This window comes from Dromiciops gliroides, chromosome 2, assembly GCF_019393635.1.
Source record: "Dromiciops gliroides isolate mDroGli1 chromosome 2, mDroGli1.pri, whole genome shotgun sequence".
In the NCBI taxonomy this organism is placed as follows: Eukaryota; Metazoa; Chordata; class Mammalia; order Microbiotheria; family Microbiotheriidae; genus Dromiciops; species Dromiciops gliroides.
The window spans coordinates 636,405,896-636,477,984 of NC_057862.1; the positions used below are offsets into that span (position 1 = coordinate 636,405,896).

A 72,089-nucleotide genomic window follows, 5' to 3' on the forward strand; every position below is an offset into this window, starting at 1 on the left:
AATTCTCCAGAACAGGAGGCAGTTTTGCTTAGGGCTGAGAGCAGACTCCAAGCAATGTTTGTGGATTGACTGCTTGGGGCAGGCAGCAGTGCCAGAGCCACACTAGGCAACAAGTGCTAAAAGGGATGTTTACTGTGAGGGAGAGTGGGTTGTATGGAGGGGCAAGAGCATTAGTCTAAGCCACAGAGGAGGTGGGTTTGAATTATAGGTTCAGAGGAAATCCTATGGAAATAGCAAAGCTCTATAGAAATTTAAATTCCCGTCATTAGGAGTCCTAAGTGCTGTAGGGATTCAATGAATAGGGAGATCCTTTCTTTGGCTGGGGTGGTTAGGAAAGACCCAAGACCATCCAGACTTCTGTGGCTGAGATTCCTCTATTTGCTGCTTCCATATTCAAGGGTGGGAGAGTCTCCTTAGGTGAATGGCATTGGGTATCCAGGGTTGGCCCCCAAAGTCATCAAATCCATCTTTCACCCTCCTGGAAAGGCTATTTATTTTTGTGGGTTTATTTTGTGGCCCACAACTTTTTGGGGAGCTACTACTTATCTTAACTAGTTTCTTTGCTGATTCCCTTGGATTTTCTAAGTAAACCACTGTGTCATCAACAAATAGAAATAATTGCCTCTCTTCTTGGCCTACATCTCTGCCTCTCTTCCTCTTATATGTCATTTCTATTGCTAGCATTTCCAGAACTTTCTCAAAGCTTAATTAGCAAAAGAAAACTGTTCTAATTTAATGATTAATGAGGAAATATCTGGATGTACCTTTGGATTATTAGAAAATTTAAGTAACGAGAACAAATAAGGTATTGAGTCAAGTAACAGGTTAATAAGGGATGACCAACAAGTGAGTGTGGTCAACCCTGCATAAGCCTGTTACAGTAGGGATTTCTTTGCAATATGGGCTAGATTAGATGGCCACTAAGATCTGTGGAGGGTGCTCCTGATGCTGTTTTCTTGAGTTGCCTGATTTTCCAGAGTTGAAACTCCCCTAAACTAACGTAACAGTGATTTTTCATAACTGAACTCGAATAAACTTTCTGGCTCTGGCCAGTCTTTCCAGGCTATTAAACTGTTTGTGTAGCTGCAACCCTTTCAGATAAACAAAACATCTTCCCTCCATGTCTGACATTCCCAAGCCTCCCTGCTCCCTTCTGCCCCCCTTCCCCTTCCCCTACTCCTCTCTTCCTCTTCCTATGTCACTCCCACTTGGGAAGCGATTGCCCATCAGACCTTTCATATTTTTCTGTACCCCATAAATATTCAAGACATCATCTGTGGGGAGGGCCCCTCAGTATAAGGAGTTCCCACATGCTTGGGTATTTCTCTTGCAATAAGTCCTTACTACCTGTGGCTTGTGGAATTATGACTTTTGGTTAACAGATCCAGTTTCTGAAATGAAAATTATGCTATTCTGTCATATTCTTTGACCTATAATGGGTACTGATTGACTCAGGGAAGATGCTAAGAATGATACCAGTTAAGAACAATTGAGACTTCATTGCCTATGGTGCTTTTTAGCAAGATGTAGTTTCCTTCCTTATCTCTTTTAATTAGATCTATTTTTACTTTTCCTTTGTCTGAGATAATGATTGCTACCCCTGCTTTTTACTGTACCTGAAGCATAATATATTCTGCTCCAGCCTTTTACCTTTACTATGTGTGTCTCTCTCTGTTTCAAATGTGTCTCTTGTAAACAACACATTGTAGGATTCTGGTTTTAATCCACTCTGCATCCCATTCACATTAACAGTTATTATTATTAACTCTGTATTTCCCTCCACCCTATTTTCCCCCTTGTTTATACTTTTCTCTCTCCTTTTACTCTGTCCCTCCTTACCAGTGTCTTGCTTCTGACCACTGCCTCCCACAATCTGACCTCCCTTCTGTCAGTCCCTCTCCCTTTTCTTTCCCCTTTCTTCCTCTGCTTCTGCCCTCCCTTCTTTTAGTGCCCACCCTTTTCTTTCCCCTTACCCCTCCTACTTCCCAACTGAGTTTGTATATTATTTTTTCTTTGAGCCAAATCTGATGAGAGTAAGTTTTAATTGTTTAATGCTCATCCCCTCCCTTTCCCCCTCTACTGTAATAGGTCTTTTGTGCCTCTTTTTATGATGTAATTTTTTCTATTCTGCCTCCCCTTTCCTCTTCTCCCAGTACAATCTTTTATTTTTCACCCCTTAAGGTTTTTTTTATAGCATCACATCAAAATTAATTTATTTCCATACCCCCTATCTATGTATACTCCTTCTGGCTGCCCTAGTAGAGATATAGTTCTCAAGAGTTACAAGTCTTATCTTCCCATGTAAGAATGTAAACAATTTAACCTCATTGAATAATATGTTTGTTTTTTTCTGTTTTACCTTTTTATGTCTCTCTTGAGTCTGCATTTGGAGATTGAATTTTCTGTTTACCTCTGGTCTTTTCATCTGGAAAGTTTGAAAGTCCCTTATTTCATTAAATGTCCATCTTTTCCTCTGAAAGATAGTGATAAGTTTTGTTGGGTAGTTGATTCTTGGTTGCAATTCAAGCTCCTTTGCTTTCTGGAATATCATATTCATTCCAAGCCCCCTTACCCTTTAATGGTGAAGCTTCCAGGTCCTGTATAATTCTGACTGCAGCTAATGATATTTAAATTTTTTCTTTCTAACTGTTTACAGTATTTTCTCCTTTACCTGATAAGTTTGGAATTCAGCTATAATATTCTTTGGAATTTTTCTCTTTCAGGAGGTGATTAGTGAATTCTTTCAATGAGTATTTTACCCTCTGGTTCTAGGATATCAGGGCAGTTCTCCTTGACAATTTCCTGAAATATGTTGTCCAGGCTCTTTTTATGATGATAACCTTCATGTAGTCCAATAATTCTTAAATTGTCTCTTCTGCATCTATTTTCCATGTCAGTTGTTTTTTTGATGAGGTATTTCATATTTTCTTCAATTTTTACATTCTTTTGTTTCTGTTTGACTGAATCCTTATGTCTCATAGTCTTATTAACTTACATCTGCTCAATTCTAATTTTTAAAAAATTATTTTCTTCAGTCAGCTTTTACTTAATTTCCACTTGGTCAATTCTAGGTTTTAAGGAGTTGTTTTCTTCAGTGGATTTTTTCCCATTTGTCGAATTGTATTTTTTAAGGAATTGTTTTCCTGAGCAAAATTCTTTTTTTGGGTGGGGTGATGAGGGTTAAGTGACTTGCTCAGCTAGTTAAGTGACTTGTCACACAGATAGTAAGTGTCAAGTATATGAGCCATGATTTGAACTCAGGTCCTCCTGAATCAAGGGCCAGCGCTTTATCTACTACACCACCTAGCTCCCCTCCTCTGACAATTTTTGTCCTTCTCATTCCAAGCTGTTGACTCTCTCTTGCATACCTCTCATTTCTTTTTGATTTTTTTCTTCTACTTCTCTTATTTGATTTAAAAAATCCTTTTTCAGCTCTTCCAAGAAGGTTTTTTGGTCTTCAGACCAATTCATCTTCCCCTTTGAGGCTTCACATATAGGCACTTTTTCCAATGTTGTTCTCTGCATTTGTGTTTTGGTCTTCCCAGTCACCATAGTAGTTTTCTATGGTGAGGGTTCTTTTTGGTTTTACTTTTAGCCCATTTCATGATTTTTAAAGTTTGTCTCTGGTCCTGGAACACAGGGGGAATTGTCCCAATCTTCTTGTGCTAGGGGCCAGGAGTCTGATTGATGGCTTTTTGTTTTGAGACCCCAGTGGCTCCTGGTGGCTTGCTCACTGCACTGAGGTGGCTCAGCACAGTAGTGCCTGTTGTGTAGAAGATAACCCAGTTGGCAGATTTAATGTTGTTTCTGAGGGAAATTTGGGAGATTTCAAGCAACTTCCTGGCTTTGCTCTACCATATTCAGTGCCCTGCAAATCATAAAGGGCTATATAAATGTTAGCCACCACCATCACTATCATTATCATAAATAATAATAATACTTATTATTATTATTATTATTATTATTATTATTATCTTCTTAGTTCAGCTGAGGCATGATATGGAGTAAGCTACTTAGAGTACCACATACAGTACTGGAGAGACAGGCAGGTTTCTGTGAGTGCAAGAGTGGAGAAATCTTAGAGGTTCAGGGGGAGAGCTACTGGTGTAGTGGATACAATACGAAGCCTACAGTTAGGACGATTTGTCCTCCCGAGGTCAAATATGACTTCAGTAACTTACTAGCTGTGTTACCCTAGGCAAATAATTAACCGTGTTGGCCTCATTTTCCTCATCTGTCAAATGACCTGGAGAAGGAAATGATAAACTACTTTGGTAGTTCAAGAAAATCCCAAATGTTGTTATGAAGAGTTAGACATGACTGAAAAATCACTGAAATGAAAAGCTTCTAGGGTAGAAAGGTCACAGAAGTCTACTGAAATCAGGAGGAGGGGTGCTTCGTGTGTGTGTGATCAGAGTTCTGATCTTTGACACATGGGCTGAAATGACGTTCCAGCTCCCACTGGCTCTTGAGAACCCACTGCCAAATTCGTGTCTGTGAGATCAGAAAATGCTATAATTCAGGGCTTGGTTTGTGGTTTTGTTGATTGTCTAGACTTAAGAAAGTAATGGAAAATGTTAATTTTGCAAATTAAATTTAAGAGTGTGTCATGGACTAATGTGGAAATATGTTTAACATGATTATGATATATAACCTATATCAGACTGGTTACTATCTTGTGAAAGAGACAGGGAAGGCAGGGAGGGAGAAAAATTTGGAATTCACAATCTTACAAAAATGAATGTTGAAAAGTATCTTTACATGTAATTGCAATAAAATACTATTTTAAAAAAAGTGTGCCATGGATACATCTTTTTGTTTTTGTTTTGTTTTGTTTTTGCTTTCTAGAGAGCTTGTTATTAAACATTTGCCAGCATGTATACCTGCTGTGAATGGATGGATTTTCTGACCTGTTTTTAGCTTTTCTAAATATTCAATCTAACATCATTTTTTTCTTTCAAGTAGCCTTAAGAGAAGTTCAGACGAGGAAGTTCCTTAAGTAAACCTTAGCCCCAGTTCCCCTGGAGTGCCCTTTGATCCAGTTCTTTTTGGATAAAAGCCTTAGCCCTAGGATCTGATTAGGCATAACCAGAAGGCTGTGCAGAGGGAAAGATGTGCAAGACTTCCCTGCTGCCCAAAGTTCTGACTTTGGGGGTCCTGGGCCTCCTGATTCCAGCCCAAGGTGAGCAGCTCTGCCAGGATGAACCAGAGGAGGGGAAGATTTTGGGGGCTACATGGGAGGAGTCCTTTGATTTTCCTACTGGGGATTTGGGTCTTGTGCATGGTCTCTTCTCTTGTTGCCCTCACTGACTGTTTGGAAGGGTGAGCTGGGGGGGGGATTATTGCTAGTTTAATTTCAAGGGGCTGAACTATGTTTGCTGTTGCAAAATTGATACCCTCTATGTGTGTGTTACATGCAAAAACTCTTCTATCAGCCACTGGTGAAGTATGGTGAGAGAAAGCTGAGTCATTTTCAAGGAGGTAGAATAGAGTGAGGATTGGGGGGAGGATCATTTTACATACTAGAAATATGACCTCTGCATTTGTGTGAGAGAATGTGGTACAACTCCTTTCTTTATTTTCATGCTCCTAAACCACTGGTATTATAGAGGAGAAACTTAAGCCCTGATGTATGTTAAAGTCACTCCTATGGTATAGAAATCTATCTTACCCTACAGGAAAGTACAAGGAAAGGAAATAAGAGAAGGGGGGGCGACAGAAGGGAGGGCAGATTTGGGGAGGGGGTAGTCAGAAGCACAACATTTTTGAGGAGAGAAAGGGTGAAAGGAGAGAGAAAATAGAATTAATATGGGAGGGTAGGATGGAGGGAAATACAGTTAGCAATAGTGTGAAAAAATTTTGAAGCAGGTTTCTCTAATAAAGGCCTCATTTCTCAAACACATAGAGAATTGAGTCAAATTTATAAAAATAAGAGCCATTCCCCAAGTGATAAGTGATCAAAAGATATGAATAGAGCACTGGCCCTGGATTCAGGAGTACCTGAGTTCAAGTCCGGCCTCAGACGCTTAACACTTACTAGCTGTGTGACCCTGGGCAAGTCACTTAACCCCAATTGTCCTACTAAAAAAAAAAGATATGAATAGTTTTCAGATGAAGTAAACAAAGCTATATGAAAACCAAAGGCATATGAAAAAATTCTCTCACTATTAATTGGGGAGATGCAAATCAAAATAATTCTGACATTCTACCTCCTACCTATTAGATTGGCTAATAGGACAGAAGAGGAAAATTACAAATATTAGAGAGGACATGAGAAAAATGAGACAGTAATGCACTGTTGGTGGAGTTGTAAACCAATTCAAACATTCTGTAGAGCAATCTGGAACTATACCCAAAGGACTATGAAACCATACATACTCTTTGAACTAGTAATATCAGTCCTAGGTCTGCATCCAAAAAGAGATAAAAAACAAAAAGGAAAAGGACCTATATATACAAAATTATTTATAGCAGCTCTTTCCTGGTGACAAAATTGAAAATTGAGGGAATATCCATAAATTGGGAAATGGCTAAACAAATTGTGGTATGTGATTATGGCGAAATACTTTTGTGATGTAAGAAATGATGATCAGAATGTTCTCAGAAAAACCTGGAAATACATGAGTTGATGCAAAATGAAATGTACTGTGTACAAAGTAACAGCAATATTGTAAGATGATCAGCTGTGAATGACTTAGCTATTCTCAGCAATACAATGATGCAAGACAAATCTGAAGGACTTATAATGAAAAATGCTATCCATCCCCAGATAAAGAACTGATGGTATCTGCATACAGATAGATACATAATTATTTTTACTATTTTTTCTTGAGTTTTTTCTATTTTTTTCCCATGACATGATTAATATGGAAATATGTTTTGCATGACTACTCATGTATATCCTACATAAAATTGCTTGCCTTCTCAATGTGGGGGTGGGGTGGGGAGAGGGAGGAAGGGAGAGAATCTGGAACTCAAAGTTTTAAAAATTAATGTTGGGGCAGCTAGGTGGCACAGTAGACAGAGCACCATCCCTGGAGTCAGGAGTACCTGAGTTCAAATCCGGCCTCAGACACTTAACACTTACTAGCTGTGTAACCTTGGGCAAGTCACTTAACCCCAATTGCCTCACTAAAAATTTTTTTTAATTAATGTTAATTTTTTTCATGTAATTGGGGGAAAATAAAATATAAATATTTTAAATTGCAAAAAAAGAGTCTGGCCTCAGAAACTTAACACTTACTGGCTGTGTGAACCTGGGCAAGTCACCTAACCCTCATTGACCTGCAAAAAAAAAAAAGAAAAAAAGAAAGTCATGCCTATGTATTTCATATTAGGCTATACTTTGATCTCCTTTGATTAAAGGGAGTGGTAGTGTTTCAGAGGAGTCCCTGACTGTTGTACTTCTAATCCAGGCAGACTGTGCCCTCACAGCTGTGCAGTCTGTAGCTCTTGAACTCTGGGATGGAGAAATGTGAGAATTCTAATAGAATTCAAGGACCATTGACTTCAACACCCTTCTCCCATTTAGTGAAAGAGGGAAAATAGGTTTAGGAAAGAGAAAGCATTTGTAACAAGTTCACACAGGTAGTAAATGGGAGAACTGTGATTTGAACCCTATTCTGTAAGCCCAAATCCAGAACTCCGCATCCAGGCTTATCACCTATTTCCTTTTCTCTACACTTATGCTGTTCAATCATTTTTCAGTTGTGTCCAACTCTTCGTTGACCACATTTGGGGTTTTCTTGGCAAAGATACTGGAGTGGTTTGCCATTTCCTTCTCCAGCTCATTTTACAGACGAGGAAACTGAAGAAAACAGGTTTAAGTGACTTGCTCAGGGTCACACAGCTCGTAAATATCTGAGGCTGGATTTGTACTCAGGGAGATGAGTCTTTACAACACATACCATAGCTCAATGGAACTACTCTCCGTATGCTTTTCAGGCCCTGTCCTCTCCTGTCTCCCTTTGGCTACTGTCTTTCCCATGTCTAGAACACATTTCCCTCAGTCTGTTGAAGACCCTTGATTAAAGATGCAGCTTGGGTGCTGCCACTTGCTGTAGAACTTTTCCTGACTTTCCCCATATCTTTTCATAGAGCTCTGGCAGGACCTCTCCTTTATACCTCTCTATTACATTCCTGGTTATTGGTGCATAGGTCATTCTTCTCTAGGAGAATGTAAATTGGTGCCATTTTAGCCTCTGAATTGCCCATAGTAGATGCTCATTAAGTCTTTGTTCAATTGGATAATGCTGATCAGCTGCATGGCACTGATTTTTAGCTCTGTGCTTTCCTAAGCTGGACTGGGGGTGGGATTGTTGGGGAGCATTTACTTCGATCTTGAGATTCAGAATCCTCAAAGTTGGACAGCTCCTGAGTCAGTGCCAGAGCTGTCTAAAAGTGCAAATGGTCCTTCTCTAGACTGAGTTTCCCATCACTGGAACTCTTTAAGGGAGATGAAAAGAATCATGGCAGAAATAGGAGGAGGTCTGTGTTTCCATCTAATGAAAAAATGGCGGCGCTGGGGGTGGTAGTTGGGGGTATTTGGCCCTCTGTCTGTCTCTGAGGATTTCTTTCCCTTTTGTTTTCAGGGCATAATACTGATGACCTCATCAGGACCACTGAGTCTGGACAGATCCAAGGGACTCACATCAGTGTCAAGGGGACTGACAAAGGTATCAATGTTTTCCTGGGAATCCCCTTTGCCAAACCTCCTGTTGGGGACCTGAGGTTTTCTCCTCCACAACCAGTGGATTCATGGAGCAATGTGAGAGATGCAACTTCTCATCCATATATGTAAGCAGCTTCCTCTATAATCTTACCAATGAGCATAGGGCACCATCTTGTCTTATTCATAATTTTTCTCTGTGTTCTTTACATGCAGTAAACATTTGATAAATATTTGTTGAGGACATGAATGTTCCCTATTTCCCCCTGGTCTGTGAAGCCTCAAATAATTACTAACGATAAAAGTTCACATTTGTTTGGACTTTAGAGAACAACAAACTTGAGAAAAACACTGTGAGGTAGTTAGTGCACATATTGCTATGGATGGATGAACAAAGGCTAACCGAGATTAGAGGGATCTAGGTGACTCAATCGATAGAATACTGGACCTGGAGTAAGAAAGAAATGAGTTGAAATGTCTGGCCTCAGACACTTCCTAGCTGTGTGACCCCTGGTCAAGTCATTTAACTCCATTTGCCTCAGTCTCCTCATCTATAAAATGAGCTGGAGAAGGAAATAGAAAGTCATTCCAGGATCTTTGCCAAGAAAACACCATACAGGTTCATGAAGAGTCAAACAGGACTTAACAACATCAGCTAGTAAATAACAAAGCAAGAACTCAACAGTGTGTTGGGTTCAGAAAGCAGGAGGAGATCTTAGAGGTCATTGACTCTGACCCCTTATTTTATTTTTTAAACAGTTTGATGCCTTTTGCTTTGAAGATCACACTTGTTCCCCACTCCATACCATAGCCTAACTCCCCCCCTCCAATGTAATGCTCCTCTGTAGGAAGGAAAATCCAAGTGACACAAATGACCATGCTCAGTGTTGATCTTGTATAGATGCTTCTAGTTATTGCCTGTATTGGTCTACTTCTACTTTCCTTGATCTGCATCAGTTTTTCTGAATTCCTCACCCCCATCCTTTCATACAATGCAATCACATTCCACAAAACACATACACTGTGATTTGTTCTGCTATCCATCTATTGGTAACATCTACTTGGTTTCCATGGTTTTTAAAATTTAAATAATATTTTCTTTCAAAATTACCAATCATCAACAAACCAGAATATTTCAATATGCAATAAATTAGAAAAAAGACTGTACAAGAAGATGTGAAATATCATTGGCAAGTTCCTTTACCTCTGCCTGCCTCAGTTTCCTCATTTGTAAAATAGGGATAAAAATAGCACCTACCTTTCAAGGTTATTGTGAGGGTCAGAGGAGACCATGTCTGTGATGGGCTCTGCAAACCTCAAAGCACAATATAGATAGCTGTTATGATGATCATCCCCATGTGATTCTATTCAGAACAGGCACCTCTTGTGTTTTCCAGGTGTTTACAGGATGCCGCTGTCCTAGGAAAAATACTGAAGTCTCTGAAAATAAACTTCCCTATCACTGGCAAGTCTGAAGACTGTTTGTATCTCAATATCTACACTCCTGACCATGCAAAGGAGGGGGCCAGATTGCCAGTAAGCCACATCTCTGTAACTTCCACAGTGTGGGATGAGAATCCTAGGGCATTAGAACTGGATGGGACCTCAGAGGTCTCCTTGTCCCACCCATAGGGGAGCAGTCATCCTGTAAACATCTCTGACAAGTCATCTAGCCTTCCCTGAAGTCCTCCAGGTCAGGAAGCTCACTGCTTCTCAAGGCAATCCACTCCAGTAGTGGGAAGCAGCTCACATTGTTAGCAAATCCTTGCTTCTATAAGGATGAAATCTTGACTTCGGGGCATGTAGGTGGCACAGTGGAGAGTGCTGGGTTGGAGTCAGGAAGACTCATTTAGAGTTGGACATGACTGAAAATGACCGAAATAACTTCTGGGAGTTAGTTCCATGATGTGGAATGGTATCAATTTCTGCTAAAGGTTATGATTGCAAAAGGACCAGAGCAAAGCATGGATCAGGTGTGACCTTTAGAACACATCTTCATCCTGACCAGACCCATCATTTCATTTTTATAGGGAGCTTCCCTGTGTGGAAACTCTCTCTGGTGATGAAGACAGGAACTTCTTTTGTAACTTAGAGTCTTGGAGTCATCTGGTGTGCTGAGATGCTAAGTCATTTCTCTGTGGTCACATAGCTCCTATGTCCAAGGCAGGATTGGAACCCAGTCCTTCTCCCTCCAAGGCTAACCCTCTATCATCTAGTCCAGACTTCCTTTCTTAAAATAAATGATAGGGAACAAAACTGCCCAGACATAGTCTCCCCATGAAGCCTTTCCTGACCCTCAATAACCCAACATTCAACTCAAAAACCATTTCTAAAAACTGGAGCCCTTCTCCTTAGTGCTGGGGGTGCAAAGAGAGGTGTGTTTGCTCTCTCCTCTGAGCTAACTTAACACTATTTGGTATCTCCCTTGTGGCACCTATCATCTACCTTATAGCACTTAATAGAGCCTATGTTGTTGTTCAGTCGATTTTCAGTTGTGTCTGATTCTTCATGAGCCCATTTGGGGTTTTCTTGGCAGAGATCCTGGAGTGGTTTGCTATTTCTTTCCCCAGATCATTTTACAGATGAGGAAACTGGGCAAATAGAGTTAAGCAACTTGCCCAGTGTCACATAGCTACTAAGTGTCTGAGGCCATATTTGAACTCAGAAAAATGAGTCTTTCTGATTCCAGGCCTGGAGGTCTAACCACAGTGCCACCTGGCTGCTCCAATACAGACTATTAGTCTGTATCATGTTTTGGGACCCATATCCTATCCTTTCCCTTTGTTTGACTGAAAGTACCTTGAGAGTACTAGGTAGGGACCTAGTCTTATTCACAATACCCACCACAGAGCTTTGCCCATATTTGGTGCTCAGTCAGTCTGGCCAAATCACTTAACCTGGTTTGCCTTAACCCCTGGCAAAGGAAATGGCTAACCACACCAGTATCTTTGCCAAGAAAAACCCATACTGTTGCACTGTTATGGAGATGATCTGATTTTTCCCCTCTTACTGGTTTTCTTTTCCTAATGGTATTTTCCTCCCACATCTTAGCCTTGGCTGAAAGTTACTGTGGTCTCTTATGCAGGAAATGGGGCATCCTCTTTAGTGTCAGTGATATAAGATTGAAATGACATCCTTCACTGCCCCTTCCCACCTCCAAAATGCAAATACAATGGGAGGGATTAAACACAGGCTTATGGGCAGGACATGGGTTAAAGGAGTCAGAATTGCTGAAATGGGTTTTAATCAGTTGAAACTTTTCTATAGATGGTGAGTAACATATAAGAACTCCCCCCCCCCCAAAAAAAAAGAAGAAAAGAAAGAAAGTTACTTTAAATACTTTCCTGTATATTTAAAAAGGAATAGCAAGTTGTACATAATAGATTTGCTATTTCATGTGCAATCATTGGACTACCGGATAACCATGACTAAATTAAGAGTTTACACACCATCTTTCAAGAAATTGTCAGGAAAAATTGTCCTGATATTCTAGAAACAGAAGGTAAAATGGAAATTGAAAGAATCTACAGATCACCTCCTGAAAGAGATCCCAAAAGGAAAACTTCCAGGAATATTATAGCCAAATTCCAGCGATCCCAGGCCAAGGAGAAAATATTGCAAGCAGCTAGAAAAAGAAATTCAAATACTGTGGAGCTACAGTAAGGATAGCACAAGATCTAGCACCTTCTACATTAAAGGATTGGCGGGCATGGGATATGATATTATAGAGAGCAAAGGAACTGGGACTATAGTCAAAAATCACCTACCCAGCAAAAGTGTGTATAATCTTTCAGAGTTAAAAATGGGACTTCAATGAAAAAGAGGACTTTCAGGTATTTGTGATGGTCCAGGACTGGTGCTTTGTCCACTGTATCACCTAGCTGATTCATGATGACATCTTTAAAATAAAGTTAAGGGGTAAGAGGAATGCACTCAGGGGCAGATAGGTGGCACAGTTTATGGAGCACCAACCAGGGATTCAGGAGGACCCAAGTTCAAATCAGACCTCAGACACTAACAATTACTACCTATGTGACTCTAGGCAAGTCACTTAACCCCAATTGCCTCACAAAAAAAGAGAAATGCACTGAAAGAAAGGGAAAGGGAGAGATGGACTGGGGAAAAGTAGCTCACATAAAAGAAACAAGAAAAAGCTTATGGAGTGGAGGGGAAGATCGGGAAGCACTGGGGGCGTGAGTGAACCTTACTCCCATCAGAAATGGCTCAAAGATGGAATAACATACACACTCAAGTGGGAATAGTAAAATATTTTGCCCTGAGGGAAAGTGGGAGGGGAAGGAGATAGGGGAGGGGGAAAGGCAAAAGAAGGAAGGGCAAATTGGGGGAGGGAACAGTAAAAAGCAAAACACTTTTGAGGGGAATAGGGTGAAGGAACAGAAAATAGAGTAAATATCAAGGAAAGGGAATAAGATGGAGGGTAATACAGTTAGCAATAGCAACTGTGAAAGAAATGATGAGCCGGAGAGTAGCTTTGATGCATATCCTGTCAACTCTTGATAGACATTATCTTGATAAGAAGTGAATTCACTCACAGTCAGAACTACTTTATCATGTGTCACAAGATACCAGATACAATATTTTCCTTTTGAACAAGGGAGCTGCAGATCCCTGCTTGGTGGGATTTGTTCCTGAAAGGAAAACCATGTCTGATTCTTGCAGGTGATGGTTTGGATCCATGGTGGTGGTCTTGTCTTGGGTTCTGCCTCCATATATGATGGTTCAATATTGTCTGCCTCCCAGAATGTGGTAGTGGTCACCATCCAGTACAGACTAGGCATCCTTGGATTCTTTAGGTAAGTTTTTACCCCAGTGAAACATAAGTGTAAGTATTTCTTCATGGATGAATTTCCAGATCTCTGAATGGTGACAAGATGATAAACACAATAGAGTATTCTGAGTGGAGTCTTGATAAATTCCTGATTAGAATCCATATCTCTTGCCTTGCCTTGCCTCCCCCACAAACTCATCATGATATAGTAGAAAAAGCATTGGATTTGTAGTGAGAGGAACCAGTTTCCAATTATGGACCTACTTCTTATGGCTAATAAATTCACCTCTCCTCCCTTGGCCTAGATTCTAAATCTAGATTACAGAGAGAGGGGGGTGGCAAATGGATGGATGTGTTGTTGGACTAACAGACATATGAGTAGGTAGATAAAACATTTATTAAGTACCAGGCACTGTATGAAGTGCTGGGGCTTACAAAACAAGAAAATAAGATGGTCCTATTGTGTTCACCTAACCTCTGCTTGCTGTATTGCATTGTAATAAAGCTCATGATTACATTGACTTTCCAATCCCATTTCCCTGTAATGTCTTCCTCTAAAGCTACCTCCCCCCTTCACTGTGCTCTCTGGCATGCCTGCTCCATAGATAACAAACTTGCTTTCATCCTCACTCTTTTCTTACCCCATCCATTTACTTGAATTCACTGAGTGATAACTGTTTTCTGAGGACCCAGCTTTCCTGCTGACCATTTCCAGTACTATTTGCACTTTCACTCATACCTCCATCACAGGGATGCCAAAATACTCCTTGTTTCCCACTCCCACTTCCAGACTCTGCCTCTACTACCATCACTCAGTAACTTCTGCTCCTTTGAGGTTCATTCAATCCATGTTTATCACCAAGATTCTAGTAGCTGTATTTACCATCCTCTGGGATACTCTTTTTTTTTTTTTAATGAGTTCAGTGCCTCATTTACAGTCTTTCTCCCCTCCCGAACTCCCACTTTCAAACTAAGGAACTTCATTGTTTATATTTATGTTGCCATAAACCTTCTATATTTCTGGTTCCTCAGTGTATTCATTTCTCATAACCTCCTCCTCCACTTCATCTTAGCTGTATACAGAGCTGATAACACCCTTGATTTTGCCATGACCCAGAAGTGTTCCACTTCTGTTTTGAAATTCTTCTATCTAGTTATACTCTCTTATCATTCCACTAGACTCTGCCTTGTAATGCCTAATTCTGTTTTTCATCCCCCCACCTCTTTTAATTCTCCCACCCCTCAGTTCTTTCACAGGCCATAACCCCTGCCTGGGTATACTCTCTTCCCTTCCTCATTTTAACCCCCCACTAAACCACTTCATATCTCACTGACCCCTTGTCCTATCACTATTCTTTCCCTGCCAACACTCAGCGTTGGATTACTCCCATCATCTACCCCTTTTGCTCTTCTTTGAATACTACTCAATGAATCTAGGGAAATGTTGCCTGAGTCCATAGAAATTAATGTTACATAATATTAACCTGGTCCTAACTGTGGCAAGGCAACCCTTTTGAACTTCTCTAATGAATTCATTCACCAGAATGGCTTTTCTAAATTTTTGCATCCCTCCTCAAACCTTTCACGGCTTCTCTCCTCACCAGTTCAACTCAGAACTTTGCTTTGTATTTTGCTGGAAAAAATGTGACCAATGCCTGATATGCCCTCCTCTTTATCTCACATTGATCAAATGCCTTCTGTCATTATCTCCTCCTTCACCTCTGTACTCACTAACACTAAGCTTTCTACACCCACAAATGATCCTATTTATTACATCTGTTCTTCTTTAGAATATTGCCCTTTCATTCATTCTCACTTTTACTATTCTTTAATCTTTCTCCCTCTCTTCTTTTCTCCTCTCCTCTTTCTCCTTCTCTTCATCTTCTTCCTCCTCCTCCATCATCATCATCATTATCACCACCACCACCACCACCTCCTCCTCCTCCTTCTTCAATCTCCACCCGGCTATCTTCCTAAAACACAAGTCAGACCGTCACCCCCTTATTCAGTCAGCTAACAAGCATTTATTAAGCACTTTTTAAATGCCAATCACTGTGCTACATGCTTGGGATACAAAAAATAGGCAATCCCTACAGTCAGAGATCAGTTCTCATGGGAGACAACATAGAGATACAAAATACATGCATTATAAATGAGAAGTCATCTCATTGGGATGGTATGACAATTGTGATTTTTAAAACATATTGTGGCATGTTATAAATGATAGAACTCCACAATGGAGTCACAGGCTAAGTGGTCTTAGGGACTATAAAACATTTAAGCAATAATATAGACAACCAGTAGTTTTGAACTGCTCTGACTTATTCTGATGCTGCGAATAACCTCAGCTCCTGAATGGACTCCCAGCTGGCTGCATGACTGCATGCTGGTACCCACTCTTGGAGTCTCTGAGTATTAACCTTAACTCTTACTCAATTTTTGGTCTCCATTAGTAAACTCCTCCAACCTAAGTCTGGTATCAGTAAGTGATCCTGGGGAGTTTCCCCACCACATCTGATCTGATTAAGAATGCCTTCTCAGGGGAAGCTAGGTGGTGCAGTGGATAAAGCACCAGCCCTGGATTCAGGAGGACCTGAGTTCAAATCTGGCCTCAGACACTTCACACTTACTAGCTGTGTGATCCTGGGCAAGTCACTTAACCCCCATAGCCCCATAAAAAAAAGAATGCCCTCTCTTACCTCAGGTGCTAATTGTCAGACCTACCTTTAAGGTATAAGACTGACTTGGTCAGACCACACTCTGAGTGTATACTTCAACCAAGATCTTATCATTGCATGAGTCTCCTTCATGTGAGTGCCCCTGGCCCCACATGACTGAGTCTCTGTCTGTCAATACAGGTTGTCATATAATGTGTGTGTGTGTCTGTCTTTCATTTTTGCCTGCTTGGTACCACTGCATGGTAATAAAGCTCATGCTTTCACCAGCTTCCCCAGTGCTAATTTTCCATAAATCCTCAACAGGGTGGGGTGGGGGTCCTTGTTCTAGAAGGCCTCAGCCATGAAGGGGTGGGTGTGGGAAGGAGGAAGAGGAGGACAGAAAAGATCTCTTGCAGAAATTGGAATCAGAGCTGTCTTGAATTCCTTCAAGGAATTCTAGGCACCAGGGAGAGCCATTGAAAGTCAGAGCTGGAAGGTGGAGAGTTGGATATAAGGACAGCAAGGAAGCTGTACTGCAGAGCTGTCCAGCCCCTACCTCTCTAGTCTTCTTACCTCTAATGATCCTCCATATCCTCTGCCTCCTTTCTGATCCTTGAATAAGATATTCCATTGAATTTTGTTCATTCCCCCCCTCCTCTCCCCTTCTGGCTTCCTTTAAGACTCTCTTCTAATTGCACCTTCTGCAAGAAGCCTCTCCTTGTCTCCTTTAATGACAGCACCTCCCCTCTGGGATCATCCCCAATCCATCCTGTATTGTTTGGAGACAGCCCTTTGCATGTTGTCTCCCCCATTAAACTGTAAACTCCTTGAGGGCAGGGACAATGTTTACCTTTCTTTGTATGCCCAGAGCTTGTTATAGTGCCTGGCCCATAGTGGGTGTTCAGTAAATGTTTCTTGACTTGACATTATAATAGGGGAAGACAAAAGAGAAAGGAGAGCTAAAAGAAAAAGGAGGAGGAAAGGGAGAGTGGAGACAAGGCAGCTGGTGGAGAGGTGGATCAGGGAGTAAGGTAAAAGAGAAGAAAGCAACATGGCAGAGGCTCTTCCTAAAAGGCACAGTGAGCAACTGGAAATGTATGCACTGGGAATCCCTCAGGTGGGGGATTCGAGATCGGCCTCCCCAATTTACATGTGTAAAATAACAACGATAACAACTAGCATTTTTATAGTTCCTTAAGGTTTACAAAGTACTTTATAAATATTGTCATATTATCCTTGGAACAACTCTGAGAGTTACATGCCATTATTATTCCCATTTGATAGATGAGGTAACTGAGGCAGAGAGGTCTAAGTGACTAGCCCACAGTCACACAGCCAGTAGATGAATACTGGTCTTGCTAAGTCTAGGCTCAGGAGTCTATCCATTGCATCATCTAGTTTGTATTCCTACGAAGCTGGTGCTCTTCTTCAGCATTCTTTTTTTTTTTTTTTGGTGAGGCAATTGGGGTTAAGTGACTTGCCTAGGGTCACACAGCTAGTAAGTGCTAAGTGCCTGAGGCCAGATTTGAACTCAGGTCCTCCTGAGTCCAGGGCTGGTGCTCTATCTACTGCGCCACTTAGCTGCCCTTCTTCTTCAGCATTCTCAAACCTTGTCTAATATGTCTTCCAGCACTGGGGATGCTCATGCCCCTGGCAACTGGGGTTACCTGGATCAAGTGGCTGCCCTGAGGTGGGTCCAGAAGAACATCGCCCACTTTGGAGGAGATCCTGGCCGTGTGACCATCTTTGGCGAGTCTGCCGGGGGAACTAGTGTTTCCTCACACGTAGGTGATAAAGAAATGACCCCAGGCTGGAAGGGGGCCTCTTGTGGCCAAAACTAAGATCTAGTCTCACAGACCAGAGCTGTTCTTCCTCTTCTCTTATCCTCCCCCATCTTACAACTATTGGGGGGTGATGACTTCTTTCTCTAAGGCTGCCCCTGCCCTTGCCTTTCATTTGGAGATCCCACTACACTCCCCTGCCCTACTCCCAACTGATTATCTTGTCCCTTCTTCCTCTTACTTTACTGGGGACAGAAAATGAGTTATCCCTTTTTAAAGGCTTACTAACAACTTTGAATAGGAGATAAATAAGTATCCAGGGTAATGGTGAAATAATTGAAGACCCAGAGGATTCCCAATTTCTCCACTGAAGTATACCTCTCCCCAGTGCTTCTCAGAGCCTCTCTGCAGCTTCCCAGGTGATCTTTTTGACTAACAGTGGCTGCAGATCTGCCCTCTCCATCCTCTGCTGATAAACTTCTCAAAGCTTAGAATGGCTGGCCCTCATAGGACAGACATAAAATTCATTAGGGGCCTTAGGGGCAAAGACCTTCTGGTGTGGTAGCCCTCCTTCCTCAGGAGTTTGCATACCACTGACATGGCCTCTGGGCTGTGATAAAGCATGGGAGGAAGACTTCAGTGGAAGAATAATGCTTTAAAAATAGCTGAAAAAAGTAAACAGGAAAAGGAAATCATGAGGGATTTTAAAAGGTTAAACTGTTTCTATTCCTACATTGGAAGATGATACTTGTAACTCTTAAGAACTTTCTTACTATTACAGCAGTTGGATGGTGTATATATACACAGAGGGCACAGGTGTGAGTTGAATATGAAGGGATAATATTTTTAAAAAGATAAAATTAAGGGGTGAGAGAAGAATGAACTGAGAGAAAGTGAGAGATGGAATGGGGTAAATTATCTCACAAAGAAGAAGCAAGAAAAAGCTTTTACAGTGGAGAGAAAGATAGGGGAGGTACATTGGAATTGGCTCAAAGAGGAAATAACATACACACTCAATTGGGTATAGAAATCTATCTTGTCCTGCAGGAAGGTAGGAGGCGGAGGGGATGGGGAGGTGATATAAGATAGGGATGATTAGGGGAGGGGGTAGTCAGAAGCAAAACACTTTTGAGAAGGGACAGGATGAAAGGAGATAGAAAATAGAATAAACAGCATGGGAAGGGAATAAGATGGAGGGAAATGCAGTTAGCAATAGTAACTGGAAAAAACTTTGAAGTAAGTTTCTCTCATAAAGACCTCATTTCTCAAACATATAGAGAACTGAGTCATATTTATATAAAAAATGAGCCATCCCCCCAATTGAGAAATGATCAGAAGATATGAAAAGTTTTCAGATGAAATAATCAAAGCGATCTATAATCATATGAAAAAATGCTGTAACTCATTATTCATAAGGAAGATGCAAATCAAAACAACTCTGACATACTACCTCATACCTATTGAATTGGAAAATAGGACATCAGAGGAAAATAACAAATATTGTTGGGGATATTGGGAAATGAGACATTAATACACATTGATGTAGTGGCAAACTGATTCAACCATTCTGTAGAGTAATTTGGAACTATGGCCAAAGGGTTATGAAACCATGTCATACTCTGTCCTAGAATTCCAGTCTGAGGTCTCTATCCAAAATAAGATAAAAAACAAAAAGGAAGAGGACCTTTATTTACAAAAATATTTATGGCAGCTCTTTTCTAGTGGCAAAGAATTAGAAATTGAGGGAATGCCCATCAATTGGGGAATGGCTGACCAAATGTGGTACATGATTTTGAGGGAATAATATTGTACAATAAGAAATGATGAGCAGGATGCTCTCAGAAAAACCTGGAAAGACTTACATGAGCCGATACAAAGTCAAATGTACTGTGTATGAAGTAATAGCTATATTGTGAGATGATCAGCTGTGAATGACTTAGCTATTCTCAGCAATACAATGATGCAGCACAACTCTGAAGGTCTTATGATGAAAAATGCTATCCATTTCTGGAGAAAGATCTGTTGATGTCTGAATACAGACTGATGCATATTTTTTTTTACTTTATTTTTCTTGAGGGTTTTTTGGGTATGCTTTCTTTCACAAAATAATTAATATGGAAATGTTTTGCATGAATACACAAGTATGAGTTATATGGAATTTCTTGTCTTCTTGGGGTTGTGGAGGGAGGAAGGGAGAGAATTCGGAACAAAAAGTTTTAAAAATGGATGTTAAAATGTTTTTACATGTAATTAGGGAAAAATAAAATGCTAAAAATAATAGCTGATGGAAAGTGGGAAATCCCCATGGAAAACTGTTGGATTTGAAGTCATTTGATCCTAACAAGAACCTTGGGCTTTCTCATAATCAATAAACAAGCAGAAACCAATAATCAGTAAACCATGTGACCTTATGAGGATGTAGGGCATAGGAACAGTATTGCTGGGTTACAATAGAGAACAGACATCTTATCATACTATGTTACCTAACCACCCAGAGAGGCCTAGACCTTGGCCAAGGCTACATAGCCGTTGTTAGTTATCTAACTGTCTTTCATTGTGCCAAAGGGCCCAAAGGCCAGTGTCCCAGAGAGAGGGTGATGTTTGTGACTGTCCTTCATGGGTAGGTTATGGGTAAATAAGAGTCCTGGCTTTCAGACTCACAGGCTCCTGTCTCTCTACTGAGCCAGGAGTATGTGGGCTTCCCCATAACTGCTTCCCTCTCTCACCGAACCCCCACTGTGGTTTGCTTCCTCAGGTTCTGTCTCCCATGTCCAAAGGCTTGTTCCACAGGGTGATCATGGAGAGCGGTGTGGCCCTCCTCCCAGGCCTGATTTCTTCCAGCTCAGAAATTGTTGCAAATGTAAGTTCCTTGTTCTTTGATCTCTGCAATTGCTCCATGGGGCAGCTAAGTGGAGCACTGGCCCTGAAGTCAGGAGGACCTGAGTTAAAATTTCATGTCATACACCTACTAACTGTATGACCCTGGGCAAGTCACATAACCCCAATTGTCTTAAACATCTGGGGCCATCTCCAATTGTCATGGTACTGGACCCAGATGGTTCCACAGGCCTCCTTCACTTAAATCCAATTTAGTGCAAGTCATGACATCACCTAATGTCATGGTCCTCTTTGAGAACAAAGGACAAACAACAACAACGACAATAATATTCTTTAACCTTATTGGTCTTGGATGCCCATGGCCCAGTCTCATTGGCCTTCTGCCTCTCCTGGGCTAGGAGAAGGCACACATACTGGAATGCCACTGAATGTTCAAGCTGAAGCTTACCTTAGAGATCATTTTAGTCCAACCCCCTCATTTTACAGAGGAGGAAACTGAAGCACAGAGAGGGGGGCAGTGATTGTGTAGTGGAATTAGATGCCCTGGATTCAGTTCCTGGTTCTGATTCTTAATATGCCTGTGATTTTTAGATGTCATTTCCCTTCTTGGTGCCTCAGTTTCTTCCTCTGTAAAAATGTGTTAGAAGAGGGCAGCTAGGTGTCACAGTGGATAGAGCACCTGTCCTGGAGTCAGGAGGACCTGAGTTCAAATCCAGCCTCAGACACTTGACTCTAGCTATGTGACCCTGGGCAAGTCACTTAACCTAATTGCCCCACAAAAATAAGAAATTTAATTTAATTTTTTTAAAAAATTGGGTTAGAGTAGGGGTTTTTTTTTGTTTTTTGTTTTTGCAGGGCAATGAAGGTTAAGCGACTTGCCCAGGGTCACACAGCTAGTAAGTGTCAAGCGTCTGAGGCCAGATTTGAACTCAGGTCCTCCTGAATCCAGGACCAATGCTTTATCCACTACACCACCTAGCTGCCCCAATTAGATGGTTTTTAATGTTCCTTCTAGCTCCAAAATCTATTTTCCAATACCCCCAGAACAGGAGGAGGAGTTCTTTGAGGGTTCCCAGGTACAGGTTAGATGCAATGATGGTGTGAGGTCCCTTCTTCCTCTATAGTTCTGTCATTCTGTGCCTTTTCCAAGTGACACAATGAATTGGTGACTGAGCTGAGGCCAGAACTGAGGGATCTTTGAAGCCAGAGTAAGGGCTCTTTCATCACACCCCATACTCCATTGTGTGTGCTTCATAGACATTTAGGTCTCTTCTCCCTGAGTAAACTCCTCAGGAGCAGGGATTATGTCTTTATAACCTGCCCCTGCCTATGCCTTCCCCCACTGCCTGGTACTGAGCCCTGTATATAGTAGGCTCATGATTGGGGGACTTAGCCCCTTAGGCAGCCAGACCCATTCCAACTTGGTCTCCTTTTTGCCATGACTGTATCATCACCTATAGAAATGATCCTTTGTTGGGTTCCTGATGAGTATCATAGGATCTCTGTTGTGCTCCAGGCCAGGGGGTGCTCTGTGAGAATATTAACTCTTTGTGGGTACCTCTTTGCAGGTTGTTGCCAATCTGTCTGCTTGTGAGAGACATAGTTCTGCTTCCATGGTTCAATGCCTCAGGACCAAAACTGAAGAGGAGATCCTGGCCATTGGCAAGGTTTGTAAGCTGAGGAGGAAGGGTTACAGTACCAACTAGCTCTGCCAAATCAGCTTAGGGCAGGGCTGGAACCTAACCTTGATGCCCTTTCTTCACACCTTCCATTGGTGGGAATTGAGGTAAAGATCGTGGGAATGTCACTCTCTTTGCCTCAGTGTCCTCCTACTAATACAAAGGTCTCAGACTAGATAATCTTCAGTGGTATTTCCAGCACCAGGTTTCTACACCTGAAGGTTCCTTCTAGTTCTAATTTTCTGCTCTCTTGGGTCTCTTCCATCCCCAACATTTTGCACTCTAAGCATGTGTGTTGGTGTGTGTGTGTGTGTGTGTGTGTGTGTGTGTTTCTACTCTGGACAAACACTGTCCTAAGAATCCGTTCAACATTCTGTGTTCTAAACTTTTCAGGTTTTTTGTTCCAAGTTTCCTTCCACTGCTGATATTCTACTCTAGAAGATGATTTTCTTCCTCCAGCCATAACATTCTGTTATAACATTCTATAAGCTAAGGTATGGAGGATGCATTTAGGTTGTGCAATGGATAGAATGCTGAGACCAGAGTTGGGAAAATTGACCTGAGTTCAAATCCAGTCTCAGACACTAGCTGTCACTTAACTGCTGTTTGCCTCAGTGTCCTCATCTGTAAAATGGGGATTATACCACCCAAGGTTCTTGTGAGAGTCAACTGAGACAATAATTATAAAGTGCTTAGCATAATATCAGGCACAAAGGAAGTGCTATATAAGTGTTATTTAATTTTTAAAAATGTTTTTGGTGAGGCAATTGGGGTTAAGTGACTTGCCCAGGGTCACACAGCTAGTAAGTGTCAAGTGTCTGAGGCCAGATTTGAACTCAGGTACTCCTGACTCCAGGGCTGGTGCTCTAACCACTGCACCACCTGGCTGCCCCTTATATTAGTGTTATTTAGCTATGATGATGATCTTAGTGGTCCTTTCTAGAACCAATATTCTGTTCTTTGACCCCTTCCAGATCTAATAGCTTCTGGATCTATAGAAGAGATGATACCATGGTTGTGGGAAGGCTCTCTCTTTGCCTTCGGGTCAGGAGTGCAGTCTAAATATTGCTTTCATAAAAAATACATATGATCTGATTTCAATGATTTTGCAATAACCATGTGCCATTGGTAGGGCAGATATGATGTAATTACCAAATTACAGACTTGGGAACTAGAAACATTGAAAGAAAGCAACTGGTGGGAAGGGACTATTTGCTTTTTTATTTGTATCCCCAGAACCTAGGACATCTTATTGATTGATGTTTTGACTGGATATTTTACAAAGAAGGAAAATGACTTCCAGAGGGGTTAAGTGACTTTGCTAAATACCACACAGCTTACAAGTATCAAGACTAGGGGCAGCTAGGTGGCATAGTGGAAAAAGCACTGGCCTTGGATTCAGAAGGACCTGAGTTCAAATCTGGCCTCAGATACTTGACACTTAGTAGCTGTGTGACTCTGGGCAAGTCACTTAACCCTCATTGTCCCACAACAAAACAAATAAAAAACAAGTATCAAGACTGATACCTGACCCCAGGTCTTTATTTACCACCTCATGTTGCTTCCTCAAAGAACTAAACATCTTTTCCTGTAGCCACTTAGTAATAAGTGTATAAAGCCAGATTAAGTGTTAAAAGCAGACCCTTTTCTCTCATTGTTTTAGTTGTGTCTGATTCTTTGTGATCACATTAGAGGATTTCTTGGCAGACATACTGTTGTGGTTTGCCATTTCCTTCTCCAGTTCATGTTACAGATGAGGTAACTGAGGCTGACAGGGTTAAGTGACTTGCCCAGGGTAACACAGCTAGTAAGTGTCTAAGATTGCATTTGAACTCAGGAAGAGGAGTCTTTCTGTGTCTAGGCCTGCTGATCTACTGTGTCCTCTAGCTGCTCCTACATCTAATGACTCTCTCCATTATGCGATGTCGACTCTTCTTCCTTCATTTTGAAAACGATTATGTTTTGGAACCTGATTTGACAACAGTTTCCTCATCTAGAAAATGAGGGGGTGGGACCAGATGGTCTTCTAAAGTACTTTCCAGCTCTAAATCTACAATCTCATGGATATCCTTTGCCAAAGCAACAAGGACCTGTGAGGTCTAGTTTCATTGTGTCCACAGCAGATGCCAAGGAGATGGGAGAAGAAAGGATTCCTGACTTTCTTTTGTTTTGCGGGTCACTGAGGGTTATGTGACTTGCCCAGGGTCATACAGCTAGTTAAGTGTCAGGTGTTTAAGATCACATTTGAACTCAGTTCCTCCTGAATCCAAGGCCAGGGATTTATCCACTGTGCCACCTAGCTGCCCCCAGGATCCCTAACATTCAATCCAATTCAAGCCTAGCATTCCCAGTACTGAACAATTTGGTGCCTCCCTGCCTTTCTTGCCTTATTCCTTATTACTTCTCTGCATGCATCCTATGCTATAGCCAAACTAGTCTCTCCTCAGTCTTCTAAATGTTCCCTGTAATCTCTTACCTTCATGCCTTTGCTCAGACTGTCTCATGTCCGTAAAGTTCTCCTTCTTGTTATCATACTAGTTTGCAAAGTGTCTTTCTCTTAACAATCTATGAGGGAAAGGAGTACAGGCATCATTATTCCCATTTTATAGATACGTAAACCTCTAAGGAGGTGGCTCCGTGGATAAAGCAATAGACTTGGAGTGAGGAGGACATGAGTTCAAATCTCACCTCAGATACTTATTACCTCTGTGACCCTGGGCATATCACTTAACTCCAACTGCCTCCAAAAAAAAAAGAGTGCAGGTAAGTGATAAAGAGTGTCTAAAATAGGATGGTAACAATGAGAACAATGAGAATGTTGAGAAAAGGATAGTGGGAAGGAGATTGTGGAGATAAATTTACCTTTTCTTTATTTTCCTGCTTCTTTCTTTAGCATTTCCCAATAATCCCTGGAGTAGTTGATGGACAGTTCCTGCCCAAACACCCTGAAGAGTTGCTGGCTATGGGAGAGTTCCACCAAGTCCCTTCCATCATTGGTGTCAACAACCATGAGTATGGTTGGCTTATTCCTGCGGTAAGATTCTAGGATTTTCTACTTTGTGCCATCTTCTTTATGACCTGCAAAGTTTATGCTTTTCCAAGGAATCACAGACTTTCAGAGCTGCACAGGTCCTTGGAGGCCATGAGGTCTAGCCCAGAGTTGAAGGAGAATCCCTTCTATAACTCACTGGACAAATGGATATCCAGCCTCTGCTGAAAGACTTCCAAGGACCCTGAGGCAGCGCATTCCACTTTGAGACAGCTCCAGCTGCTGGGCATGGTGTCATTCCAGCAGGTCCAAATGGACTTCTTTTTACACTTCCACCTGTTGTTCCTTGTTCTGCCTTAGAGCAAATGGCCCAAGTTGAATGCCTGCTCCAAGTGATACTCAAACAACTATTAAAGTCAAGGATCATATCTCCCCTGCCATTTGACCAGCTATCAAGTTCTTTGAACTCATCCTTATATGGAAAGAACATGAGTCCCTTCTCCAGCTTCTCTAATTTCTGCCTCAAATGCAGTGCCCAAAACTGAACAGAAGATTCCAGATACACAGTGATCCCTTCCACATCTTAGTGGTGAGGGGTACAGCACCCCCATGATCCAGAACATCCATGTAAAATGTTTTGGTCTTCCCTTCATGTCAGAGAAGAAGACTGAATTATTGTGGAACTAAGAGACAGAATATGTTGATATACAATACTATATAGATATTTTATGCATTTCTGGGTTTTTAAACTTTTTTTCTGTTGTCTGCTGGCCTTTGCATGTCATCTGTGGCTTATGCAAAAATCACCTCCCAAATTCCCATTTAATTTCTTATCCCAACCCACAATATATCAATACCACAATGGGGAAAGTTGTGATGTGGAAGGGATAACTGTAGTCTCCCCAGAGGTAGAGTACAAAGGGACTATCACCTCCTTATTCTTTAAAACTGTGCCTTCTTAACACAGCTCACCATAATGTTGCTTTTTTGGTTGCCATATTACCCTGGTCACTCCTTGTGAGCTTGTGGTTCACCAAAATCCCCAAATCTTTTTCAAATAAATTGCTGTGTAACCATGCCTCCCTCATCTTGAACTTGTAAAGTCAATTGTAAAAAATTCCAAGTGTAAGACTTTGTACCCATCAAATTTGATCTTTGTGGCTGTGGTCTAATATTCTGGCCTGTCAAGTTCTTTTTTTGGGGGGGATCTTGATTCCATGATCCAATTTGTTAGGTAACCCCCCCCATCTTACTTTGTGTCATCTGAAAATTTGCCTTTTTAAAAATCACTATTATCCTGAGCAGGCTTCCCTGGAAGAATCAGAAGAAACTTCAACCTTTTATTATTTTCTCTATGGATGATTCATTTCATGTACAAATCTGCTTGAAAGTATAGGAAGAGACACCAAAGCCAGTTCTAGTTCACCTTTGGTTAAAATATCCTCCACGGGTCTCTTTATTTATTTATTTTTAAATTTTTGTGGGAAGCAGAATTAAGTGACTTGCCCTGGATCACACAGCTTGTAAGTATCTGAGGCTAGATTTGAATTCAAGTCTTTCTGACCCTGGGTACTGTGCTGTATTCACTATGGTGCCACCTAGCAGCACCTAGTCTCTTTATTTTAAATGAACAGTGATTAATTAATACTAGCCAATATTGACACAGCACTTTTATACAAAATGTACCTTCACAGCACCTGCTGTAACATAGGTGCCAGTAAGATCTTTATACACATACACACACACACACACATATATATATACATATATATAAAGATCTTAATAATCATAATAATCATAATAATTTGCATTTCTATTTTTGTGAGTATGCATCATGGATCCCTTTGACTGTCCAGGGAAACTTACAAACCCCTTCCTGAATAATGTTTTTACATATATAAAATAAAATAAATAGGATATAAAGCCAATTATATTGAAATCCAGTTATCTACGTGCTCAAAAAATTATATTTCTATATATATTAAAAAAAATTGGGGGGGGCAATGAGGGTTAAATGATTTGCCCAGGGTCACACAGCTAGTAAGTGTCAAGTGTCAAGTGTCTCAGGCTGGCTTTGAACTCAGGTCCTCCTGAATCCAGGGTCTGTGCTTTATCTACTGCAACACCTAGCTGCCCCACCAGTAAGATCTTTATCCCTATTTTATAACATAGAGAACTCCCAGAAAGGAAGTGATTTAACTAAAATCAACACAGCTGGGACTAAAACCTGGGCCCCCTGATGTCAGAGCAGTTTTCTTTCTTATGAACTTCATTTCATCATATTTCAAGGCCACAGGGTTTATACTAATTTGAAATATGACCTGATATTTACTACCATTTGTAAGCTGCCTCCTTAAGAGCATATGTATGTAAAATCACTCTGTTTACACTATTCAGAAAAATAGAATTCGACTGGCATCATTTCTAGCTTTATGGGTTCTGTAGTAAGCAGTGCTCATTGTCCAAGGCCACTGGTCATTAAGAACAAACTATAACTCCTGTTTCTTGTGTAATTGTCATTACCCGCCATTTTGCTGGCCATTTTGCAAAATATCTTGAGAGTTTTTCAGTGTGTATTAATTAGGAATTATCCAGTAATGACTAAACAAATCCATGGCACTGACTCCCCTTTAAAGGGTAAAATGACTTCCTTGGATTAGATTTGTTTAAAAAATACATAAATTTCTTAAGTTGTAAAAACTGTTCACAGTGCACCATTTTTCTCTGCACAGGAAATGGGCATTGCTGGATTTAAGGAAACCATGAATAAAGGAAGTATCCAATCATTACTGCAGAATCCACTGTGGGTAAGATACCAGTTAATCAAACTTTTTTTTATATATAAGCACCTACTAGGTAGCAGGCACGGGGCTGGGCACAGGGACAACACTAAATAGTCCCTGCCCTCAAGGAACTTACATTCTATGAGGTAGAAGACTTGCACATACAGAGACATATGGCAAACATACACAAAGCAAATCTTGGGGGAGGGGTAAGACATTAGCAACTGGAGGAGGGGGGAACCAAGAAAGGTGTTCTATAGAAGATGCTGTTTGATCTGACTCTTGCCAATGCAAAGGCATGGAGATGAGAGATAGAATGTGGAGTACGAGGAGTCAGAAGGATGGCATAACTGGACCACAGAGTGTGAGGAGGGTAATAATGTATAATAAGATTGGTTGGGGCCAGTGTGTTAAAGGCTATAAATACCAAACAGAAGAGTTTATATTTAATCCTAAACGTAATGGGGATCAACGAGAATTTATCTAGCTGTGGCAGGGGAATAAAATGGTCAGTTCTGCACTTGGAAAATCATTTTGGTAAATGAGTAGAGAATAGATTGGAGTGGGGAGAGATGTGAGGCACAGGGAGCAATTAGGAAGCTATTGAAAATATTCTATAAGAAGAAGAAAAAAAGAAAATAGTCTAGAAGTGATCCTTCCTAGAAGATCTTTTGAATTTCTTCTTTCCCCCCTCCGCGTCCCCGAGGGCCCCCCGCCCACAGAATGAGGGTTAAGTGACTTGCCCAGGGTCACACAGCTAGTAAGTGTCAAGTGTCTGAGGCCAGATTTGAACTCAGGTCCTCCTTACTTCAGAGTCAGTGCTCTATCCACTGTGCCACCTAGCTGCCCCTCTAGCTTTTTTCTTTCATAGTCCCAGAGTTGGAAGGGACCTTAGAGACCCCATCTAATTCTATTCTTTCCTTGAGCCTCACATCCCTTCTACACCACCCCCCACAAGGAGTTGTCTATTATCTTCCTGACAAATTTAACTCCTGGTGGGGAGGTGTGACCCAGGACCTATGATTGGCAGGCAAACTTATGTGGACTTATTCCTTGTTATTTAGTCGATGACTCATGTCTAACTCTTTGGGACCCCTTTTGATTGGGTTTTCTTGGCAAAGACACTGGAGTGGTTTGCTATCTCCTTTCCCAGCTGATTTTATGGATGAGAAACTGAGGCAGACAAGGTTAAGGGACTTGCCCAGTGTCACATAGCTAATTCATGTCAGAGTTCTGATTTGAACACAGGCCCTACTGACTCTAAGTCCAGAGTTTTATTCACTGGGCCACCTAGCTCTCTTGCTTAATCCTTACAATCAACCAACAAGTATCCCCAAAAAACCCACTGCCAGGTAAGCTCATTTTTCTGTTGCTCCATCTCCCCCTGGGCCTCTTGTAGGGTATTCCTTCTGAACTTCAGCATTTGATGATGGAAGAGTATTTAAAAGATATTGAGGACCCTAGAGAACTTCGAGCTCAATACCAGGAAATGATGGGGGATTTGATCTTTGTTATTCCTGCCCTCAAAGTAGCCAAGTATCAACACAGTGAGTATGGAATTGACCCTTTTCAGAATCTATGTAAGAATGTCTTGTCTGTGGGTTGGTGTGTGTATGTTGCCCACTCTCAGAAGCCGACTCTTCCTTCTGGCTTTGCTATCATAGCCTCAAGATTGGTTAAACTCCCCTCATTCACCATCCTTCTTCTTCCTTCCTACCCTTACCTAACTACAGCCAGGGTGAACTCAGTTCAGTACCCCAGTGGATAAGGCACTGGCCTTGGATTCAGGAGGACCTGAGTTCAAATCCGGCCTCAGACCCTTGATACTTACTAGCTGTGTGACCCTGGGCAAGTCACTTAACACTTAGGCAATTAATAGCAGTCAGATAGGCAGGCAGTCAAAAGTCCACAGATTAGGCCCAGTTAGCTAAAATATTTTTACATTTGAATGGCGACCACAAAGAAACTTACAGCCCAGATATAATTTTTCATAAAATTTACAGATTAGGATAAGTTAATTTTTTTTTTAGTGAGGCAATTGGGGTTAAATGACTTTCCCAGGGTCACACAGCTAGTAAGTGTTAAGTATCTGAGGCCGGATTTGAACTCAGGTATTCCTGACTCCAGGACCAGTGCTCTATCCACTACACCACCTAGCAGCCCCAGGATAAGTTAATTTTTTAATTTATTCATCATATAGTTGAAAAACACCCTTAGATAAGTAAAGGGATTTCCCCAAGGTCTCATAGTCGGTCAGCAGCAGGGTCAGGATTGCAATTCAGGTCCTATTACACCAGACCCCAGCCTCACTCTGGGACACTATTTGTTAAGGCCCCCCCCCCCTTAGGAGCTTGCCAGTCAATGGTCAACTACCATCACTCCTCTCCCACCCCAAAGGAGGGAATCTGGTCGGGGACCAATGGCATGTGGCCCTGTCCTGTGTTCAACGTGTCAGTAACTGTGGGCATTTCTCATGCTCGCCTAGGTCCCAGCTCTCCAGTCTACTTTTATGAATTTCAGCACCGTCCAAGCATACTTAAGGATGTCAAACCAGATTTTGTGAAAGCAGACCATGCTGATGAGCTGCCTTTTGTCTTTGGAGCTCCTTGTAAGCAGTGGAGACTGGATGGGGAGGGAAGTAGTGGCTTGGGTGGGGGATCAGGGGTGGCACAATCCCTGGGGCAGCAACCTGCCATCTCCATCATCTACCTACTCTCTCTGATGTCAAAACAGATAATTGTGCTTTACCTATCCACAAGGCACCTTCCCATACATCATCTCATTTAATAATGATAACAATAAGTGCTAGAAGTAGCTAGCATTCATATACTGCTTGAAGGTTCACAAAGAGCTTCATATGTGTCACTCTCTTGTGACAGCCTCACAAAATCCCTGTGAAATAGGTACTGTTCTCATGCCCAGTTTACAGATGAAGAAACTGAGGCTGAGGAAGGCATGAGCTCAGATCCTGACTCAGACCCTTGACTAGCTCTGCAAGAGTCACAGAATTAGTCAAATGTCTGAGCCAGGAGCTGAACTCATGTCTTCCCAGCTCCATGTTCTGACCTCAATCCACTTAGCTGCCCTTTGAGTTTCCCAAATACCCTGCGAGAGTGGGAGTGTGGGCAAGGGAGAGATGGTTGTCATCACTGTTATGTACAAGAGAAAACTGAAGCTCAGAGAGATTATCTAACAACACAGAGTTAGCAGGTCTAACCCCAAATCCAGTCTTCTTTCTGCCCCACCACCTTCCCTTAGGAAGCACTGAATAGAACCCCAGCTCCCTGAGAAGAGTTGTTTGGTTTTTATTTTTTATTCTTTCTATTTGCATCTCCAACACTTAGCCCAGTGCCAGGGATAGAGGAGGCAACTCATAGTTACCTGGTTGACTGAGTGATGAAGGTATCAGCATGGAAGTCCCCTAAATCATCTGCTTGTTCAGGTGAATTCAATCAGGAGAATTGGACCAGCTGTTCAGTTTAATGCAGTTTCCATGATTAAGTACAGCCTACATGCAGAGCCCTCTGTTCAACTCTGGGGAACACAAAGATAAATAAGACACATTGTCTGACTTCCTGGGGTTTACTCCCCAGAAGGGAAGATGAGGCAGGAATGCAGAAAATACATTTCCATATGTCAATGGACCTGTGACCTCAACACTGCCCTCATCTTCTCCTCTGGTATAGACCCTGAGCTGTCAGACCTTCTCATCCTGTGTGATTCTTGTCCTTGTGCCTCCATAAATCCTCCACTGAGGATCTGCCCAATGTTATAGAAGCCTCCCCTTCCCTTCCCCCTTCTCTTCCCTCTTCCCTTCTCCCATTCCTCTTCCCTTCCCTTCCCTTCCCTTCCCTTCCCTTCCCTTCCCTTCCCTTCCCTTCCCTTCCCTTCCCTTCCCTTCCCTTCCCTTCCCTTCCCTTCCCTTCCCTTCCCTTCCCTTCCCTTCCCTTCCCTTCCCTTCCCTTCCCTTCCCTTCCCTTCCCTTCCCTTCCCTTCCCTTCTTTTCCCTTCTCTTCTCTTCCTTTCCCTTCCCTTGCTTTCCCATCTGCATTTTGACCTTATCTTTTCGTTTTCTCTTCCTAGTCTTATGGGAGGAAACAGAAGATGAAAAGCTCCTGAGCCATAGGATAATGAGTTACTGGGCAAACTTTGCCCGCCATGGGTGAGAATGTTGTCCCTTGGTTTCCAGACAGTTTCCCTGTAGGACTGTGCTTGTTCCTAGTGACATAAAGGTTCCCCAGTGACAAAGAAGTTACTTAATTGAAATTGCTTCAGTAAAATAGAGCTAAAGGCAAGGTCTGCTGAGCAATCTTACCTTTTCCTCAAGTTCTTCAAGTCTGGGAGAGGCATTGCCCTGGTTGACACCCTCCACATGGGCATCTTGAAAGGAACACAAGAAAGATTAGCAAATTTCTTGACCTCCTCCATTCCCCTGGAGTCTCAGGGACCTCTTTTCCCCCTTGAGAAACATCAAAACAGGATGTAGTGGCAAGAGGCTTGGATTTGAAATCCAATGTTCAGTCACTTCAATCATGTCCTACTCTTTGTGACCCCATTTGGGGTTTTCTTGGCAGAGACACTGGAATGGTTTGCCATTTGTCTGCTCATTTGTCAGATGAGGAAACTGAGGCAAACAGGGTTAAGTGACTTGCCCAGGGTTACACAGCTAGTAAGGATCTGAGAGTGGATTTGAACTCAAATCTTCCTGACGCCAGGCCTGGTGCTCTAGCCACTGCACCACCTAGCTGCTCTAGTGATATGGAGTCCAGTGAGATGAGTTCAAATTCTGCCTTGGCTATTCAGTCCCTATGTGAATCCTTTCACTCTTGGGACCTACCTCAGATGCATTAGAAAGATGCAACATGAAATATGAAAATCAAATTGCTTTGGGATGGGTGAATAAGTCCTCTCTGTGGCTGTCACCACTGTCAGCTGACCCCTACTTTAGGGCCTCTTCCTTGGCTCTCAGGCTGACCTGATGGTGGCTTGCTAGACTTGCCAATAGAATGAATGGTGCCTTTCTTTTCTAAACATTTGGTTTTTCCCCCCAGAGACCCAAATGGGGCAGACCTTTTGCACTGGCCTGTCTATGACCAGAAGGAAGAATACATGCAGCTGAATTTGCAGTTGTCTGTGGGAAAGAGACTGAAGTGGGATAAGTTGGAGTTCTGGACCAAGACTGTGCCTCAGAAGATGAAGGAATCAGGGCCTGAAAAAGCCCGGGTGGAGTTGTGATCCCTAAGCATAACGATTTTAGCAATTGTTGCAGTCCAATAACCCCCAGTCATTTCCTTTGAGTAGTTCCCCAGTCCCAGCTAAAGTTTACTGGAGTTTAGAGTCAAATATTCTGACTCTCGGTCACTACTACTGTTGGAGATGAATTTAACTGTTATTCAGAAGGGAAAAACTCATTTACAACATGCTTACTGTATGCCAGGCGCTGTGCTAAGAAAACGCTTTTATAAATTTTACCTCATTTGAAGGGAACCTTCCAATTTTGAGACCATGGGAATCCAATGAGACCAGCCAGTCTACCCTGTCTCTAGAGAAAAAAATCCCTAGTTCTTTTCACAGCATTATAGTGGAGGTGGTTTCATTTTCACCCTTTGTATCTCTAGGGCACTTGGTTGGTAGGTAAAAGTTAATGATTATTAACTGACTGAATGATTGATTTAGAGCTGGAAGAGATGTTGGAAATCATTGAACAAGGATAAACATTGAGGCCCAGAGAAGGGAAAGGACTGATCCAAGGTAATGCAGACACTAGTCAGGTCCTCTGACTTCAAATCTGAGACTCCTGTTAATACACTGAGTTGCTTCCAGGGACCAGTGAAAATAGCAGACATCTCTCTCCTGAATTATCATTAGTGAGTGTTTTCCAGACAACATTTTTGTGAGGAGATAATGTGGTGCACTAAGGATCCCCAAAACAATACTTCAAGATAATAAAGCAAATCACATGATGCCTTACGTGCAGAGGAGCAGCATAGAGAGACAATATCTCTGAGCCCAAATTCAATGTGTTTTTCCTAGAGGATTTCTTTTATATAGAAAAAATAGCAAAATCAAAGGAAATGCTTCCTCTACTATGACTGCTCATGCTAACAAGCTATTTCACAATAACTATACATTTTACTAACAGGATACAGGCAGGGATGTTCTTGGAAATATTTAACAATCAGCTCTCTGAAAACCTCACAAGACACACTTTTATGTTATATTATTCACATTTTCTCCATCACTTCATTAAATATACAAATCTACAAACCAATGACCCAAGCTCTAATTTCTAATGGATGCCAATTTCTAAGGTATAAATGCTCATGCTGAAAGTTTAACAACCAGCTCTGGTACAAATTGGCTCCAGCACATCCCTGGATACAGGGAGAATAAAACATTCTTTGTTAAGAAATATTGGGCTGTTAAAACCTCTTTTGCCAATAAGAGGCTTCTGATTAAGAAAACAAGACATAATTGATGTGGTGTTCAGAGGATTAAGGCAGTATATAGGTGATATAGATAATAAGTGCAGCTGAGTGGCCAGGTCACCTCATATCTGGAACTTGAAAATAGCCTGTGGTTTAATTTCCCTTGCCTCAGTTTTCTTCCTACTCCAACCCATCCTCCAGTCATATCTGACAATGTCAGGCCTTAGTTGATAATTACTCCCTTTTGTGTACTCTTTGATCCGGTCATAGCGACCTCTTTGGTGTTCCTGAAACAAGACACAGCATCTCTGGACTCTGGGCATTTTCTCTGGCTATTCCCCATTATTGGAATGCCTTCCTCCCTCATTTGTACCACTGGGCTCCCTTCAAGTCTCAGCTAAAATCTCCCCTTTTGTAGGAAGCCTTTGCAGGATGCCCCTTAATGCTGGTGCCTTCTTGCTATTGATCATCCCCAATTTGCTTTGTAGATATGTTGTATTTACATAGGTGTTTGCAGGTTATCTCCCTTCATTAGACTGTGAGCTCCAGGAAGACAGTTTTTTAACCTCTTTTTGTATTCCCAGTGCTTGAGTGCCTGATGGATGGTGTGTCCCTCATAAATACTTAAATCGTCACCCACTAGCTAAATGTCCCTTTGCCTGTTGGAATGTCTTTTTTCACTGTGAACTCAGTTTAAATGATAAAAATGACACCACTGACCTTCCAGAGTTATTGTGAGTACCAGAGAGTATCAAAGCTAGACAAGAATTTAAAGATTGTCTGATCTAGGGTCAGCGAGGTGGTGCAGTGGACAGAAAATTGGCCATGGAATCAGGAGGATCTGAGTTCAAACCCAGCCTTAGACACTTACTAGCTGTGTCTGGCAGGTCACTTATCTTGATTGCCCTGTGCGTGCGTGTGTGTGTGTGTGTGTGTGTGTGTGTGTGTGTGTGTGTGTGTGTGTGTGTGTGTGTAATATCATCTTGGTTTTAAGCAAGTACAAGGGCACTGTATTTTTCTGGGAAAAGAGAATCAGAATGTTTTCTATGAAGAATTCTCTGTTTTGTATCCTGTTTGAACGAATCTTTATTAATTGTAGTTCATAAAAAAAGCTAGCATTTATATAGTACCTACTATGTGCCAGGCATCCTCCTATGTGCTTTACAATGATCTCATTGGATCATTACACTAACCCTGGGAGGGGAGGGCTATTATTATTTCCCTTTTAGAGATGAAGCAACTGAGGTATACAGAGGTTAATTGCAATTGCCCAGAGTCATGGAGCTAGCTGGCCATGTTGCTCAAATGCCAGATGTATGTTTGCCTAAAAGACCTTTTTACAGAGAAGTTACGTAAGGCAGGTACTCACGTGATGATCAGAAAAAACAATACAGGGGCAGCTAGGTGGCACAGTGGATAAAGCACCGGCCCTGGATTCAGGAGTACCTGAGTTCAAATCTGGCCTCAGACACTTGACACTTAACTAGCTGTGTGACCCTGGGCAAGTCACTTAACCCCCATTGCCCTGCAAAAAAAAAAGAAAAGAAAAAGAAAAAACAATACAAGGACACTCTCAAGGTCTCTCTGAAGAACTTTGGAATCAATTTTGTCACTTGGGAGACACTGGCAAAGGACCACCCAGCAAGGTGTGCTCACATTAAAGAAAGGGCTATGCTCTCTCTGAGTGATGCAGAATTGCAGTAGCTCAAGAGACACATGAGATGTGCTTATCTAGAACCATGTCCACTCCTAATATTCATATGAACTATTTGTGACTGACCCGTGGTAGAACCTTTCAAGCTTATATTTGTCTAATCAACCACAATAGGATATGCTGTACCCTGACCCCAACATTCTGAGGTCATCTTGCTCCTCTTGGAGAATGAAGGATAACAGCCAATCAACCAACCATTTGAGTTAGTCTTTGAACTCCAGTCTTCCTGATCCCAACCTCAGCACCCTATTCACTGTCCCACAGGACTTGAATTCTCTTGGAAAGGTCCCTTTACTCTTTCCATTGAGATGCAGTCCTAGCTGCATTCTAGCTTGGTGGAAACTGGATATAGTTAAGCTGAATCCATTGAAGGGTAGTCCCAGTTCCTGGAACAGCTATTGAAACAGGTTCCCACTGCCAGGGGAACAATTCTTGGCATGATGGCCATGGAAAGCAAACAACCCAAGGAAGGTTCTGAGAGCCATAATGTTTGTTTGTTTGGAGCCTCCTTTTGGCAGCTTCTACTCTCCATTGAATACTAGCAGTGTCATAGTATTGTTGATTGGAAGTGACTGCAGAGACTGCTAGTCTAACCTGTACCTAAAGCAGAATCCTGTTCTATAGTTTACATGATAGGTGATTAACCAAGGGATGCCACCATATAATGGTGACATTTCTAGCAGATTTAGGAATAGGAATTCTGCTGGTTCTTTGAATGGGGCTCAAGTGTAGCTTGGAGGGGCAACTAGGTGGTGCAGTAGATAAAGCACTGGTCCTGGAGTCAAGAGGACCTGAGTTCAAATCCAGACTCAGACACTTGACACTACTTGCTGTGTGACCCTGGGCAAGTCACTTAATCCCAATTGCCTCACCAAGAAAAAAAAAGAGTAGCTTGGAAAAAATAGTCTGGTCCTTGGGCTTAGTGTATTCCATAGAATAGTCTGTGGAATTTAGGGTATAGAATCAGATTTAGAAATAGAATGGATGTTAGGCATAATCTAATCCAACTCTTTTATATATATGGGGTGTTACCTGGAGGTAGTGGTGGTGTTCAGTCATTTTTCAATTGTGTCTGACTCTTCCTGACTCCATTTTGAGGTTTTCTTTTTACATGTACTAGAGTGGTTTCTTTACCATTTCCTTTTCTAAGTCATAACTGATAAGGTTTAAATGCAAATCTCCCTCCTTATAGAACGCATCACCATTAGGAACTCAGATCATATTTCTTTGACATAGGTGGGAAGTGCCCCTTGGCCTGAGTATTTGTAGAATAACACATGGGAGTGGGAGTGAACTTTATCCTATTTGGACCCAGAGGGACAGAACAAGGAGCAATGGCATTGGGGGGATGTATGAGGGTGGGGGGGCAGTTGCAGCAAGGCACATTTGAACTTGATGTCAGGAAAAAAAATTCACAATAGTCACAGAAGCTCCAAAGTGGAATGGGTGACCTCAAGAAATGGCAGCTTCTACCTTATGGGCATCTGACTCCCATGGTTGTGGTAAGGATCAAATGAGATGATCATTGTAAAGTACATAGTGTGGTGGTAGGCACATAGTAGGTGCTATCTAAATGTTAGCTGTTAAGTGCTGCCCCCAGTGCCTGGAACGCTCTTCCTCATCATCTCTACCTCCTGCTTCCCCAGGTTCCTTCAAGTCTCAGGCTGGAGTTATGTCTTTCCTCATCTCCAATTCAAGCTTCCCTGATCTCCTTCAGCTAAAGCTCTAAATAGAGAAGAAACTATCCCCAATTCTCCTTAATCTTAGTGCCTTCCCCCTGACTATCCCAAATTTATCCTGTCTTGTTGTTGATTGTCCTTCATTCTTGAAGAGGAGCATGACACAGGAGGTGATGTCATTACTTGCAAGTGAATTGGATTTCAGGGAGGGAGTGCTATGCAATGTTACCAACCTAACTCTCTGCTCTAGAGCCCTCTGGGTCCAGTGGCAAGATATACATCTGGATGAGTGGAGGTGGTCCCAGATGCAATGGGAGGCCTTGGCCTTCTCAAGCTAAGGTCTTTCCCAGGTCTCAGCAATAAATAAATAAATGGTGGGGGTGGGGAGAAGGGAAGGGAGGGAGGGAAGTAGGGAGGGAGGAAGGAAGGAAGGAAGGAAGGAAGGAAGGAAGGAAGGAAGGAAGGAAGGAAGGAAGGAAGGAAGGAAGGAAGATTCTCAACACTGACTACAACTATTTCATATAGGAGTTAAACTAATGTGAATTAAATGCCAATGTAATATGGCACAATATTGTAATATTACAACGAGCTTAAAAATCACTATAGTCAGCAAATATTTGATTTACTTGAGAAAGAGAGAAAGCTAAAGATAACATTGGTTTGGAGGAGAAATTCCTTTTCAAAATATTATAGAGAATAATAGTATAAAGTTATCAGGAACAAAAAGCTCCATGTGGTCCATGGGAAAGAGCACTGATTCTGGAGTCAGGGGACTCAGGTTCAAATGCTGCTTTTGAGGCTTATTACCTATGCTACAATGGACAAAGTCACTCAGCATCCCTGGACCCCAGTTTCCTCATGCACAAAAGGAGGTGAATGGACTAGATGGCCCCTGAGGTCCTGTGCAGCTTTAAATCTACATTTCAATGATTCTAAGGATAATTTCATAAAAATCAGTGAGTGGTAGAGGGAAAAACAACCTTATAAACAAATTTTTTGAGACCCAGTTAAGCAAAATACTCTTGAAGACATTTAAATCTCATACATTTCTTTTATGTAAACTGAGGTCTAGAGAGATAAAGAGACTGGGCCAATACCACAAAGGAGACCTTGGCTGATCTTGGCTGCCCCAAGACAGATTGAAATGGGAAGAAGTATGACAAATCGATGAAAGATAGAAAAGATCTGCCCAGACTTTCATACTCAAAGTCCTTGAATGAATCTGTAATTTCATCAATGTGGGGAATTAACTTTAATGACCCAGATCACAACCATCCATGTCTGCCTGTCTCGTGCTACTCTTTTCCATGTTATTCCACAGGTTTGTTTTTTTGGGACCCCCAAAGAATATTGGGGGCTGCCCTCCATGGCTCCAGGGCATCAAAAAGATAATAGTGAAATCCACAGGCTGCCCATTAGTTATCTCGTTCTTAGCACTCCATCAGCCTATCTCCTGTTTTAATCTTATTTCTTTTATGAGATACTTTATTCTACTTGTTCTTGATTTCTTGTCTGTAATATATTACAACGTGCTCTTGAGCACATTACGTGTGTGTAGTTTTGTGTATCCACTTAATAAGGGCTTTTTTATTCACTTATTCATAATCACTCCAATAAGCTTGCTCTAAGTGCCCACACAGGGAAAAAAAATGGATTAAAGAATGCTTATAGTTAAGACTACGATATGCAGTTTGCCAGACAATTGTAGGCCTCTGTGTATGTGTATTTGTGTATGTGTGTGTAGACAGGCCTGTAGGTTATTTATATACATATACATGCACACATGTATATGCAGGCATAATACACAATGAATATATCCATATATGGACATGCATGTGTATATATATATATAGATAGATAGATGTCTATATGTCCATTTGTATAGAGGTATATGTATATAAATCATATATTCACACAGGTGGATGTAGTGTATGTACACATGCATATGCATATAAATATGTGTATATATAATTTATACAGACATACAAATGTGTGTGCATCTGCATGCTTATATATGCATATATGTGACCTATTCTATATACATCTTTGTATGGTTCCTCAGACACATGCTAGCTATGTGAGCCTGAGCAAGTCATTTAACCTTCCAGTCTCAGTTTCCTCATCTATAAACTGTAGATAATAATAGCACCTCCTTCACAGGGTTGTTGTGAGAATCAAATGAGGTCATATATGTAAAGCACTTTGCAAAGCTTACAAGTGCTATATAAAGATAGATATTATTAATATATGTATGCATGGATACATACAATAATATCTATTTATTTATCATCTATCTATCCATTTATCTATAATCTACCGATCACCTAGCTATCATCTCTCTATATATCTATCTATATATCCAACTATCCATCTAGTCATCATTTATCTATCCATCTATCTATCCATCTACTATCTACTATTATCTATCTATCCATCTATCATGTATCTATGTATCTATCTATCTATGTATCTATCTATCTATGTATCTATCTATCTATCTATGGTGCCCAGTTCCCTCACCTTTTTTCCATGTTTGTATAGGGTGAGCCAAAAATCACCAAGAGGTTTCAATATTTAATAACTCCTTTATTTTTAAATTTAATTTACAATGCCATAGAATCACATACAGTATATAAAGGAAATGAATTTACACTATGTGTGAAAAATCAAATCTCATAAATGGTGAAAAATGAAGAAGAAATAATTTTCAAAAAGTTATTAAAACATCTTGACCTTTGTCCCACCAGGTATATATTCTTCTCATAAATCCCATTTATGAGAAATAAGTTTCCCCACTCCCGAATTTCTTCCCTACTATATTCCTTCTACCTTCCTTTTATTTCCTCTTGCAACACCATGAAAACAGAACAAAACTATACCAAGCCCCTTTTTGTCTTTCTTAACTCTCTGACCCTTGAAGACAATGTTGCTCTGAAGGGATGTTTTTCTCTTCCTTATTAGAACATAAGCAGATAATTATTTATTCTCCTCCATTTACTTTTCTCAGTTTAGTTCTTGGTTGTAAGATTTTATCTTTTGTCATTTGGAATACCATATTCCAAGATTTTCTCTATTTTTATATGAGTTGCAGCATAGTCTTGTATACTCCTGACTATGGTTTCTTGATACTTAAACTTTTTTTCTTTCTTGCCTTTCATAGTATTTTTTCTTTCACCTGGAAGCTATGAATTTTGACTTTGACATTCTTGGATGTTTTAATTTGGTGTTTCTATCAGGAGATTATTGGTGGATTCCTTATGTTTTCACTTGCCCTTTCACTATAATAGATCTGAGCAGTTTTATTTTAGACTTTTTAAAAAAATATGATATCCAGGGTTTTTATTTGATCATGGTTTTCTAGTTTCAATGATTCTTAAATAATTTTTCCTTGACCAATTTTCCAGACCATATGCTTTTGATAGTAGATACCTACATTTTCTTTAATTTTTAAAAAATAGTTCAATTTTATTCTAATCTTTCTAGAAGTCATTCTGTTCTTTTTGCTTCATTCTAATTTTCATGGAGTATGTTGCTTTGGATAAGATTTTCTACCTTTTATTCCAAGCTATTGTTCTTTCCCCGGTTCTTTCCTCCAGAGCTCTTATTTCAATGATAATTTCATGTTCTAATCTCTTGGTCCTTTTCTTCCAGACATTCTTGAAGTCTCTTGTAGCCAAATAATTTCCCCTCACCCCTGATTGTCTGCTTGTACGTTTTGTGAAATCACTCTCTTCTGGGTTTACTTCTTGGGAATTTCTTGATTCATTATGTTTATTCCTTATGTTTAGTGAATTCTTACATTTATTTATATATCTAGCCTCAGTTCCTAGTTGGGAACTTTGTGTGAAGGCCAGACTCTATCCTTTCCCATACTCTTGCATGGCATGGTCAGTCCCTGTTTAGATCAGTCCTTGATTTTCTGGGCTCCATTGAGTAGCTTCCATGTCCTCTAGAATCTTTGTGCTTGGAGAAGTAATTTCTCAGGGCCCCCTGGACTGTTCTGGATCAGCATACTATCTTCAGATCCTTCCCTCTCTAACCTCAACTTCCCTGGTTAGAGCATTGTGATCTACAGACCTCCTGGATCACCTCCAGTCAGGGTACTGTGGGCTCCTAGACTACCAGAGTGTACAGCTCACAACACAGCTTCCAACTTCTTGAAGATTTCCCAACAAAGCTCTGCAGGATTTCAACCCTCAAGAGCACCCCTGGTCAGACCCCTGGGATCTTCAGGTGCCTCTAGAGAGTCCCTCCTCAGAGCACTGGCAGGCTTATGGTCTGTTTATCTGAGCTCATTGCTGTCTGGGCAGATTAGAGGAGAAACAGTTGAGAAAACAGGGTCACAAAAACCTGTAGAGGAGAGAGTGTCCAAGAGAAAGTGGTCAACAGTGACAGATGTTGTAAAGAGGTCAAACAATAGCAGGACTGAGAAAAAGCCTTTGGATTTGGTAATTAGGAGATCACTGATAACTTTAGAGAAAGCTATTTCAGTTGAAGATCCAGCTGAGGTGGGACCCTGCATTACAATAAGTTTACAAGAGAATGAGAAGATGAGAAGTAAAAGTACTGCTTGTAGGTCACTTTTTCAAGAAGTTTAGTCACAAAGGAGAAGAAATATATGGGATGAAGGCTAGCGTCTAGGTAGCAGGGAAGTAGCTAGTAGAGAGGGAGAGACTGAAGACCAGTGGGAGTGGGCATGATAGTAAGAGAAAATTTGCTGGAGAGGTCAAGAGGAAGATGGGATTGAAGGTTCATGGAAAACAGTTTGCCTTGGAATGGAAAAGAAGCTACCTCTTTATCAGAAAGGGTCCAAGGTAGAGCAGGCATTAGGAAGGTAGCTGGCAAGCCACAGCATCTGAAAGGTCCAGGAGCATAGATGATTGCAATATATGGAAGACCTTAGGACACAATGGCAGTGACATAGAGGGGATTTGCCCAACACCAGTGGGAAAGGGGGAGGACTGAATGTCCAAATGGGCTCCTGGCTTCTCTCCAAGGAGTAGGGTTAGGAGAGCTCAATATCTATGTTGGCAGGGGTGGGGCAATGAAGTGGAAATAGTCATGGATGTCTTGCATGCTTATCATATACTATGTTAAAACTGTAGATCAAATCTAATCATGGCTATTATTGATCTTAACTGGAAAATAACTGCACCCTGCCTTAATTATAAGCAGGGAAACTTGCTATGTGACTCAGAATTTCAGGAACTTCTTAATTTCTCATTAGCTACCTTTTATTCTACTAAAGGTATAGAGACTTAAAAGTCGGCAACTCACATCATGAGGAGAAAATACCAATGCACTGTCTTAGGAAAGCTCAGTGTAGCATATTCAAATTTTAAAGTGGTTCCTTGTAGAGATGATCAGAAAGGTTGAGGAGACATTTCCCCCCCCCCCCAATTCATCTGCTTCTTTTCTCCAAATGGGAAACTCTTCAAGCTATTAAAATATAAGTCTGGCTATTATAAGAAAGAAGGAAGGAGGAAAGAATGAAAGGAGAGAGGGAAAAAGGGTGGCAGGGAGGAAGAAAGGGAGGGTGCAAGGGAAGGAAGGAAAGAAAGAAAGAAGGAAGGAAGGAGGGAATGAGGGGAGGAAAAGTGGTAGCCAGGTAGGCGTATTTTGGATCGAAAGTCAGCTTGGATGGTGATTGAGTTATAGAACACTTGACAAATCCTTTCTGGGAACAGTACTATTGATTTAAAAAAACTGTTCTCAGACCAGAATTGGAAAGGAAAGACTGAGTGGATAGGGGGGAGAGGGGAGAATACACAAAAAACTGTGATGTAAAGAAGCAACATTTTGATGTTTACCCATGATTAAATAGAACTGTAAGTTTTGTCCTAGCACACCTATGGAAGGTCAGACCCAGAAGTGACAGAACAGCTTAATGCAGTGTTCCTCTTCTCTCACAGCAAACTCCTCTGACCATTCATTGCAAATGCTTGATGACATTACGGAGTTTCTATTGCTATTCATCCCTGAATCCACATGGATAAGAATACAGGGGTGACAAAAATTTTCTTGTAAAAATCATAGCTGAGTTGGCAAAGTATTGGCTTAAAGTACCTGTCTTTATTTCCCAAGGTGAAGTTATTTGCAAAGCTAAATACGGTGGTTTGAATGGGGACCGTTGCTGGGACATTCAGGGGCATGCTTGAAAATGCTTTAACAAGTGGATCTCCAAAAAAAGAAATTACTCACAAAACACCCTTTTTTTTTGTTTTTTGTTTTTTGTTTTTTTAGTGAGGCAATTGGGGTTAAGTGACTTGCCCAAGGTCACACAGCTAATAAGTGTTAAGTGTCTGAGGCCAGATTTGAACTCAGGTACTCCTGATTCCAGGGCCGGTGCTCCATCCACTGTGTCACCTAGCTGCCCCTCACAAAACACTCTTAAGTTTTATTCATGTTATTAACATTTTCTTGATGTTCCCTTTGCTGCCATTATTCAACAACTTTTTATCCTCTGACATTTAGTCTCTCCAAAAATATCACCCAGCCGAGATCCCAGCAGCAATTAGCTGCCTTCCTCCAGTCCATTTTCCCCACTTTCCCAAGGTGTTCCATGCCTGGCTCTGAGGCTTCCTCTCCATCCCAAATCTTGCCCTTGGACTAGGGGACACCAACACATACATTAGTGAGTGTTCTCTCAAATACTCTAGTTTCCCAGTTCCTCAATCTCCTCAAATCCGATGACATTACACACAGGGAGAGTCATACCCTTGCCCATGCCATCACCCAGAAGTAATCCACTTCTGTCATCAAGAATCTGGAAATCTCTCTGTCTGCCCATGACCTTCTAGAATTCCATTTTTCTGTTTTTTCCTCTTCATCATGACTTCCAGTCAAGTCACTTTGCCCCTCAGCATCCTCCTAGGCTCCAGCTGCACTTTTCTCTTTTTCCAGTCTTGACCCCATAGTTAACTAGTCCCACACAACACTTCCTTCTCTACTCTTGAATCTCTTGTTTGCTGAGACTTTCACAGTTTGTGATTTGCCACACTCCAGCCCTTGATCATTCTTACCATCTGCCTCCTCTGTTCCTACTCACATGTGACCAAACAGAGCCAGAAGGATTCACACAGTAGTGCCAACTGGACCCACTACCAATTTATTTGGGTAAATCTCTACTGTGCCTTCCCTGCTACAAGGCAATCCCCTTACTTCTGCTCTTACTGGAATTCTTTTTGCAATCCTCTCAGCAGCTCTTCCAAAGAATGTCTTTTCCCCTTAAGCCTCCAATGGGCTTGCAGTACCTGTTGCAACTGGCTCCAGCACACCCCAGGAATATTTAAAAGGCAGTCCCCTGAAGCCCTCACTTTTCTTAGGGGAACACCCTACTCAATAGTATTGCCCTGGACCCGTTCCCTGTACTATCATAACCTTTCCAACATAGATGGCAAGCAAAGGACTGGAGTCAGTTGAGAAAGAAACACTCAATGGGAGACTAAGTGGATTCCTCCTTAGAACCACTTTTGAAGGCCTGTTCTTTCCTGGAAGAGATGTTGACTCGAGATCCACTGTGGATGTTATTCTCAGGTGAAAAGGGCAGATTGCAGAGGGCTCAGGTATGAGACTGTTTCATTACTCACATCCCTCAAACCTGTCCCTGAGTGCTTATTGTTAACTTTTCAGTTGAAGATTTTATACCTCAGAAATCACAACAGAACAGAGCTTGATTTGTTGTTTTGTAGATTGACTGGACTTAAGAGAGGGAAAGAAAAAATGTTATCCAGGCTGATTAGAATTAAAAGTATATCATAGGTACTTTTTTGGGGGGAAAGCCAGTTATTAAACATTTACCCAAATACCATGACCCAGAATAAAACCTTCTCACTGTTAGTGACTATTTGTGGTCAGTTTGAATGCCAGAGAACAACATGAACATTTCTACTCAGTGGCAGCAGTCTAGTAGTGCCAAATTTTTCACATGAAAATTTCTAACAGTACTTGATCAGGACTCAGTAATACAGAAGATATCAGCACATCAATACTGACATGCAGAATTCAATAAGCCAGAAAGTAGCAGTCAAGCAAGCAACAAATGAAGTTGGCAAAATTCCACCAAGGGTACTGACTTGTACAGTATAAAATGAGGTATAAAACAACATACAAATAATTTAGCTTAGATCACTTCTACAGGAGCATAGCCCAGGTCCAAGTACAACACCCCTCCCTTGGAATTGATCCCCAGACTTCTTGGCTTCTGAGGGTGCCAGGCTGGCAGCAACATCCTGCCTGGGATCTTGACTCCTCTGTCCCTGTGGCTCCAACCCTTAGAACAGGTAAGAATCACCTCGAGAACCTGAAACTGAGGACAAAACAAAAGGGAACAAGATGACGCCCCCAGCCACACCACAGGTGTCTAAAAAGGGGTAGGGGAAAGAGTATCCCACTCCCTCTCTCCTCCTAGTGCCCTTCATGACTGAACAGTGCTCTTTACTCTCTGGGCACCACAGGAAAGAAAAGGTATTGGCTGTTTTGTTGATTTGATTTCCAGCCTTCTTTTTAATCAGATTAGTTAAAAGTTTGTAAATTTTATTAGTCTTTTCAAAGAACCAGTTGTGATTATATTTATAATTTCTATGAGTTTTTTATTTCTTATTTATCTATTTCTCCTCTACTTTTTGTCATCTAGTCTTTTGTGCTTATCTTAGGTTTGTTTCTCTGTTGGCTTTCTGATATTTTTTAAGATATCCATTAATATTCTTTTTTATATTTTATTCATGTATGTTTGAAGAGAGAGAATTTTTCTTCTGAGAACTGCTCCTGCATCCCAGAAGTTTTGGTATGTTGTTCCATTATTGTAATTTTCTTTAACATAATTATTGTTTCTATGATTTGTGTTTTTTGCCCACTTAGTTTACTGTTGTTGTTCAGTCATTTTCAGTTATGTTTGACTCTGTGACCTTATTTGCAGTTTTCTTGGCTAAGAAACTGGAGTGGTTTGCCATCTCCTTCTCTAGCTCATTTGACAGATGAGGAAACTGAGGCAAATAGGGTTAAGTGACTTGCCCAGGGTCATATAGCTAGTAAGTGTCTCAGGAAGATGATGCTTCCTAACTCCAGGACTGGCACTCTATCCATTGTGTCACCTAACTTCCCCACTCATTATTTAGGATTTCATTAAGTCTTTATTTGTATCTGTGTCTTTTGTTTGTGTTCCCTAAACTGATTAGTATTTAATTTGTAATAGAGTCCATGAATGCAGTGTTTACTATTTTTGCCTTTTACCTTTGTTTGCAATATCTTTGCACCTTCATGCAGTTTTTATAAAAGTTTCATGTGATGCTGAGAAATATGTATACTCTTTAGTAATCCCATTTCAAGATGCTATTAGTCTTTTAGTTTTAGTTTCCCTAGCAATTTGGTCAGTTCTACATTTTCCCTTTAGTTTATTTATCTGCCACCCTCTCCTTTCCCTGGGGACTAGATCTCAAAGTCACTTCAAGCCTCCTCCCAGGATAGGCAATTCATATCTCACCGGCCTCTAACTTTTGAGGGGACAGAACTGGCCCTTGCTCAATACTGGGGTCTTTCTCTCAGGCCTAAGGACTCATATCCTGCTATAGGCGCATGTTTCTCAGTTCTCTGGCTGAGCTCTTTTGAGGCATAGGACCTGCCAAACTGCCAAGACGAACCAGTCTTTCCCCTGTTTTCCAGTCTCCCTGACAGTCATGGCCCAGGCATGTTACCTTCTAGTCATTTTCCCTTTCTATTCTTCTGGGGCTCCAAACCTTATGACACCATCAAATATCATCCCCTCTTAACCCACCCTCCTTGAAGAGAATTACTGAATTTATCCCTAGAAGCTGATAGCTGAGGCTACATTTGAATCAAAGATTTAGAATTTCAAAAGTCTTCAGATTCTAGCTCCTTCATTTTACAAAGCCCAAGGAGGTAGGGGCAATGACTTACCCAGAGTCACACAGGCAGTGATGTAGAACAGGGCTTCTTAAACTTTTTCCACTCATGATCCCTTTTCACCCAAGACATTTTTTATGTGACCTGTATATATGCCAAATTTTTCGTGACCTCCACATTCAGTTACCCTACATGGGGTTGTGACCCACACTTTAAGAAACTTTGATTTAGAAGAAATGGGATTTAAATCAGGTTCACTAATCTAAAGTGCTTTCCCTTACATCAGGGCTATTTTTCCTAACTTGGTGGGACCTCTTTAGGGAGAATTCTATATGCATATTTAGTACCTCTTGATCAGCTTTCAAAGTCCTTCTTGCCTTTGTTGGGTAAAATCAGTCTGCTTAAATCTGATCAGGTGTTGTAATTAGGCTATAAGGACCTATGTCATCAGGAATTACATGTAATCAGAGATGCTGGGTTATTTGTGGAATAGGTCAAAATGTTTCCAAACCACCTTCTTCAGAGGTAAGAGGACACTTTTCCCCTACCTTACCCCCTGTCCCACTTCTACCCTCAGAGAGGCTTTGCACTCAGAAGGTGGCACTGTGCTGACATCAGTGATGACTTTCCTGGGCTGGGGTGAGGGTGATGATGTGGGTAAAAGTGATGCTGTGAGTATAGCTTTAGGTGTATGGGTATGGATGTAAGTGTGAATATTTGGGTGTGGGTGTATGGTGTGAGTGTAGGTCTAGGTGTTAAGTGTGGATGTTGGGGGGGCAGGGAATCACCTTCAGGTGAGCTGGATGGAAGTCTTTACAGAGCAGAAGAAAACTGTTCCTTTCTCTGTACTTAGGGCTAATGAGCTATTTGGTAATTCTACCAGGCTGATGACACTTGACTAATAGTCCACATTAACAGGGGTACAAAAGTAGGATTGAGAGCAACTTATGTTTTTTTACCAGTATATTCCCATTCTCACAACATCCTTCTCATCTGAACCTGTATCACAGTTCTCTACTTCATATGTAAGATCATAGAACAGAATTGGGAGAGCACCTTAGAATTGAGAACAGGAGAACATTGCACAGAGAATAAGCACTAAAGAGGGTGAGCTGTCATTCAGTCATTTTTTAGCTATGACCCAATTTGGGGTTTCCTTGACAAAGATACTAGAGTGCTTTGGCATTTCCTTCTCAAGTTCATTGACAGATGAGGAAACTGAGGCCAAAAGAATTAAATGACTAGCCCAGGATCAAACAATAAGTTCCTGGGGTTAGATTTGAACTAAGGTCTTCCTGACTCTAGTCCCAGCACACTATCCACTGGGCCACCTACCTACCAAAGACAGTAAGCTAGAAACCAAATTTAATCTCATCAGTGTCACTGAGATTTGGTGAAATGGGATGCATGATTGCAATATAGTCAAGGAAGGGGATGTTTTATTGACAGAATCAGACTCTCAGTGTTGGAAAAGATCTCAGAGGTCATCTAATCCAACCTCTACCCAAATAGTGATGACTAAAAGCAATTGACAGTTTATTAGGGTTATATAGTACACCTATGAAGACAATTCAACCCTAAATTTACAGATTGGGTGTACTTTATGGGAGTGAACCAAAAATAATGGGAAAGTGTAAGATGAGGCCTTAGTTAGTGCTCACCCCCCATTCTCATGATTTTGTCAGGGTCTTTAAGATTAAGGTTACCACCACCTTTCTTGGTCCTGATCAATGTTCCAATGTCAAAATCCAGCTAGGCCAGGCCTTGTGGTCACTCACTCCCACATAGCCGGCACCCCATGGTCAGGTCTCTGTCTTTGCTCTAGGGCATGAGAACCATTCACTCTAGCCCCCTGAAATCACTGGCCTCCTTTCCCTGTTATATTTGGCAAATTTTCTCCTTTCACATTCACTCTCTACTTAGACAACTATTTTCTCACTTCACCAACAGAGTCAGTCTTTCTGAACACAGACACTTCCTGATCTCTGTAAATGTTCCTTCTTTTCCCTCATGAAGGCATCCCTCTATTATTCTTCTAATGGAAACTTCTCTAGGGCATAGTGGGGAGGGTGAGAGAAAAACAAAAGTGCCTAGCAGGGAACAAAAGCAAACTTAGAAGGAAGCACAGAAAAGCAGGGTACCTTTGAAAACAAAGTATAGTATTTAATACATAGTTTTTCAAAAATAGAGGCCCAATGAGAAAAATAAAGGCCAGAAAAGGGACTTGCTCGTGGTCAAACAGGCGGTAAATAAAAGAATCTAGTCCCTTGGCTCTAAATCTAGCACTCCCTATACTGGTCATACTAAAGAACTGGAGAGAAATGCTCCACGTGGACTTCTCTCCCTTCTCCCACTGTTCCCACAAATTAGTTGTTTGGGGATAACATTTCCAATTAGTTCTGGCTAATTAAATTTTCTGCTTTACTGAAAACTAACCAGTAAATTAAGGTCATTTAATTCAATCTATCCTGAAGCCTGAGGCTTAGGGTTAACTGGTATATATTGAATGAAAGAATATTTACATGATGACACACCTTCATATGTTGTTGTTGTTGGGCGTTTTAGTTGTGCCTCTTTCTGAACTCATTTGAGATTTTCTTGGCTGAGATACTGGAGTAATTTGCCATTTCTTTCTCCAGCTCATTTTGTAGAAGAGGAAACTGAGGCAAATAGGGTTAAATGAATTCGTCAGGGTTACACAGATAGTGTCTGGGGTCAGATTTGAACTCAGCTTCCCTTGACACCAGGTATGGAGTTCTATCTACTAAACCTATCCACTGTCCTGCATGTTCACATAGCACTTAATAATTATAAGGGCTTTTATAAGGGAACCTCTTGGTAAACTTAAAAACCTTTAACAATACTAGCATAAGGTTGAAAATCTTATGGGAAATCACAACAAAAAGTAGAAAGGAAAGGGGCCTTGCAGTATTAAATCTCAGACCACATTGCTACTTTTGAAGCAGTAATTATCAAAACTATATGGCAATAGTTTACAAAAAAAGGAAATTTGGTCATTGAACCAGACTAGGTACACAAGATCGAAAAGCAAATGGATATTTCCTTCTAGTGTTCAATAAACTCAAGGCCTTCAACTACTGAGGTAAGGGCTCATTATTCTACAAAAAACTGCTTGGAAAAATGTAGAAGACAATCCAGTAGAAATTAGGTTTAGATGAGAATCTCATAATCCCCCAAAGCTCCAAATAGATCCATTATTCATGATCAACATAAAGGGATATATCATAAATTATAGGAATAAGAAAGGAGATCTCCTCCATAATTACAGATATGTGAAGAATTCTCTGCCAAAGAAGGGTTAAAGAGGGTCGCAGGAAATTAGACAATTTTATCATGTGAAATGAATGATTTTTGCAAAATCAGTATAGTTAAAATTAGAAGGGAACCAAATCATCAGGAAAAATCTTTAATAAGATCTGATATCCAAGATGTAGCCACTCCCTCTACCAAAGGATTTAAAGCCACTGAGAGGAAACCTGTTGGACGAAACAGAAATCTTCTGTTCACTTTTATCCATTGATCAGAAGGAATTATGTCATAAAGAGCCAATGTTACTGTCTCCTTCTCTTAAAAGAGAAGTATTATGAGAGACAAGATGTGTGTAGGCATGGAGACAAACTCAGACATCCTGTACTTGAGTTTTGAGAGAGAATTGAGCAAGTATGGAGGTAAATGGGGCAGCTGTCACATCAGTAGCACCTAGGCATTGCTACCACTGCCTTTGCCTACCCCAAGCAGGGCTTCAGCCTGACACCAAGATGAGTGGCCTTTCTAGGCAGGCCAGTTATTGTGGAACTTTCCATTCAGGAGAACTGATGATGCTAAACAATAATTTTCCCTGCCCCTTTTTTCTTCTGTCCCAACTTGGGAGAAGAGATGTCAAATCCAAAGTGTGAGGCTTATCTAAAGCTTATTTACATTTCTCTTGAATTAGTATTTAAAGCTGGCAGTAGATGAAAATGTGGTTGTTCACAGTCATTCTGATTTACTCAGGGTGGATGAAAGTGAAGGGCAGTTACTGCTATGAGAGAGACAGACAGACACACAGAGACAGAGACACAGATACAAAAAGAGAGAGACAGTGTAAGAGACGGAGGGTGGGAGAAGAAGAGAGAGAAAAGCAGAGAGAGAAGGGGGAAGGAGGTAGAGAGGAAAAGAGGGAGAAAGAGAGAAAGAAGGGAGGGAGAAAGGGAGAGAAAAAGGGAGAAAGTGATAAATGCAGAGAGAAACAGACAGTGAAAGACACAGAGACAGAGAGTCAGAAACAGAGACACAGAGAGACACAGATAAAAACAAAATGAGTGAGAAAAAATAGATTTTCTTTTGCGAATAACTGGAATCTTTCCAGCTAGGAACTCTGATGTGATAGGAAAAAGAATCTTATTGTTTTATATTCCATAACTTCCCAAAGTAGGGATAAACATGTAAATTCACTTTCTCCTTGGCAAAGTTGAACCCAGAAGTGGTTTCTATTTTGTAGGAAGGTTTGGTGAGCTGTTTTCATAGCTGGCATGACATTTTGCATTGTTCTCCTCTGCATATTCAAAGATACCTTTTCATAGGTATAACTGTATTGTTACCAAAAGTCACTCAACTCTATATTTTCTTGGACCCATCATATCAATGCTAGACATATGCCTCAAGAGATAAAAGAAATAGGAAAAGGACCCAGATGTACAAAACTATTCATAGTGTAAGGGGCTAAAATTCTAGCTATACTGTCTAAAATTATCTAATGAGTAGTTGCCAATAAATTATAAGCTTTAGCAAGAGTTAGACTTTTAAGCCTGTATTAAGGAGAATAAGAATTTGGTGAAGAGAGAGAGAAAGAGGCCTAGATTCAGCTGTCTATCTCAGGAAGCCCACATTTCTGCTCTACTCTCCATGAGAGTCCTGATGAAAGAGCAAGAACCACCCCTTCTTCATCCCACAAACCTCCTGTGAAACTGGGAACATCCCATCCACATGCACACACATCTCCATGCTAATTGGCTGGTAGCTTTGATTCACAGTACCCACTAGCAAATGTCACTTCCTGACAACAAGGAAAGGCCGCATGGCTTGCCCTCAGATGCCTTCTCCTCCTGGCAGAGCTTTCCTACAGTAACTCTCCAGCAGGTGGCATCACTCCAATTGTTAAAATAGCAATACTTTTTGTTATAGCAAATAACTTGATGATACCAAGGGGATGGCCATCCACTAGGGAATGATTGAAAAATTAAGGTATGTAAATGTAATGGAATATCATTATACCATAAGAACTAATAAAAGGGAAGTATTTAGACATGAGGAGAAATGTATGAATTAATGCAAAGTGAAGTGAGCAGAACCAGAACAATGTTGTAAAGACAAACCATTTTGAAATCTGATTAATGCAATGCCCAATCATATTTTTAGAGCACCAGCAAAGCATGCTACCTATTTTCTGACAGAGGTAAAGCAGGGCATGGTCACTGTTTCAAGTTGTTTTCATTAACTAAGTTAATTTGTTATAAGGGAGGTGTTTTATAGGATGGAGAATAGCCAAGAGAGGGTAACTTTATAATCACTATGGTGCTTATTTAAAAAAAAAAGAAATACAGAAAAGCACTTTATAAGAATGTACAGGACAACCCAGAGCAGTATACAAGGAAATTTGGAGAGACAGGCAAGTAAGATAGCTTTGGAAGTAATACTGAATTTGTTATCTACTGTTAAAAATAAGCTATATATAACAGAGATTCACAATTTCACATATAATTCTTTTTATATGGAAATATTTAGTTTCACTAAATTTAAGTTCATAATATGCAAAATACTATTTTCAAGGCAAGAGGGAACTAACATTGGCAATCAAGAGTCAAGATGCAGAAAAGAGCAGACCAGGGATCCTAGCTATAATAATAAAAAGTGCTACATCCAAGGGAAGGATCATGAGGACTCCATAAAGAGAGAAGGGATCTTGGGTCCTGATAGTACAGTACTGCTTCACTACTACTGTACTCTGAGTCTCAGTCCATCATTTGTGTTAGGCAGCTAGATAGTGTAGTGAATAGAGTACAGGACTTAAGAAGACATATGTTCAAGTTCTGCTTCATGCTCTTACTAGTTGTGTGGCTCTGAACAAGTCATTTAACCTCTTTGAGACTCAGTTTCCTTATCTGTAAAGTGGAAATAATAATAGTACACAAAGATTTTGTGAGGATCAAATGAAATTACCTATGTAAAGCACTTTGCACATCTTAAAACACAATATAAATGCTTACAACCACTATAATTATCATAAGAGTAATAACAGTAATGCTTCTTCTTATTATTGTAATTATTATGAGAATGTATCACAGGTTTATGGGGAAATGTTTTATAGCTACTGTTTTTACCATTCCATTTTCATAGTTATTGTGTTGTTTGTTTTCTTTTTTTAGCTAATTGTATCTACTGGCTGATTGTTAATGCAAAGCCCATCAATAGGGGATCATGATCAATAGTTTTATTAATACACACTCAAAGGGTTCTATAGAATTTAGGAGTGGCAGCTACCCTCTGAGAACCCTGTTCAAGAGTGGTAGTAATATTTTGGGAAATAAACCAGAGGAGAAAGGACAGAAGGAGAAAAGGAGATGGAGGAAGGGAAGAAGGAAGGAAGAAAGAAAGGCAGAAAGAAAAGAAAGAAAGAAAAAAGTGAAATAGAGAAAGGAAGGAAGGATGGAGGTAAAGAAAGAAAAAAGGAAGAGTAAAAGTAAAGGTAGCAGATCAATCTATAATGGACATAGAACAAAAGTAATTTCTTATTTGCTTATTTATTAACTTATTTAATTTTTACATTGTTAAGTGCTTTTACCTCTATTAAATGCTTGTTAAATGTTTATAGTTTTTATAAAGGTTTTTATCTCTTATTAGAAATATTTATTTGTCTTTGTTGACATATATTGTGTATAATTTTTTTAAAGTTTTAAGTAATTCATGATCTTCCAATCAATGGTAACAAAATAAATATCAAATATCAAAAAATCAAAAGAAAATAATGGATTTTAGGGTAAAAACCTGTTGAAAGAATGAAATACAAAAACTGACTCCCTAAAGTATAAGTGGCCTATGGAAAGGATCCCTGGTTGGGAGTTAGGAAGCATGGGCTTCCAGCCTGGCTACTAACTTGTTATATATCCTGTGTTGAGTCATATCCCCTCTTTGGGCCTCAGTTTTTTCATTTGTAAAATGGGGACAATAATTTCTTTCCCCTCTACCTCATAATGTTCATAAAATAATAATGTATAGCAGATTCTATGTAGTCCACACTCTCAAATTCTATTCTCATCAGCAGGTCAGATCCCCGGATATCAAATAGCTATAACTCCCCTCAGGATCCTGGGGGCAATCCTGAGGAGTTGGACATGGTTTTCTAGTATTGTTGTTCATGAGCCCCCATTTAGTGTGATTCCCACTTGTTGATTTCTACTTAATATTGCCTCGATATCAATTAACTAGTTCACACCAATTAGTTTTTACAAAGGGATATTTCCTGAAAAGGCATAGAAAAGACAGATAAAAAACATCACAAATTGGGATTAAACTGTCTCCTACTCTGGTAAGAGACACTGGTTCCTTAAAGTTGTGTTTATAATACATTCCCACCCAACCAAGCTCAATTAGGGGAGTGACATAGCCAACAGACAAGTTGCTCCCTTGCTTGCAAGACATATTGTTTCTGTTGCTGGAGTAGGTCAAGCAGCTCACTCCTCAGGGCTGACTCCTTATTAGACCCAGTCTTTGCCAGCTCTGACTGTTGCTCTTCTGACCTTTCAAAGCCCACAAAGTCATTTCTGATACTCACTCAGTTAAGGTAAAAAAAAATATAAACACCATAGAGACAAAAGAAATAAAGGCACCATACGTTCACTAACACATGAGATTGCCTCCCACCAAGAGGCTTATAACAGTTTTTGCCTCACTCACTCACCACCAGGAATGAGACAGTTCATCTGTTCAAGCCTTTTGTGTCCATACAAGCTGCAGTTCATCAGTTAATAGTTTTCATATCATCGTGCAGTAAGTCTAAAAGAAAGTTGAGAAGATATTTGTGTATGCTCAGAAGTAGAGAGGGAAAAAGCCCCTCTATTATTTGACAAGCTTCCACATGAGCTGGCAGCAGAGCATACGGTATATTCTCTAGAAACTGGGACCTCCTTGGTTAGTTCTCCCATTACAATAGGATTTAGAATGAGAAACAAGCTTAAAAAGCATCTAATCTAATTCTCTTATTTTACAGATGAGAACACTATCAGAGAGGTAGAATGGTAGCCAAGTTCAAGCATTATATACATGCTAGCTATTCCTATTATTATTATTATTATTTTATTATTAAGCTACTAAACAGTAGCATGAATATTTGGACACAATTTTAGAACTCTAAATCATGTACTTGTTTACTACTTCCAAGAACTGCATCCAAGGATTGTAGAATTTCAAAATCTAGATGATTATGTGATGAAATAATGGGATTTTAGCAGATACTCAAAGACCCACCTGTAGATTAATCTAGACTGATTGAATCAAGTGAGAGTGATTGACTGCTGATTAAGCCTACTTCAAGTTAATTGGATTATATCAAGTTAATTGGATTGTAATCACACTATCCCTTAAGAAGGTATTGTTCTCAGAAACTAGACTGTGAACTCAACTTGAGAACACCTTCAAAGACAATGGATTTGGATGGCGCCAACCAATCACCTTGAAGCAGGGTGTAAGGACCGCCTCTGTTCCAGATGTATAAAAAAGCTTCCACAAACAGCTTGGGAAAGGGTGTTCCTGATTAAAGCAGGCTCCTGGAGGAGGGCTTCAGGAAGAACCCAACCAGGCTGGAACTCTAGGCTAGACTGGAGCTGAAGCTTCTGATGTAAGGTGACCACAATTTAGATTTTAAACATCACAATTATAATGGTTACACTGTTTAAAGAGAGTTAATTCTTGGGAGTTTTCCAATGGAGTCTGTACTCCAGAAAAAAAGACTCCCCAAAGCGGGAGGGGGGGGGGGAAGAATCCCTGGGAAAAAAACTTATTTAACATTTCAATGAATCTTGTGGAGAGCCTTCTCTTGACACTATGGCTGTCCTAGCAAAGGAGAGTCAGGGTACTTTACTAACACTGATTTCTTTCTTCTATGCCTACTCCCCTCCTCCCAAACCACAGTACTTCCTGATGCTTCTGTGGTTTCCATTTGCATTGTTTTAATCATTGTTTATACTGTTTTCCTGGCTCTGCTTCTTTCACTTTTCATCAGTTCCCAAAAGTCTTTCCATAATTCTATATATTTATTTTATTCATTGCTTTAATATTATAAATATAAATTTATATAAATATATAATATCTAATAATATTATATATAATACATAATGAAATAATATAAATAATATTCATTATTTTCATTGTCACAATTTGGCCAGTTCCCATCCATAGACATCAATTTTGTTTTCAATTCTTTGCTGCTGCAAAATAATATTGCTATGAATTTTTCCAAACTGTTCTTGTCAAATAGGGAGTTCTTTGTCAAACAAAATATTAGTGTTTTTATGTCCTCAATCAAAACCGATGGAATGACATAGGTTTGTTATTCCTTGGCTGGCTGAAGGATCAGCCACATCCATGATGGCCTTTGAAAAGCAGTCTTAGCTGCTCTAGAATCAGTTGAGACAGGAAGAACTCTAGCAGTTTAAAGAAGAGTCAGCTATGCCAGAGGAGACCAGATCTTGAGAGGGAAAATCTCTTTGTCTTTTCCCTTGCACCCCTTCTGGAATCCTGTTGTGAGGAGGAGGGGATTTCTCTCTCTATCCCTCCCTTTAAAGGCAGCAGAAGCAGAGCATTCTACCTATTAAGAGTTATCACAGTCAGCATTAAACAGGTCCAGAGTTCATCTGCAGCACTGAGTTGAAGAGCAAAGAGGAACAAATCCAAGGAGCCTAGTAGAGCAAAAACACATGGCAGATAATTCTATTCATGAGGAGCAACATGAAGACACCTTGAGAGGAAAAAAAGACATCCGGACCCTCTAGTGTCAGAGAGAAGGGAAAGGCAGTATGCCCAAGGTCACACAGGTAAAAAGGGTTATAAAGCCAGGATTCAAACTCAGATCCTTTGACTCCAGTTCTTGCACTTGGTTTGGTGGGATTTAGTTTCTTAGAAGCCAAAAGGTATCATTCCAAAACAGTCTTTGTTTTTGCATGTGGGGTTCTTATTTTATTTTGTTCCCAAAGAGGAAAAAAGAGGAGGAGAAGGGAGAAACCAACACATTTCGTTCCTATTTGGAGAAGATGTGACTTAGATAAGAGATCCTACCAAAGGGCCTTGGGGTGTTTAGGTAATAGTTCATTATGGGTGATCAGTGAAGCTTGGTTGCCAAAGACTTTAAAGTTCTTTTAAGCTAAATCAATAGAGATATTTAACCCCAAACACAACAAGTAAATGTCTCACTGTCTTCTGCCTGAGGCAGACTCCTTCTGTGGTGTTAGTAAATACAGATCTGGGCACCATATTACACAAAGAACAATGGATTCTGATGAATGTACAAAACCAGCTCCTTATCTCTGGAAAAGTAGCTAAGATGGGGAGAAGATTCAAAATTAACCAAAAGAAGAGAAGTGATAAGCATTTATTAAACCAAATCTTATCTTATTTGATCTTCACAACAACCCTGAGAGGTTGTTTGTACTTTTATTACCTCCCATTTTACAGAGGGGGAAACCGAGGCAGAGGTGAAGTGACTTGCCCAGGTTCCCATACCTGGTAACTGAGGCCAGATTTGAACTCATGTTTCCTTGATTTTTGGTGCAGTGCTCTATCCACTATACCACCTCACTGCCTCTAAGAAGACTCAAGACTAGCCAAAAGAATTAGAGCTATTTAGTCTGGACAAGAGGAAACTTGATTCTAGTCCTCAAGTATTCAAAGGGCTGTTATGCACAATAAATAGTGTGATCCTAATGCCTTGTTTTGCTTGGCAGAACTGGAAAGCAGAACTACAACCAATGGGTGGAAGTCAGAGGGAGGGAAATATCAACTCATTATAGGAAAGACCTTAAAAACCAGATCGGTACAGTGGAAAGAGTACTGGTTTTGGAGTCAGAAGTCTTGGGTTCAAATCCAGACTCTAAAGTTTACTACCTCTTTTAGCTTGGGCAAATCACTTGACCTTCTGAGATTGGATGTTCTCATTTTTAAAATGAGGGGGTTGGACTAAGTGGCCTCTAAGTTCCCTTCCAGCTCTAGGAATGTGTATGACCTCAATAATTCTTGTTATCCTATAATAGAATAATTATTTCTGTAGGTACTAAGTTCACTGGCTCTGAAACTGTTTCAGCGGAAATTAGATAGCCACTTCTCTGGTATATTATAGCACAGATTCTTGCCCAGGTATCAATTGCATCACATGATTTTTGAGGTCCCATGCGACTATGATTCTGTGGTCCTCATCTTTCTTCTGTTCCTACGCAAGTAAGTAGCAAGGGATTAATCCATGCATATTTAGACTGGGTATGTGGTGTGGCCCTAATTCTTTTTTTTTTTTTTTTTTGGTGGGGCTATGAGGGTTAAGTGCCTTGCCCAGGGTCACACAGCTAGTAAGTGTTAAGTGTCTGAGGCCGGATTTGAACTCAGGTACTCCTGAATCCAGGGCTGGTGCTTTATCCACTGAACCACCTAGCTGCCCCCAAGGGGAAACTTATCCCCTTGGGAAAAAAAGACCCAGACTTTCAACCCAAGGGTAGGTTAACTATAAAAGTGATATTGAGAAATGTAGGTGATATAAAAACACAAGAGATCTATTGACTTTTTTTAGGTGAAAGATAGTTAAGTCCCAAAGCCACTTTGAAAGGTCGCTGTTTACCTCACCCTGACCCACGTCATCCATTGGGTGACATGTCCATCATTGAGCAATGTGAGCAAAAAAGATCAGTCCATAAAGTTCTGAATTTAGTAACCACATACTAATTTCCTTGTTTCTTTTTTTTTTTTAGTGATGCAATTGGGGTTAAGTGACTTCCCCAGGGTCACACAGCTAGTAAGTATTAAGTGTCTGAGGCCAGATTTGAACTCAGGTACTCCTGACTCCAGGGCCAGTGCTCTATCCACTGCCCCACCCTCCCTTGTCTCTTTTTTTTAGTCTGAGAGTTAGAGAGATATTTTATTCTTTGAAATACCAACATTTTCACAGAGGGCATTCAAATACTTCTTTAATTCACAGGCCCCCCAGACTGCCCCATCAATTATCGACCAGAAGGAATATCACCCCCATTTAGGTAACCAGCGAGGGACAGTACTAGGTCCTGGTGGGGTCTATCAGGGTTTGACACAGCTTGGAAAAGGATCAACCTCATTAAGATAAGACATACATATTCTCCAGAGGCGCAGGCCCTTTCTATCTTTTAGGATGCCCACCCCAGGTCCTTTAGCTAAAAACAGCAAGACAGGCTAGAAGCAGCACAGGGTAGGAGGAAGAGGGCTACACTTGCAGCCAGAAAACTCTGGTCTGAGTCCTCTCATTATCACCAATGGACTGGTCAGCCACATGGCGCTGGACAAATCACTCACCTCCAGCTTTCTCCTCTGTAAAATATGGGTAATTCTTGTTCTAAATAATTCCTAGTTTTGCTGTGAAGAAGGTGCTTTGTAAATGGCAAAGCACTATAGAACTGTGACTAATTCTTATGAATAAATATACACGGAATTGAAATGAATGCAAGCCCTCAGAGAGCAAACTTCACCATCTTCTTTTGTGTAAGAAGCACATTAAAATAAGATCCCCAAGATCCAAAGTATAGTCTATATGCATTCATTTACAAATATTTTAAAATGCTTGGATCTTTGAACATGCATTTTGGATGTGGGTAAAAAGCTTTCCAGCGATGGGAGCATGTTGCAATTGAGTTACAGAAGTGCTCCTGGTAGTGAGTGACCTGTAGGTGGTATTTATGTGGATCTGCTCCAACAAATCTTTTAAAACTCTGTAAAAACGGCCAGCAACAATTATCTCATTTTCACATTCCTGGTGTCTCCACTGTACAAATACTAACATTCTGTCTTGGGGGTAAAATTACTTGGATTGCTTATGGTTAAGATCTCAGTGTCAAAACCAAGTAAGAACATGGCAGCTGACCATTTAAACACAAACATCAAGAAAATCAGAGAGTAAAAATCCAAGCTTTTTTCTTTTTTCAAACACCCTGATTACAGCTTTTTGCAAAAAGCTCACTTTCAAGCATAAAACTTTAGGGGAAAAAAACCCTTGCCTTTGACATACAATTATATGAGAAGAATTAGACTCTTACCTTGAGAACATCTGGATAAATTACTAAGTGTAAATTTCTTAGCTTATTTTATCAATCAAGGAGAAGCAAACTGCACAAACTGCATGGGATATTGGTATAGAAAAGCTCTATTGAGGACACCTTTGGAGGCCTAACAATGCTGCATGATCCCCGAAACCCAAACATTTTCTGTTCTGTTCCTCCACTGGTTTTGAGTGGAGACTATCACACCATGATCCTTGGAAATTTTTTTGAAGGAATCTTCTGTTTGACAGAAGATTTTATTCATGAAGGAAGGAAGGTGGTTAGGGTCCTAGTTCCTAGCCTCAGCCAAAAATGCTGTGAGTGTATCAAGGATAGCAAAACCAGTTATAAGGGTTTTCATGTCAGTATTTCTAGAAATGCAACATTGCTCAACAAATACAACTGCCCTGAAATCCTAATTTGGCTTGAATCACCCCAACACCCTCCCTCCCCCTAACACACACACACACACACACACACACACACACACACACACACACACACACACCAAATACTTGTATTTCTTTCATTCTTTTCAAAACAAGGTCACAAAATCTAAGAGTTGGGAAGGGACCTGGGGTGGTTATCCAGCCCAACTCCTACCTGAAGCATGACACTAATCTTTCCCACCATTCCAACAGCAGAGATCTGTGGCAGCTGTTCACATTTGCTGTTTTTGGTGCTCAATAAACCAACAGATCTTTATCTGAGTGCCTACTCCAGGAAGGCACTGTGTTGGTGGTGTGGAAACAGATTTCCAATGGGTTCAGAAGGATGTATTGGCTGACTCCAGTGAACTACAATGCTAGTGAGAAATGAGGGACTTTTGGACCCTGGGCAGGTTACATGAAGGTACAGGCATCCTTCTGTCCCTGCACCTTAATCCTCAACTGCTGCTTCCCTGGTGTCTATGGCTGGGTGCCAACATGATGGCCATCTGGCTCTAGGGTAGTTATTGAATTGCTTGATTTATAACCTATTAGATACCACATTTCCAGAAGAAATGATTAAATGCTGTAACCTCCTTGTTTCTTAAGGACAGGATATCTAAGCTGTGGGTTATACCTTGGCTTCCTCTTTCCAAGGTGAACTTTCTTGGCCCTTTCAAGGTTATTATCCCCTTTCTGAGGAGACCTCTAATTCACTGTACAACCATGGGAAGATGATTCCATTTGGGAACCTCTCAGTTTCCACATCTATAAAATGGGCAAGAAAATATGGTATAGTAGAAAAAACACTAGATTTGGAGTTTAAGTTCTGACTACCCAAGTGATCTTGGACAACTTCCTTCTTCTATCAGGTTTCAATCTTCTCCTGGGTAAAATGAAAGAATAGGACTAGATGGGATTCCTTCAAGTTCTAAATCTGTGATCCTATGTGTTCGACCTCCCAGGGCTTCTGTGAGGAGGGTGCTTTGTAAATCTTAAAGCATACAGAAATGTGAGCTGTGATTGTCTAAAAGGGCAGGTTATAATCAGAGTACAGAGTGAAACTCACTAGTGGGATGAAGAGGGTGAAAGATGGAGCTGTTGATTGCTTTGGACAAAGAGACAGGGTACCCTGGGAGCTTATCTGGTAAGTGGTTGCTAAGACAATACCCTTCTCCTGATCCTGCCCCTGCATCGATGTTCTGATAGAATCAGTAGAATTAGAGTAGCTTTGTACCCAGAATTAACCCCATAAGAGACAACAAATAATGATATAGTTGGAAAGAAGGCTGAATCTGAGACCAAGAGACTTGGCTTTAAGATAAAAGTAAAGGTGAAATTCAGTTGGCACTAAGAGATTTGATGAGAAAAATCATGGTCATCTTAATGCCAAACTGATAACAGAACTCAGGAAAAGAAAAATGTTAGATGCCTCTCACACTTAAGACAAATTCAAGGCTGTCGCAGGGGAATTGGTGATGGTGGGGTTCCTCAGTTATTCCTCTTTAAAGAATTACGCCCTCTCATACACAAATCCAATTAAATAAAATAATCTTTTATTTAGGCACTAGAGAAAGTAACCAAGAGAGAAGTAAAAAACTTCTCTAAAGGGGAGATGGCACCAAGACGTGATTCTCTGATATACCTGTCTACTTGAACAGGAAAAAGGCAAAAGTTTTTATAGATGGTAGATGGGGTGATCACCACCTGAGAATGGAAAATTCCCTTTGGGAGGTGGGGGAAGCTTGAGTGAGAGGTGGTAGTCCTGACTTTATCTCTGTCCCCTGGTACCAAGCAGGCAGCAGCCACGCCTAATAGGCTCATCTCTCTTACTTCCCAAGGTGTGTTTGTCCTTTAGCTAGCAGACCAGTTTAAACTTTAACAGACCCAAATTCCTTGATATGTCCCAACCCCATATCAAGGCTTAAAGTGTTCATTCTGCCCAGTCTGTTTAATTTAGCTCCCTTTGACTCTTCTTTACTGTACAGATTGTTAGAATCATATGCCTGTTTTATTACCTTTCTGTTTATCATATATTTATTTGATCATAATTGTTTCTTTATAACAATTTTATAAATTATTTGTTGAATCAAATTGACCAAATGTCGTCTTTTAAAAAAAAAATTGGAAACACCTCTGTAATGGATATAGAGCCTGCCAGTCCAAGTAGATTGTAACCTTTGGAAAAATTGTCATTTGGAATGCATAAATAAAAGCATAATTCACAAATTAGCTAGTTGCCTTTTCCTGCTATAAATATTAGTGGGGCAATCCACCAAAGAGAAAAATCACAGAGGAGACACATGTGTACAGGCAACCTCCAGTTACTTATGAATGTATCATCCTTTTTGAAAATTATCCATATGTTGCCCCTCTCTCAAACTGGGACCCCACATCCTGGCTTGGTGGCCAAGAAGACCACCTGAAGGAATATTTGAATGAGCCATTTATTCTATGTGTTTCATACCTACTACTAAGAACAGAATCAAACAGAACCTGGGACTTTCTTTAATTAATCACTCACTATGATGGAAATATTGTTCTTAGAACTGGGGATACAAAGAAAAGCAAACACAGGCTCTTCCCTCAAGGAGCTCTGATGCCAATGGGGGTGGGGGAGTATGCAAACAATAATGTATACACATACAAGACATAGATTAGATAAATTGGACGTTATTTCAGAGGGAAAGAACTAGTTGTGTTGAGGCTGGCATAGCAGAGGTAAGCAGAAGGTAGGATTTGTGCTGTCTTCCTTTTAAAAAATTCTATTTTATTGTATTTTAATTTTTGAATTCTCTTTCCCATGTCCTCTCCACCACCCACTGAGAAAGCAAGGAAAAGAAAACCCTGTGAGGAATATGTACAGCTAAGCAAAACAAATGCCTGAATCAGCTGCACCTAAAAACCATTATGTTTAACAGAAAAGGAAAATGTTGGATGTTGGAGGGGATGTGAGAAAACTGGGACGCTAATCCACTACTGGTGGAGTTGTGAACAGATCCAACTGTTCATATGAATGTATGGATCACCTGGATTTGATGGAGGTGCCTTATTATCCAAAAGTACTTTTTATGAAACCCTGGAATAATAGGAGCAAAATGTCCTTCAACTGAAACCAGATTGCTAGCAGATAAGTCTCTACCTGGTGACTTCTTTCCCCAGGATAGTAAGTCCCTATCTTGTGGGGACATCTGGGCAACCTCATCCTTGACAAACTGCTTTTAGGAATCCTGTAATCTTATCATGGTGCTTCTATATTTCCTCCATAATTGTTATAACTGAAATTGTTAAAACTGCTTTGCATTACATGCATTCTTGTTACAGTATTTGCTTTTGGGTTGATTTGTATCATACTAATGATACACCCTGTAACCAGTGAACAACAACGACAAAAAGCTTATATACCCTCATAAAAAGGAAGTCTTCAAGCTTCCTGTTGGGAAGGGGTCTCTGCATGAGTCATGCTTGCTGCTTCTTAGGACAAATAAACATCTTCTCCAACATTTAGCATTTTCCTTTTATTTTGTCACACTAACCAATCTGATAGGTATGAGGTGATCCTATTATCTGAAGTGCCTTTTTCTAGACCTGTCATTCCCGCTAGTTGGTTCTCACTAGGTTCAAAGAATCTCTAAAAAGTCTATTCATGCCTTAATTGCATCATTGTGATTTTCCTTTTACTACTGAAGGTATTTGCAGGAGTAAGAAAGGGCAGAACTTACAAAATATACTTTAGATGGGAAACAGCAACTCTTTCCAATATCTGAAGACTGTCTCTACCTCAACATCTACACCCCGTCCTCCCGACATGAGAAGGAGAGGTTACCTGTAAGTAATTCTCCTTTTGCTTTGAGACCCCTAGTGCTGGAGTAGATAGAGCACTGGGACTGGAATCTGGAAGACCTGAGTTCCAATCCAGCCTCAGATAATGACTAGCCATGTCACCCTGGGCAAATCACTTAACTTCTGTCTGCCTTAGTTTCCTTATTTGTACAATGATGATAATTATACCACCTATTCCACAGTGCTATTGTGAGAATCAAATGAGATAATATCTATAAAGCACTTAGCATAGTGCTTCTTCCTTTCCTCCCACCCCCTTCCTAATTTTCCTACTACTGTCCAGGACACCATCATCCTTCCATTTATTCATCCAGGTTCATGGCTTTGCTGTCATCCTTGACTCCTTACTTCTACTCACCCTCTATTTGTAATTTGTTATCAAGTCTACCTTTGTAACTTTTTTATACCCTGCATCCCCCAAACTGTCACCACCCTGGTGCAGGCCATCTCCTTACTATTAAACTATTAACATAACCTTCCCTTTGGTCTTCTGGCTTCAAGATTCTCCTCACTCCAATCAATCCTCCTAAAGCACACATGTGATGGTGTCACTCACCTACTCAATAAACTCCATTGGCTCCCTGTTACCTCCAGGATCAAAAATAAAATCCTCTGTTTGGGTGATAAAGCCCTTTACAACCTGGCCCTGTCCCACTCTCCAGTCTTCTTACACTCACTTTAATCTCCAGAGTCTACAATCAAGAGATGCTGGCCTTTTTGATGTTCCTCAACAACAGCACATCATCTCTCAGCTCCATACCTTTTCACATCCTGTTCCTCATGCTGGGCATGATCTTCCTCTTAGCCTTTGCTTTCTGTATTCCCTGATGTCTTTAAGACTCAGTTCAAATCCCACTTTCTGCAGGAGGCCATTTCCAGCTTCTCTTCCCCACCCCAAACACAGGAATCACTTTCACTCTGGTTACCTATTTTTTAGACTTTATCTATTTTATATGTGCAATTTCTTTTTGTTTCATCTTGTCTCCTCCATTAGAAAGTGAGTTTCTTGTGGGGAAGCACCATGTATTTGTCTTTCTTTGTAACCCTCAATGGTTCGCACAATGCCCGACACTTAGTAAGTATTCAATTGCTTGTTGGCTGACTGACTGAAACTAATCCCCCCATCCCTCTACCCTGGCTACTGGGGGTCAGGGAAGTCAAGGGTTATCCCTAAAGGCAGGACTCTTCTTGGAATTCAAGTCCCTTTGAAGTGCTCTTTCCTAAGCAGGCTTTTCCCCATGCTAGAACATTTCCTCATTTGGAGACTCCTGGACGCTGGCAAAAGTTCTACCTCATCTTCTCCTACAGTGATTTCAGTTTTTATGTTGCTCCAATGATTTTTTTTTCTTGGGGGTGAAGGTGGGAGGAAGGGCAACAGATCATGAAGACACATACCTGGGTATGGCCCTGTAACGATTGGAATGACGCCACCTGCTGGAGACTTACTGTAGAAGAGTTCTGCCCATGAAGTGAAGGTCTTTGAGGGCAAGACCAGGAGTCTTTTCTTTGGCATCAGGAAGTGATGCCAGCTAGTGGGAGGAGGAATGAAGAGACTGGCGCTCGGTCTCGAGCTCTTTCCTGGGGACGCTGGCGGAGAAGGGAGCTAAAAATGTGCTCTTCCTTTAATAGATAGAAATCTAGGCCTTTCTCTCTCTCTTTACCAAATTCTTATTCTCCTTAATAAATGCTTAAAAGTCTAACTCTTGCTAAAGCTTATAATTTATTGGCGACCACTCATTAGATATTTTAGACAGTTTAGCTAGAATTTTAGCCCTTAACAGCCCTTTCCCAGAGCCTACTGTGCCAATCAAGGCAAAGCCAACAACGGATGGTGCATACTTGTTTTGGGTATCTCTCAACCCAGACAATAGGAAGGGACACTTCCTTAGAGAGAATAAATCCTCCAGTTACCTTGGATTTCCCTCCAGAGATTGTTACCAATATGTTGCTAATATCAATGTTTCTCTTAGATGATGGTCTGGGTACATGGTGGGTCATTAGCGACTGGAGCAGCTTCTTCAGTGGATGGATCACCTTTATCAGCCTATGAAGATATTGTGGTGGTAGTGGTACAATACAGACTGGGATACCAGGGGTTCCTGAGGTGAGAAAGTGACCTGGGTGTTTTTGTGACCTTGAGTAAGGCCCTTCTCCCAATCTGGGCCTCATTTTCTTCATATGTAAAATATAGAGTAGGCCTCTTATAAATCAACCTAAGAACGTGGTACATTTTCTTGACTATCCCTTCACAATCATATTGCAGTCATCAACTCAAGTTAACAAGAATTCTACATGCCAAGCATTATGCTAAGCCCTGATGATGCAAAGAAAGGTAGGTCCAAGCTCCCATATATTGGGGGAGACAATCTGCAAACAACCAAGATATAGGAGGAATACATGGAGTAAAGGGATAATCTTAGGGGAAGGCACCAGGATGAAGGAGAATTGAGGGATGCTTCTTGCAGAAGGTGGGATTATAGCTGAGACTTTGAAGGAAGCCAGCAGGCAGAGATGAGGAAGGAGAGAACTCCAGGCATGCAGGATAGTCAGTGAAAATACATGGAATCAGGCAGCTAGGTGGTACAGTGGATAAAGCACCAGGCCTGGATTCAGGACTTGAGTTCAAATCTAGCCTCAGATACTTGACATTTACTAGCTGTGTGACCCTGGGCAAGTCACTTAACCCTCATTGCCCCAACTAAAAAAATATGCATGGAATCAGGAAATGAAGTAGGGGTTTTCTGTGTATGTGAGAGTGAAACAATGCATTAAAACCACTAGAATTTTTTCACATGAACTGTTGTCTAGCCATGTCTCCTCAATGCTGCACTGGTACAATTGACTTTTTAAATCCAAGTATAGAATTTTACATTTATCTCTATTGAATGTCATTTTATTAGGCTTTGGCCACTATTCTAGCCTTCCTGCATCTGTTTAGAGCTGGATTTGATACCCTAACTTGTTAGCTATGCCTCCAAGATGCCTGCCATCTGCAATTTGACATGCATTTTATTTAAAACATTAATAAAAAGAGGCAGCTAGGTGGCACAGTGATTAGAGCACTACTAGCCCTGGATTCAGGAGGACATAAGTTCAAATCCAGCCTCAGACATGACACTTGACACTTACTAGCTGTGTGACCCTGGGCAAGTCACTTAACCCCAATTGCCTCACCAAAAAAATAATGAAAATAAGATAAAACATTAATAAGTATAAGTCTTCCCAGCAGGTTGAATCTGACTTGCTTCTTCCTGCTGACTCATTGATTTTCAGCTCTGGGGATGAGTTTGCAACTGGTAACTGGGGATTATTAGACTTGATGGCTGCTTTGAAATGGGTCCAGGGCAACATTGTTAACTTTGGAGGAGACCCCAGCTCTGTGACCATCACTGGACAATCTGCAGGAGCAATTTGTGTCTCTGCACTTGTGAGTTTGTACATGATTCCTGATTGGGGGTAAATGTAGGATGGTTTGGTGGGAAAAGCATTGGACTGGGAATCAGGAGACCTGGAGTCAAATCAGGGCTTCACCACTAAATGATTATAAAATGAGGAAGCTGGACTAGAGGAATGCTAAGCTCCTTTCCTGGCTCAACATTATGTGATTCTAACTCATATAATCAGCCTTGAATTCCAATCTTTCCTTGAATGTGGACTCCCTTAAACTAGAATTCTTCCTGAGGACTATCTGAAGACAATTTCAACATGGGTTCAGCATCAACATTACTATCAGTGGAACATTTTCTCATCAAACACTGGAGTGTTGGAGGCAGTGGTGTCAGTAAGTTCAGCCCAAATAACTGCATTCTGGGGGACCAGATCATTAGGGCTGGCACCAACCTCATAAATGACATCAATTCTGTAGCCCAACTTTAGCAGATGTGTCTATATTGAGTCAATATTGAGTCCATATTGAGAGAGTCAACAAGCATTTATTAAGACAAGGTGACAAAGTCAATAGCATATTAGCCTTGGATTCAAGAAGACCCAAGTTGGAATCCAGCCTCATGTACTTAGTAGGTGTGTTGCCCTGGGCAAGCTTTATAACTGCTCTTAGCTTCAGTTTCCTCACCTGCAAAGTGGAGATAATAATAGTCCCTATCTCACAGGGTGTTGTGAAGATAAAATGAGATAACAGAGGTAAAGCACTTTGCAAACCTTAAATCATTATATAAATGTCAGTAGCCACATATTAGTGTTATTGTTGTTGTTGTTTTGTTATCATTATCATTATTATTCCAAGATAGCAAGGATTGAGTTGCACTCAGAAAATACTTTGCACAGGGAACATGTCTTCCTTAGCTCCAGCTGGGTCAAGAACCTGCTGTCTCTGGTCCAGGCTCTGCTTCTACCTCTGGTTAGGGCCAGAGTGGCCTAGAGTCTTGTTTTGGTTTCTAGCTTTAGGTAAAGGCAGGGTGTGGCTATGGTTTTAGCTCTGTCCAAGGCAGCCAACTGCAAGCCAGGCCAGGTTTGAATTCTGCATCCTACAGGGTTGCAAGGTCTACAGCCATGCATGCCCTTGAACTAGGCTAATTATGGATTACCTTTAAAGGAATCAATGTAGTGTTTCCTGAGGCCCATGGTGACTGGATTTAACATTAGAGGAGCTGGGTAGGAATCCTGGTCCTGCCTCTAGCTCCATGAGTAACTTTGGGTAAATTGTGTCATCTCTCTGAGGCCCCATTTCTTCATCCTTAAAAAGAGGGGGATTATAACTCCTTGTTGCTATTGTTGGTCATTCATTCTCCAAGAGGACCAATGACTTCAGGAAGGGGGATGTCTTGCCTTGTGCATGAATTGGATTTAAGGGAGGCAGAGCTCTGCAAAGTCATCAGCCTCATGCTCTCCTCTAGAGTCATCAAAGTCCAGTGGCAAGACAAAAATCAAGATGACTGCTGGTGATAGATTCAAGGTTCATAGTGAGATATATATATATATATATATATATATATATATATATATATATATATATATATATATATATTTGGACGTGGCCAATGTGAGAATTAATTTTGCTTAATTATGCACCTTTGTTACAAGGGTTGGGTTTTCTACCCTTAATATTGAGGGGAGAGAAGAAGAGGGAAAAATAAATTACTGTTAATTGAAAAAAATTAACTAAAAAATAAATAAAAAGGGAGTGGTGTGGAGCCAAGATGGCAGAGAGGAAGCAGCAAGCTGCCTGAGCTCTCTTTCTATTCCCTCAAAAAGAACATTAAATCAAGCCTCTGGACAGATTCTGAAACTACAGAACCTGTAAAGAGACAGAGAGACACAGTCCTCCAACCAGAGATAATTTAGAAGACTTCAGGAAAAGGTCAGTCTGACTCAGGCAAAAAAGGAGGCCCAGCACAGGGCAGCAACCCAGCGCCGAGGGGGTCGGGGCAAGTCAGCAGGAGCTGCGGGCCACAGCCGAACAACTGAGGCCCTTGGAACCTGGTTCAAAAATCTGGTGGCCAAGAAGGACAGTGGAGAAACCTACCTGCAACGGCCGGGAGGGCCATGAATGGGTCAGGCGGGATCAGACGCCACGATTGGGCGCCTGGCTGGCCGAGTGCAATCAGACAGGAAGTGCAGGGCTGGGGATCTCCACACACCATAAAGGCCTCAGAGTAAAAAGCCGATCACACAGCACCTATACCCCTGCACAAGAAGCCCAAAAACAGGGACCCTGGTGCCCCCAGAGCAGACCTCAACTTAAAAAATAAATAAATAAGCTGCAATAATGAGTAAAAAGCAAAACAGAGCCCTCTCCATTGAGAGCTTCTGTATCAATAGGGAAGCCAACACAAACTCAGATGAGGACAATAGCCTCAAATTGCCTACATCTGAAGCCTCACGAGGGAAGGTGAATTGGTCTCAAGAACAAAAAGCCTTCCTGGAAGAGCTCAAAAAGGATTTTAAAAATCAGTTGAGGGGCAGCTAGATGGCACAGTGGATAGAGCACCGGCCCTGGAGTCAGGAGTACCTGAGTTCAAATCCGGCCTCAGACACTTAATACTTACTAGCTATGTGACCCTAGGCAAGTCACTTAACCCCAATTGCCTCACTAAAAAAAAAATCAGTTGAGAGAGGTAGAAGAAAAAATGGGGAGAGAAATGAAAACAAAACAAGAAATCTATGAAAAAAGAATCAGCAGCTTGGAAAAGGAAGCACATAATTTCACTGAAGAAAACAAAGCCTTAAAAAATTCATTTAGCCAAATGGAAAAAAAGATGCATAATCTCATTGAAGAAAAGACTGCCTTAAAAAATTCACTTGGCCAAATGGAAAAAAAGGTGCATAATCTCACTGAAGAAAACAATACCTTAAAAAATTCATCTGGCCAAATGGAAAAAAAGGTGCATAATCCCACTGAAGAAAACAATACCTTAAAAAATTCATCTGGCCAAATGGAAAAAATGGTGCATAATCTCATTGAAGAAAACACGGCCTTAAAAAATTCAGTTGGCCAAATGGAAAAAAAGGTACATAACCTCACTGAAGAAAACAATGCCTTAAAAATTAAAATGGGACAGTTGGAAGATAAGGAATCCATGAGACACCAGGAATCAGTCAAGCAGAATCAAAAGAATGAAAAAATAGAAGAAAATGTGAAATACCTCATTGGAAAGACAACTGATCTGGAAAACA

At 40.8% G+C, this 72,089-nt stretch overlaps 1 protein-coding gene across 2 annotated transcripts; it reads left to right on the plus strand.

The window, feature by feature from the left end:
• Positions 1-5,054: 5,054 nt before the first annotated feature.
• On the plus strand, positions 5,055-35,332 carry LOC122740002 (cocaine esterase-like). Of its 2 annotated transcripts, XM_043981759.1 has the most exons (13): positions 5,055-5,182; positions 8,592-8,796; positions 10,066-10,204; positions 13,349-13,482; positions 17,745-17,898; positions 20,651-20,755; positions 22,302-22,400; positions 25,306-25,446; positions 28,134-28,208; positions 29,584-29,731; positions 30,670-30,792; positions 32,268-32,346; positions 33,236-35,332. In XM_043981759.1, the coding sequence occupies exons 1-13, from the start codon at positions 5,113-5,115 to the stop codon at positions 33,417-33,419; spliced, it is 1,656 nt and encodes a 551-aa protein (XP_043837694.1). In that variant the 5' UTR covers positions 5,055-5,112; the 3' UTR covers positions 33,420-35,332. The 2 variants fall into 2 exon arrangements, with proteins under 2 accessions (XP_043837694.1, XP_043837695.1); XM_043981760.1 differs by lacking the exon at positions 32,268-32,346 and having other exon boundaries at positions 33,236-33,374.
• Positions 35,333-72,089: the final 36,757 nt, after the last annotated feature.

Coding starts and splice junctions, on each gene's coding strand:
- LOC122740002 (XM_043981759.1), top strand. CDS start 5,113: ATGTGCAAGACTTCCCTGCTGCCCAAAGTTCTGACTTTGGGGGTCCTG. Junction 10,205..13,348: donor AGGAGGGGGCCAGATTGCCA/GTAAGCCACATC, acceptor TGATTCTTGCAG/GTGATGGTTTGGATCCATGG. Junction 30,793..32,267: donor TTTTGTCTTTGGAGCTCCTT/GTAAGCAGTGGA, acceptor TTCTCTTCCTAG/TCTTATGGGAGGAAACAGAA.